At 34.0% G+C, this 58,309-nt stretch overlaps 3 protein-coding genes, 1 long non-coding RNA gene and 1 pseudogene across 7 annotated transcripts in view; 1 reads left to right on the forward strand and 4 right to left on the reverse strand.

The window, feature by feature from the left end:
- LOC132188185 (uncharacterized) overlaps positions 1-4,124 on the reverse strand; it is a 4,725-nt gene extending 601 nt beyond the window's left edge. Inside the window, exons 1-3 of one of the 3 annotated variants that reach the window (XR_009440860.2) lie at positions 3,477-4,124; positions 2,946-3,373; positions 1,711-1,960 (exon numbers count right to left, since the gene is read on the reverse strand). This is a non-coding gene — a long non-coding RNA (uncharacterized LOC132188185). The other 2 variants (XR_015912705.1, XR_009440859.2) reach the window with 2 other exon arrangements.
- Positions 4,125-20,340: 16,216 nt separating this feature from the next.
- LOC132188897 (U6atac minor spliceosomal RNA) lies at positions 20,341-20,480 on the reverse strand (annotated as a pseudogene).
- A 10,897-nt stretch (positions 20,481-31,377) lies between these two features.
- ARA6 (Ras-related small GTP-binding family protein) lies at positions 31,378-35,541 on the forward strand. Its single transcript, XM_059603123.2, has 8 exons — positions 31,378-31,538; positions 31,833-31,909; positions 32,659-32,742; positions 32,910-33,004; positions 33,171-33,276; positions 34,793-34,882; positions 34,972-35,058; positions 35,386-35,541. The coding sequence occupies exons 1-8, from the start codon at positions 31,514-31,516 to the stop codon at positions 35,422-35,424; spliced, it is 603 nt and encodes a 200-aa protein (XP_059459106.1). The 5' UTR covers positions 31,378-31,513; the 3' UTR covers positions 35,425-35,541.
- A 1,190-nt stretch (positions 35,542-36,731) lies between these two features.
- Positions 36,732-51,274, reverse strand: MRH2 (Armadillo/beta-catenin repeat family protein / kinesin motor family protein). Of its 2 annotated transcripts, none has more exons than XM_059602763.2 (21): positions 50,726-51,274; positions 49,460-49,560; positions 49,155-49,277; positions 48,270-48,455; positions 47,117-47,338; positions 46,837-46,999; positions 46,275-46,424; positions 45,028-45,116; positions 44,075-44,287; positions 43,680-43,814; positions 42,490-42,669; positions 42,006-42,185; positions 40,595-40,714; positions 40,310-40,438; positions 40,070-40,208; positions 39,861-39,953; positions 39,357-39,482; positions 38,155-38,280; positions 37,737-37,880; positions 37,526-37,654; positions 36,732-37,183 (listed from the first exon to the last, which is right to left on the reverse strand). In XM_059602763.2, the coding sequence occupies exons 1-21, from the start codon at positions 50,967-50,969 to the stop codon at positions 37,035-37,037; spliced, it is 3,141 nt and encodes a 1,046-aa protein (XP_059458746.2). In that variant the 5' UTR covers positions 50,970-51,274; the 3' UTR covers positions 36,732-37,034. The 2 variants fall into 2 exon arrangements, with proteins under 2 accessions (XP_059458746.2, XP_088373564.1); XM_088517438.1 differs by having other exon boundaries at positions 39,861-39,975; positions 40,056-40,208.
- Positions 51,275-54,249: 2,975 nt separating this feature from the next.
- Positions 54,250-57,828, reverse strand: SVR1 (pseudouridine synthase family protein). The gene is made up of 10 exons (XM_059601175.2): positions 57,300-57,828; positions 57,116-57,195; positions 56,921-57,021; positions 56,743-56,815; positions 56,480-56,573; positions 56,308-56,356; positions 55,822-55,972; positions 55,624-55,680; positions 55,042-55,097; positions 54,250-54,690 (listed from the first exon to the last, which is right to left on the reverse strand). Exons 1-10 carry the CDS (start codon positions 57,793-57,795, stop codon positions 54,630-54,632), a joined length of 1,218 nt encoding a protein of 405 aa, XP_059457158.1. The 5' UTR covers positions 57,796-57,828; the 3' UTR covers positions 54,250-54,629.
- Between the last annotated feature and the right edge of the window lie 481 nt (positions 57,829-58,309).

A 58,309-nucleotide genomic window follows, 5' to 3' on the forward strand; every position in this document is an offset into this window, starting at 1 on the left:
ATTTACATAATAATAAATGCAAAGAAAGACATTGCCAAAAAGAAATAATAATAATAATAATAATAATAATAATAAAACAAAAATAAAAAGGAGAAAAAAAGAGGGGGGGGCAGTTTTATGTCAGAATCTTATCAACAAAAAGGTTTTATATATACGGCCATAAATAAATCACAAACCCTACCCAAAAGAATAAGAGTAGTACCAAAACAAAGATAAAAAAAAAAATTAAAAAAAAAAAAAAAAAAGCAACCAGGATTGATGAGTCACACAGATTTACCTTTAGCATCATAGATTCCTTAAGCTGTCTTTTCACTTTCAGGTGACCTTTACTGGTTACTCTTTCTTAAATTTTATAACAATTAACTGATTTTGGCATTTTTTAAGTGCTTTGGGTACCATGCTAAACTACCCATCAGGAGTTAATTAATTAGTCTAATTTTAATAGGGAAAGCTAAATTTTTAGACCCCAAAAAAAAAAAAAAAAAAAATTAACTATATATGAATATTCTTTTTTTGAAAAAAAAAAAAACTATGAATATATAAATATTTTGTGAAAATCCTATATATGGATATATAAATATATAAACTTTACTCTGGTATCACTTTTTAAAGTTGATGTAACATGGTTTCTCATAACATGTAGTGCATGAAAACAAGTTTTTTTGTTGGAAGACCACTTCACATCAATTGTAGGAATGATACAAGGGTGATATATAACATTACCTGTGTGTATGCATGCATGTATGTCTACACTCCTCTGGACAAAGAGAGACAAAAGAACCAACACTGTGGTAGTGCGAAAATAGCCTTAAGAAAATGAGTGATATTACTCTTCACACCCATTTAATATCGGTTGATGTAACACGTTTTAAGTGACTTTTTATTTTAACTGTTTAAAAAAACAAAAGGGAAATCCATGTCTTAAAACACTTTACGTCGGCCAGTATGATAAATGGGTGTGAAGATTTAGTATATATAATTACTCTAAGAAAATTGGAAGTGCATGTCTTGATAAATCAAACTCTAAAAGATTAGGATATTTTAGACATTTTGTAATAAATTTATAAATTTTTTAGATTCTCAAACATCATTTTTCATTACATTATTAACATGTTGTCATCTCAATACTTATATCACTAAGAAAATTTAATTTATTTGATTGTTTCTACATACAGTACTACATCCTTGAGTTGAATGTGAGATAATAAAATTTAAATAATTTAATTAAAAAAAAATCAAAATTAAAAGTATTCAAAAAACTTCAGTTTAGTTTACTAAATTTAATTTGGAAATCAAATTTAATCCATTATTGTAAATTAACTAACAAACAAGCACTAAATGCATGTCTCTGTGTACAACTGGGGAGGGTCCAGCCTTAGGCCCCCAAATAACTCAACAAGATTGCATAGTACAACCGAACTAGTACTTAAACGGTAAGAACAAATATTCGAACCTATTAATTATATATTGGTTACCTTATTTATCAAACAACCCCCAGCACCCGGCCAGGATTTAACAAGTCGTATATATGTTTTAAGGGACAAGACAGTACCCATATATATATATATACATGTAGCTAGCATTTCAAAAATGTGAATTTTAATGTGAAATTAATGCTCAATTTCTGAGTAGTTAGATTGGTTTTTGAACTAATTAAGGATGTTAATTAATTAAGGTAGTTCTGACGAGAAATAGCTGTGAAAATAAGTAAGAAATCAATCAAGGACCAAAGAAGCATGAATAATCTGCACATGCATACAAATATGTTGGAAGTAAAATTGATTTGCTATGATCTTATTGTACTCGTTGTTATTGTTTTTTTCTCAGCTAAACGTACTTGTGGACCTTCGGAAGAAGGAATGATTCATTGCCCTTTTTTTTCTCTTGTCAAAATGACATTACAGCTAGCTTTTGTCAATAACTGCCCCCACATGACATGCCTCAAAGATTCTTCTTTCAGCTTCAAGGAAATCCAAAGCAACCATTAATTGAATTTCAAATGTGATTATTAATTAATTAATTCCTACTACAAATTAAGATGCATGGCTCTCTCTATTTTTCTGAAATGGCATTTGAAACATCTATCTAGCTAGCTAGCTAGCTCCTTCAGCGATCAACACACAAAAGATTCAAGATCGACATCATTCTATCTTGAAATTGCTTTCCCGGCCAACAAATGCTATAATTCAAATCAAAATAACAATGGACTTTTGTTTTTTTTCTGAGATACAGCTTTGTATATATATGCTGTTTTTTTAATTAACTTTTTTGAATGATCACATGTTATGATATTGCTTCATGCATATCGAAACTACCCTCAGTTGGGATGAACAGATAGCTTGTTGAAGGACTCAAAAATGAGAAGGCCTACACCTCTGTTGATGTATATATATATATATATATATCCAAAGATCATATGCAAAGTGCATGTTTAATTAATATGTGAAGGAAGAAAACGGAAGTTGAATCATCTACATTGATTTATTTGTCTTCTGATTGATTCACAAGATTATCAGTAATAATAAAGATCATGGTTTGATCTGGGGCAAAAGCAAATTAATAAATAGTAATAAAAGTACAACAATGAAACAGGCCAAGGAAAAGCTAGCTCCCTCAACGATTCATTAAATTAAGAGAGAAATAAAATTTCATAATTAAATGAATGATCAAGGCCAACAAAATTATATTATTTCATTATTTTCAGGGTGGGGGTTAATTAATTTGAAGATTTGGCCTAATTCTTCTAATGAATGGAAGTTTAGGATGCTTTGTAAGATCTTCCCTCCAAACACACTACTAGTGAGGAAATTCCCAAAAGAATAAAAGCTTCTTCTCATGATTAACAAAACCCTAAACTTGGATTTACTTTTTTTTTAAAAAAAAAAAAAAAAAAAAAAAAAAACCAATTTAGAGACATGAGATATATGGCAGCTTAATTTCCTCACCTTTCTTCTTCGCATGACTTCAATATATAACCTCTATTTCATATATATCCTTCGATTCCTGCAAATAAACAGTGAAATAAAAAATACTCAAATCGTATAAATAGGAGAGAGAAAAAATGTCCTATATATCAATAACCATCAAATTAATTAAGTAGAAGAAATTAATACAAAAGTCTGAAAAAATTGAAAAGAGTTCACCTTATTCAAATTAATGCAAAATCTAGTAGATCCTATAGCTGCTATCAGGTTTGTAGCCATTTATCCGCCGATGCAGCATCATCAAGATTCTCAACTCCAACATTAATTTGGCAAAAAAAAAACAGAAAAAGATTAACCATGAAATTGCTACCACCTTGCATATATTGGCATGTGAATCTTAATGATGCTGCGCCAGCAAACAACGACTGTATTAATTACATGGAAGTAATCTGTGCATAACAGAAACGAGCCACAGGTGAGAAAGAAATAGGGGGAGAAAAAGATTAATAGCCCAAAAAGAAAAAAGAAAAAAGAAAAAAGAAAAAGAAAAACCTGGAATCCTAAGTCAAAGAGAAGATCGATCAGCGGTACTGAAGTGAAGTGAAAGGAAAAAACATGAAAGAAACAGGAGAAACACAGAGTTTAATATATACAAGTTAGGTTTCCACAAAAAACATAGTGTTGACGTGGCAGGTGAGGTAGCCAATGGGAAGCACGAGGCGGAGGTAGCAGATGGAACCCTAATAGAAAAATATGAATCGAAATGAAACTCGCGACGAAGTGAAGGTAAAGTTTTTTTTTTTTTTTTTGTGAAGTAGTTTTATAATTAGTTAATTAAATAATTAATCTAATTATCCGCACGGGCAGAATAGTTGGCTGAGATACCCACAAAAAACCAAAAAACTCTCTCCAACTACTTTTCCTTATGGGAAATTCTTGGCGTTTGAGCTTGTGGGTCAGATTTTTCCTGAACCAAAAAACCACCATTAAAAAGAAATACCACGAGAAAAGGATATGGGTGAATGAGACAGATCATCATCATCTTGGTGAATGGAAAAGCACATGCACCAGAAGGAATTAAGAAGATCGAAGATGGATCAGGAGAAATTAAACTGTGTGGAAGGAAATGTCAAGATCTAGGTGCGTTGGAGAAGCAGAAACTCAGAGAGTGAGAGAGAGAGAGAGTGAGAGAGAGAGAGATGAAGCTGAGAAGAGTAGGTGAGGGAGGGTTTCCTTGAGGTGCATCATATATATACACACACGGACGTCATTTTGTGGGGGTGAGCTAAGAAATACGAAAAAAAAAACGACGTCATTTTGTAGGATTCTTATGCGTCTCATTTTTGTAGGATTTTCTTGTGTGACTGTGGAGTGCATACAACTTATGTGCCATTTAAAGGCAAGGAGAGGAAGGGCCATGTTACTTGTAAATGAATATTAATTTTACCATTTCCACAAGATTTATCAAATTTTTTTTTTTGACATGTTCGCACAAAAAGGGGGATGGGAATTCGAACTAGTGACATCCCCTTCATTATGCGTGGTCCAAGCCGATTGAGCCACCTCTTGGGGACGATTTATCAAACTTTTGTATTATAATTATCTCAACTTGGAATCAAGGAACTATATATGAAGTTGAGGATTCAATTTAGTCAACCAAGAGAAGTAAATTATATAAAATAAAAGGTTTATATTAAAATTTTCTTTCATAAAGATGTGGCGGCACATGTGAAAAATGTCACGTGTAGCATAAGTAATGTAAGTTCCGTCCAAATTAACGGAAAAACTAATGGAGTGTGTTAACTGTACAATTAGCAGGTAACTGATTTCTCTATCATTTGTCATTGGTAAAATATATCATAATAATTAATATGGTTAAATACTCTTTTTGCCTCTTAGGGTTTCAAAACTCTATTTTTTTTTTCCCCCTTTTCATCACAGAACATACATGTGGTTTTCATAAAAGCCAAGATAGTATTTTCGTTAAAATTCCGTCTAAAACTTAACAGAATGTCACGTCAACACCAATCAAATCCCGTCGCGTGCCATATAATTAATTTTTTTAAAAAAAATTAAAAAGATTAAAAAAAAAATTTTAGGTAGCCATAGCCACCCCCTTTGCCATGGGGTGGCCAGCCCCATCTGGCGGTTTGGGAGTAGCCGAAACTACCCCTAGTGGCCTGACATTGTCGCAGCTAAGAATAGCAGGCTGGAGACTCCATTGCATGAAGCTTGTCGTCAAGGGAATTTGAAGGTGGCGATGCTACTGATTGACACCAATCCATGGGCAGCCTGTAAGCTTAACTCCGACAGGCAGAGCGCGGTGTTCATAGGTTGCAGTCATGGGCATCTCAAGGCGTGGTCCAATTCCTTTTGAGTAGGCCATGGGTGCGAGGACTGGTAGAAGATCATCGAAGCCACCACCATTTTTTTTTTTAATTATATATTTTTAATCTTTTTAATTTTTTTAAAAAATTAATTATATGACACGTGATAATATTTGATTGGTGTTGATGTGGCGTTCCGTTAAGTTTTGAACGGAATTTTAACGGAAGTACTATCTTAATCTTTATGAAAACCACAAGTACCTCTTGTGATAAAAATAAAACCCTAAAAAAAAATTATTATTAAAACCCTAGGGGGCAAAAGAGTATTTAACCTAATTAATATTAATAACAACAATAAATTAGTAATAATTGTATGGCATGCCTTAATGGGAAAAATGGGGTGAATAATCTTAGGCATGTGTATACCAGTTTATACAAACTTGACCGTGTGGCCCAATTGTGAGATTGACCCTAAATCCAAAGTCCATCAGGTGATAATACAGAGAAAGAAGGCGATCGAACGGTATTTACTGAATTTCGAGGTCACAGTACAAGGTCTTGTAGTGATAGTTTATATGTTTACTTATGTAATTATTCTAAATTAAGAGATAAAAGCATATTATAATGCATGTTAATGTATTTTTAGAGGCATTGGAATTGTGCTAATGAGGATCATATATAGTAGAAAAATGAAAGAAGGACAATGAGTTTGTTGCTGAGTCATCTGACGAGGATTCGTCCGATTTTTTGAGGTCTCCATATGTTAACTAGCTAGGAAGTTTCGTAGGAACGTAAAGAATTAATTCTAAGGGGTACTCTAGCAGGACCTCTTTTGTTGAATCATTTAATGGTGACTCTAGAGGAGACACTCGTAACAAGAGTACTATTGAGATATTTGAAGGTAAAATAGTTATTTTAAATTAAATTAATGTATTATTTACTCTCATAATTTGTGTATGTTACATATTTATTATTATTTAACTCTCATGATTCTCATAAGTTATATATTGATTATATAACTCTCATAATTCTCATAGGTTACATATTGGTTATGTAACTCTTATAATTCTCATAGATTATATATTGATTTTGTACTTATTGTATTCTTGGCCCCATTCAACTATATATAAATAGGTCATTTTATTGTACAATTTCAAACAAGTGAAAGAAAGATGTAGCCAATTAAAAGCTTTGACGTGTGGATATAGGCCATAAACCGAACCACCTTAATCGGTTTCTTTCTTCCTTGCTTTTTCTCTTTATATTTTTATATACGTACTAATAGGCCTAGAAATGACAAAAACACCCATGGTGTTCAATGCTTTGAGTGCTCCAGCTTTTGGTATGTTTCATCTTATTGTGATAATCTGAAGAACTCAAAGGGCAAGGCCATGAATGCCGTTTTTGAAGACCGATTGAGAGAGTTAAAGAAGCGGATTGACGAGCTACGCACAGAAAGAGAATGCGGAATTGAAGGAGATCGAATCTCACTGCCAACACCCCCACTCTTTCGCTTATTTCTAGAAGACTGAGGAGGAAGGTCGTGACGAGACGAGTGCAGAGGTTAATGCTCCCGTGCCTATTGATACTAATGTAAAACGATGGTCATTCAATATTTCTTACTCTAAGCGGATCTTTCACATGCATGTCGAATTTGTTGCTTGTCTTACGGCCCACACTCAATGCACAATCTCACGAACTAGAACTCTTCTTCGTCACTTAGGAGGCCCTGGAATTTCCACACTTCAAATTCTAGGGCTTGTGATGTTACCCACTTACCCTAAAGATTATGGATGTCAAAAAAGGGACAAAATTTTTCTCAATTTTCTTAGTGGTCATGTGAAACGTACGTTCAAATTATTTATTTATTTATTATCATCTCAATTAGGCTCCTAGCTCTACTTATAACCCATGTGGACATTTTGTGGATTAATTCATTTCCAACCATATATAACAGGTGGAGAGCCACCTCTACGACCAATCTCTTTATTGCATCAGAATTTTTTAAATTAACAAGATTATGACTATGGACGGAGCTAGAGCTCGGGATAGATAGGGACCAATGACTAGGAACCAATAATAATAAAAATTAAAAATTAAAAAAGGGAAGGGGGGCCAGGGGCAATAGCTTACACCCACCGGCCACCACCCCTATTCCGCCCCTAACTATGAGGACGGCAACTTGACAATCAACATCTTAATTAAAGCATCACATGAGAGAATGTGCAAGAATTGAATACATTGAGTACTCAATAATTATATTGTACAATAAATTAAATTAAATATACAAATTGAAAAGTGTTACTGAGAATCCTACTCTTTAATTTCTTCTGTATTTTTGAATTGAAATTAATGTACTCTGCATTATTTGAATTGAAAGGAGGGAAAAATTTACTACAACAGAGGCAGTACAGATCACTTGAATATTGATCAGAATCATAATCAACGGCAGCACTACAGAGCACTAATTAAGAAGGAGTACCAGATGTCCAAATCCAACACCAGGATGCATGATCTTTGCTGGGGCCCCAGCCTGTGAAGATCAAATGGCTATGATTAACAACTACCTCGTGTGGCCAACTTATAAGATTGATTATATATATATATATATATATATATATATATATATATATGTATATGTAGTGCCACCCCAAGCAATTTTTTAAAGATGTCCTGCAAAACCTAAAACATATATATATATATATATATATATATATATATATATATATATATATATATGTTTTAGGTTTTGCAGGACATCTTTAAAAAATTGCTTGGGGTGGCACTACATATACATATGCATGTCCTAGTCATGGCCAACAACCTAGTACCACTTTAGATTTCTTTACCCGTGGCCTCCATTAATTTAACCCATTATTCTCTTTCTCTTTTTCTGAAAATACAGATGCTTTTTTCTCTTTTTATTAAATAATTGGGGGAAAAGATTTTAAGCTGTCGATGCATGGCATGCCGGCCAACAAGTGTCTGTTTCTGTGTGGAAGACACAAAAATGGCTCCACCGCAACTAATTGCTACAACAAACCTACCTACCTCCCTCCTAATTACAATTCTTTATTTTTCATATTAATTCATTTTTTAGATGAATTTGCAAGATATATATATATATATATATATATATATATATATATATATATTTCCTTTTAATTTGTGTTCGATCTTCTCTAATCCAACCTGTAAATTTTACGTACTATACATGCTTTAATACATTTGTGATTATGACATGCATGAAGCACGCGAATTGAATTCTATTAACTGTGTTCATTTTTTAATTAGAACCAAAACAAGAATTAACGATGGTAATTATTAATGTACACCAAAGATATATACGCATCAAAAAAAAAAATGTATGCCAAAGATAAATGGTATCTTATTTATAAAAGCAATCAATCTGCAATCGTAAGGATAGGACGGAAGATTATTCTCAAAAACCACGTAATTGTGGAGATTGGAAAAGATATTTATTCTAAGAGAAGTATATATATGCATATATGTTGCAAGAAAAGTATAGCATGAAAAGTTTTTGAGTCATTAACATGTAATTAAGTCGATCTTCTTGCCTATACAAAGAGATGGGATTTTAAAGGAAGGGAGAATGCTACTTTCCATTGTGTACGTAGCTCATAGACCCAATGGACCTCAAATTGATTTAAAAACCAAAAAACAAAAAAACAAAAATAATGGCTCCGTTTGTTATGCTTTTTAGATAGTGTTTATTTTTTGTTTAAAAAGTGTTCTAGTGTGATATAAATGTGAAAGTAGGTTTGAGTGTTTCGTGTTTTGAGTTGTTTGTTAATGTTTTTGTTTTGAAAAGAAAAAGAAAAAAATGTTATTGAACAAAGCCATTTTATTCCCTCTTCTTTATTTTCTTTTAATCTTTTCATAGGATCTAGCGCGACAACAAAATCTAATGACAATCAAACTCAATCATCAATTTAGATAACCATGATCAGTTCACGTGATGATCGAATCTTTGTCGGTAATTATCTGATTTATCATCGTTGATTAGTTATTTTGTCGGCTCTAATATATTGAATAGACTGTGATCTTTGATGATTGATTTTATCAATGGTTATCAAGTATGTACGAAGATGTGATCATACTAGCTATCTTACTTAACTTTGGGATAGGAAGGAAGAATCATATACCTTCCGTTGTGTAGCTCATATATTTGGTTAAGTCAACACCTATTTCAAAAGCTTAAGAAGTTTAATATGTAAAATATTTAATTAAAACGGAAGGAGAATGGCACCTGAGACAATGATTGAGCTCAAGACTTTTACTCTGATACCATGTTAAATCACTCACTCCAAAAGTTTAAGTCGATAGGAATTGATGAATAGATAAAAATAAAAATAAAATGATTTATTCGCTCTTCTTTAATTTCTTGTAATCTTTTTTCTAGGATCTAGCGTGACCACAAGATTTAATGACAGTCAAGCTCAGCCATCAACGTAGATAACCATGATTAGTTTCACGTGATGATCGACTCTTTGTCGGCAATTATCTGATTTAACGCCGTTGATTAATTATTTTGTCTGCTCTGATGTAATAAACAATGATGATTAATTTGATGGCCATGATCAATTATGTACGGGGATGCGATCATACTAGGTATCCACCTTACTTAACTTTGTGATAGAACAATATTAATGCATCTTTGTAATCACTTTAGTTTAAGATTCTTTACTGTTTAATTAATCTTAAACCTTCTCGAAATTAGGGCCTTAATCCTCCTTGTTAATTAAGGTGGTTTTGGTTCAAAACAGTGGGCTAATTCCTACCCTATGCTTACTGCTTTACACTTAATCATCTGTGCTTAACAATTCTATTTGCAATCTCACGTGCATGTTGTTGGGATGCCTCGTTGGATCGTACAATTGCCACTCTGGCACCTCTGACACGCAGACACAGAGAGAGAGAGAGTGTTCATGTGTTTGTTGAAGCTCGGAACCTTGGACTTCCCAGAATAAAACGTCCATATTGTCTTGGGAGGTTCATGTGTGCTGCTTTCACATTGCTTTTTATGTTTTTTTATTTATTTGTTTTTAAGGGTTAATAGTTTTTTTGGTATCTCATTTTGACTGTCTTTATTTTTTTTTCTTTAAGTTTAAAAACGGGACAAATCTAGTACCCAACCTATGAAAAAAGACAAAATCAATAACTCCGTTAGTTCCGTCAGTCCCAATTAATGGAATTTTCACGTGTCACTCCCATAATATGTCATGTGTCCTCAAAATTTAAAATAATAAAAAATAATAATAAACAATAAAATAATAATTTAAAAAAAAAAAAAAAAACACACACACACGTTTGGTTGCCGGGAAAACAAGGGAAAGAATTTTCTTACAAGGAAAACTTGAGTGATGATGATGACACTATGTGCAATCGGAAAAGAGCCAAGGGGAGTGGATCGTGCGCTACCACTGGAGTGGAGAATGGAGATGCAGAAGCTGAAAATTTTGTTATTTGTTTCTCTGTTCCATACCCATATCGCCTTTGCTTCTGACCCAAATCCACTCCAAGACTTCTGCATAGCCTTCAAAGGCTCTGCAAGCGGAAACCCATCATGCAAGAACTCATCAGCTGTCACGGTGGAAGATTTCACTTTCTCGGGCATAAAATTTCCCGGAAACTAGCCAAACAGGCTTTTCCACCACGTCGGTGAACTCAAATGTCTTTCCAGGTTTAAACACGCTTGGCATGTCATTTGTGTGAGCAGACTTTGAAAATGGCAGGAGAGAAGGGTATTTTGCAGTAGGGCAGATTTGGGCCGTTTATGATCCTTGGATGCCATGCCTAGATTCAATCTTTCCCTTGTTTTCTCGGCAACCAAACAGGTCGACAGTGTGTGTGTGTGTTTTTTTTTTTTTTTTTAATTATTATTTATTTTTTTAAAAAAAATTTTAGGACACATAGCGTATTATGAGAGTGACATGTGAAAATTCCGTTGATGGAACTAACGAAAGTATTGATTTTGTCTTTTTCCATAAGTTGGATACTAGATTTGGCCTATTTTAAAACTTATGGGGAAAAAAATAAAATTGTCAAACTGAGATACCAAAAAAGTTATTAACTCCATTTTTAATTCTATTTTATTTTTTCTAATTAAAAAATAGGAAGGAGCGATCATAGTGATTATTCTATTTAAGCGTGACTATAGTATAACACTGCCCGCTAAAAATTGCATACCATTTCATTTTTCTTAAGTTCGATTGAGATATAGTCTGACCAAATCGTATCAAAACATCAGCATATGAACTTCAAAACAATTAACAGTAATCAAATACCGCAGAAGTCAAATCCTCATTACAAATCCCTAACTTCATGAAACTGCATCCTCTCAAATATAACTAATTGAATGCTCTCCAGGATCTCAATTCCAATTTCACATGAAGAGGCCATCATAGTGATTATTCTATCTAAGCGTGATTATAGCAGCATTGCCCACTAAAAATTGCATGCGTTTTCTCAAGTTCAATTAAGTTATAGTCTGATCTAACTCTATCAAAATATTAGTGAAATTCAAAACATTTAACACTAATCAAATACTAGAGAACTCAAATCCTTGTCTTAATTACAAATCTCCAACTTCATGAAACTGAATCCTATCAAATATAACTAACTAAATGCTCTCCAGGATCATAATTCCAACTTCATAGGAATGGGCGATCAGAATGACTACTCTATCTTAAACATGGCTATAGTAACATTGCCCGCTGAAAACCTACATACATTTTCTTAAGTTCGATTGAGTTATAGTCTGGTCTAATCGCGTCAAAACATCAATGAAATTCAAAACAATTAACAGTAATCAAATTTGAAAATTTTACTTTATTTTTCTAATTTAAAAAGTAGGAATGGCGACCACAATAACTACTCTACCTAAGTGTGACTATAATAGCACTACCCGCTAAAAATCTCAGCCACTTTTTAAAATTCAACTGAGTTATAGTCTGACCTAAATTAATTATTAGGGAAAACTTCACTTTAGACCTCTGAACTACCACACGATTTGACATACCTCCGAACTTTGAAACCTCTCAATTTGGACTTCTGAACTTTCAATTGTAATCAATTTGAACCATTCCGCCAAATTTAAAACGTTAGAAGTGATATAATGACGTTTATACCATTAACTTTTCTTTTTTATAAAATTTTAAATTTACCCTTAATTTCAAATTTTTTTTTTAAAAAAAAAAATCACAAGGTGAGCCACGGGTGGGCCACCTTGTGACCCTTTTTTTCTTTTTTCTTTTTAATAAAAATAAAATTGAAGGGAAATTTTGTCTTTTTAGGGGTTGTAACGGCAAAAATTGACGGATGGGTTAAATTGATTGCAATTGAAAGTTCAGAGTTCAAATTGAGAAGTTTTAAAGTTCAAAGATATGTTAAATCGCGTGGTAATTCATGAGTTTAAAATAAAATTTTTCTCAATTATTACAAATTCCTAGCTTCATAGGACTTTTGTGGAGACCGCTTATGGTAGGTTTTATGGTTTAATGTTTATAGAAATAGAGTTGGGGATATGGTTTCCAACAAGAAAGGAACAGCAGTTAATGTTAGAAATGTTGGGACATGTGAAGTGCCAACCGCTTCTCAATTTGCACGTGAATTGCTTGATTCCCACAACTTTTCATGAATATTAATTATAAACCTAAAGATGTGTGTATATACACTATTCACACCGCACTCCCGGTCGCGCATCTTTCTTTTCGGTGGTGGAAATTCATATATCTGTGAAATTATTAGGTCTATTTTTTAATAGATAAATATTATTTAATATTTCTTTTAGCCTCCTTAATTGATGTGACATGTTCAATTCAACCTTAAATTTTCTTATTATTATTTTATTTGAATTATAATAAGAAACAAAACTTTTAATTGTCTGTTTACTTTTTGTAAGCTTATTAAAGAAACTTTTAATAATTGGAAGACAGATTGTTAGATAATCATTAATTCTCTTAAAACTTAAAGCGGTTAGGAAAAATGTTTATTTAATTATTTAATTAATATCTTAATAGTCTGTTTCACTTGTTGTGGATCTAGACAACATATATTAAAATAATAAATAAACTACTGAGCCCAGATTCAAATTCAGAATACTTTAATGTCATGTTTAATCATTATTTATCTCAAAAACTTAAACTAATAAAAGTCCGAAGAATTTAATAACAAGCTAAGCGTAACTTCTTACATCATCATCAGAGGATCTAGCTTACATGCTATTAATATGTTGTAATATAAACAACAGTTAAGATTGAATCTCAAAGTTTACTTACTTTGAAAAGTTTTTAATATGAGAGATAAAATGAAGAAAGATTTTGAAATATTCAATCTTGACCGTTGCTTAAACTACATCATACATGCTGTTATTTTAATATCAGCGTGTAAGCCGGATCCATCATAAAAACCAATTACATTCCTCCTTATTTATGTAAAGTGGTTTGTTCATCAAAAGTTGTTAGCTTTAGTGGTATCGTTTTTTTTTTTTTCAATGATTGTCCTTTGGCTTGCATAAACAATTTCCATACACATTCGGGTTTGGTAATTGGTCGGTGGGTTAAGCTTCTAACCGTCATTGCAAAATAATTAATTTTTTAATCCTTTTTGGATGTTGGGTTCTTATAAACTATTGGCGGATATTCGATGCACAGAAGTCGGCTGGAGTGTAGTGGATTCTTTTCTTTTCTTTTTTATTTGTTGGTGATTGTTTTCTCTGCTTAAATGAGTAGAAAATTTTATGATACCATTTTGATTTTGTTTTTAGTGTAACTTTATTATATACCGAAAACATTTATTTATTTATTTATTCACCTTTACATTATTTGACTTTCAGCTAACAACAAACCTAATGCCATTGATAGTTCGCTACCGCATATATATATATATATATATATATATTCTACAACGTGAATATTTTATCTATTATTTTAATTTCACAATAATTATTAAATAATTAATGTGGATGATGAAGAAGGACAGTCATAGAATGTTTTCATCTTTGGTCGTAAATTGGTAAGTATGTTAAAACCCCAAAACAGTAGTGCATTAGTTTAATTGGGCCGTCCTTACATTTGAGCCTATTGATTCCTGGCCCATAGAAAGAATATTTGAGATACTGGGCTGGACCGAGGAGCATCCAAGTGCCTACTGGACAAGAGATCTGTCTGTTAAAATCATTTTTTTTTTTCCTTTTTTTTTTTAAAGAAAAAACATTAATAAACAACTCAAAATACAATATTTATAAAACATTCAAAAGAGAGCCCCTGCCATGCGGATATGGTGTAAGCTCACTTATTTACGGCATCCAATAAGAATTGAACAAGTCAACTTTTTTTTTTTTTTTTTTTTTTAATTAGAACACTCCAACTTGAAGCACTAAATAAAATAAACACGGAAACACCAAATCGGCCATGATAAATTTGTGGGCTGCTTATCTCTTCCCAATACGTGACTGGAGTTTCAATTTTAATTTTGATTGGAGCAGGTGCTTGTTGTGGAAGGGCACTCTTAATTTAGTACTTTATTTTATTGAGCTATGTTATAGTACGATAAAAAGACCATTTTTGATCCATAAATGTTTTAGGTAACAAGAGGTCACAGACCCATTAGTGAATAAGGCCACAACAACTACGGATGAGACATAACTTCTTGCCGCCTAGAATTTTTATGAGCAAAAAATAATATTTTTATTGCACTAAAGCATTTCTCTATTTTATTTCCCTTGTGCTGCCACACCAGTGTCTTTGATTACTCAATCACAATTACATTAACTGTATGAACTGTTTTTTGGTGACTAAAAAGAGAGCGGGCTGGTTTGGCAACCCCCCTTTCCCCTCCCCTTATTTTTACTTCTCACAAAAAAAATTAAAAATAAATAAATAAATAAAATAACATCTTTTCAAAACTACATTTTTTACTTATCTTTCACAAAAGTCAACATTGTATTTTATATTTACACTTCTTGTTACAATTCAAAAAAAAAAAAAAAAAAAAACCCAAACATACCCGCAACCCTTAATGGTCAAGGTAATAACGCTCCAATCAAGCACCTCACAATTCAGGATAAAATTCTTATACCGTTCGGATCATAAGTGGGAAAGATCCCTCCCTATATTCATTTTCTTATTCAATTTTTTTTTTTTTTAAAAAAAATTATTGATATCCGCTTCATAAGGTGTGATTTCCACCTAATTGAGCTATTCATGGGAATACAATATCGGACAACTATATCATACTTTGTAGATTTGATGAAAACCTAAATGGTGGACACGTGTTGATGGTGGACACGTGTCGCTTTATCATGCTTTTTATCGTGAATTTACCGTGGTTGGTGAGATACACTAGCCTAATGTGGAAGGTTTTTGTAGATTTTATTGTTCGACAGTTACACGTGGCTGAATCATAAACTGACAGGTTATGAGATGATGTGTAAAGGTTCAACAATAAGTTGGCCGACTAGATAAGCTACTACTCCCACGTGGCCAAATCATCATCTTCCATATGTAGCATGTATTAGGGAGGGTGATATGATTCATTCTGCCTAATTCGTTACAATCTCCTTGACTTTAGGATCACACTACAAGAAAAACCATCGTTAGCAACCAAACAAATAGAATGATGCCTCATTAGCGTTAATAGTGGCCACTAATGATGACTAAATAGTAGTGACTTTAATGGTCGCCACTAATATCATGATAAAATTTTTAAAAAAAAATTAAAAAACAATTAGCGGCGACAAAATGTTGTTGCTATTCAGTGGCAAATTGCGGTGACTCTAAAATTCGCCGTTGATGAGGGGTCAATAATAGCGACTATATGATCAATAGCTCAATGTAGCGTCACATGCAAATTAAATTAGTGATCCTAAAATTTCTTCTTGATTTTGTGAAAAATTAGGAATCATATTTTTATTTATTTTATTGATGAGATAAAGTTTTTCGATCGGTCTTTATTAAAAAAATAAATCAAAATCAAAATCAAAATCAAAATCAAAATGGGGTGACTGAACCACCCAATGACCACCTCTCATGGCCAATTGGAGGTGGTCCAACTATATCCTTAATTTCTTTTAGAGTAATGCTACACATACTCCCACTTTCATACACTTATTTTTCACACCTATATATAGTTTTTAAAATTATCATTGGATTAAAATCCAATAAAAATCAATCTCATATATTCAATGGTGGTTTTAAAAGTCACCTAAAATTATTGAGAAATAAGTGTGAAAAAGTGAGAGTACGTAAGTGCATATTACTCTTTTTATTTATTTATATCTATATATATATATATTTTTTTTATGTTTATATTTTTTAGGGAAAAATTCACTTTACCTTCTTGAAGTTTCATGGGTTTTTTAATTTGAACCCAAAAGTTTAAAAATTGGCAATATACCCTCCTAATGTTTCAAAAATTTTCAATTTAAACCTTTTGTTATTAATTTTCGTCAAATTGGACGGAAATTTATGAAATTACCTAATTACCCTCATGCTTTTTTAAAAAAAATTCCGTCCAATTTAACGGAAATTAGTAATGGAAGGTTTAAATTGAAAATTTTTGAAACATTAAGAGGGTATATTGCCAATTTTTTAAACTTTGGAGTTCAAATTGAAAAACCCCTGAAACTTCAGGTGAGTAAAATGGATTTCCCCCTTTTTTTTATTATAGGCGACATGTGTCGCAATACTATTAGTGCTAACATGACTATGTTGGTTTTCGTTAGATATTTGGCTTAAGTGTTGTAGTTTTTTTTTTTTTTAATTTTTATATATATTTAATTTCACTCTTTCTCTAATTCTCATATAGAGCAAGTTGAATTCAGTGTATATATACAAGCTCGCCACCACAAAAATAAATTACTAAAATTTATCAACCACTAGCAAAAATTTCATATCTGTCACCTCCAAGTTTTCATCCATGCATGCATGAGTATCCAATAAAATGTCTCACATGTTTTGAATATTCATGGAACTAAGAACATGAATAATGGCATAATAATGAAAACAACAACAATGACATGATGATGATGCTGATGATCATCATGATCATCTATAAGCTTGACATAAGAAACATGGGGGAATAGTAATGAAATGCACGAGCATCCTCAAATTGCATAGTCAAAAAGTGGAACCCCATCTCATGCACAAGTACCATATAGGATGCTTTGCTAGCTGTGATTTGGTCATACATATCCTCTATTCCTCATGAGCCCTATTTAAAGCCTCCCTCCTCTTCTTCAACCGATATTAATTTCCATAAAAAATGTCCACCACTTTCTTTGTGATTTTGATGATCATCATCCTCTTCCTCCTGGATCCTCCATTGTTCCTCATGACCAGAACAACTTCTGTGTCTAGGGTTGCAGCTGCTACGAGGCTGTTGGGATCAAACCCTCCAAATTATGTGTCATTGAAGCCCACAAGATCAAGCCATGGCGGATTTGGCAAACGAGGTGTTGTTAATACTTGCTTGCCGAAAGGAATCCGGCACTCGTCTGCGCCTAGCCGGTACATAAACTATCACCCCCTTGGCTCAACAATGTGTTCTCCGGCCAACCACGTTGCTAGTCGACCATGACTTATAAACATGAATTTTGATCAATCACTGCTTTGTTATTATACGTAATTATAAAGATTGGTAAGTTTTTTATTTTATTATTATTAATTATAGAATGATAGAGTGGAGATGTAAGTGATCTTCCATCATCTCTCTCTCTATATAAATATATATTGTTAATGTTCAAATATAATTGGACACTTGAAATATAGTTTCCCCATCGATATATATCCGAGCATTTTTCTGTTCTCTAATGTTTTATGTGTTTTTTTTTTTTTTCTTAATTGAATACGGGAAAAGGTTACAAGGGGTACTAGACGATCGAAGACTAGTTTTTGTGGTCGAATATCCTGTTAAATTATCACTTGCTCTAAAAAGGCAACCATTAATATGCTTCAACTTGGAATCCATGGGATGCTAATATGCTCAAAGCAAGGGGTGACAATTCATGTTCGCATGTTAAATTTCGATCGAAACATGAATATAAGATTATATAAGTCAATCATAATTTGATTTATTTACTTAAACAAGTCAAATCCTTTAACCTTAATTCGCTAATTCGTATCAGATTCGCAAGTCATGTAATTAAAAATTTATAGCTCTAAATATGTCACATTTCAGATTTATAGTCGTGTTGAGGCATATGTATAACACTATATATATATAGGTCAACTATAACCCGACTTGCTAATTTTGTATCAGGTTCACGAATCGTGTTAAAAGTTATATCCCTACCCAAAACCGATAGAGACTATTTTAAACCCTCAAGTGGGCCCCAGGGAAAAATTACTCGCTTAATTGGTAAAATAACCTAAGACAATACTAAGATGTCCTCAATCTCACTCCATCCACTTATTAGTAGAACCATAGCCCAAAAACTAGTCCATTAGACATCATGACTCTTGAGGCCTAATGCCCTAAGCAACAATAAGTTCCACACCGTATGGGGAAGGTAATCATAGCATAGACGTAAGGGCCCTATGGGTTAGCCTTAGACTCAGGCTTACCAACCCATCACACAATACAAAATTTGTCATTAGACAATTTTTTCACCTTTACATTCTTCTGCTTAAAAGTCATTGTTTTAATTCATTTATGATTTGAAAAATGTTTCGAGTATTATGATTTTTACTATAATTTTTATAAAATGATGCGGCAGTCCACCACGTGGTACCATCACATTATTCACAATCAAATTTAGTTAATAAGGTTTCAAGTATTATGATCTCTTCTAGTTGATCTGAGGATGGTTGAACCACCCCCAAATCTACTTAGAGGGTATGGTCGAACCACCCTACCTAGCATTTAAGGGTGGAGGTCCGAACGGTCAAGTGTCTTTAGGCAAATTGGTCTCTAAGGCAAGCCTAGTTGGCCACCCTCTTTGTGAACTCTCCGTGGTCGCCGTTCCGCCTCCTATGTCTAGATTCAAGATAAAAGCCCAACCCAAATCGGAGCTTTCCTTGGAGGCTTGCGCAGGGTAGCAAAGACGACTTGGGCTTCCGTTGCTCCTCACTGTTCGTGCTCCCCAGGAACCATCCTTGCGCCATTTTCTGCACTGTGTTCTCTTTTATTGTTTGTTGTTTCCAGAAAATTTAGTTGTGAAAAAAAAAAAAAAAATTAAAAAGAGAAAAGCCAAAAATTGGTTGGAGAAAAAAAAGAAAAGTCAAGTTGCCTATGTTTGGCCATTTGTTGGCCCAATTATTTGGCCTTTGTTGGTCTTGTTTGATGACCTGTACCCATTTAAGGCACATAGTCAAATAGGTCCATTGTTAGCCCATTTTCAGCCCAAATTAGCTCTCATTTTAGGCCCATTTTTAACCTATTGTTGTTAAAGGCCCATCTCGATCTAATCATCGTTGCCGACCGCCACCAACTCTAACAAGTTTTCGGCCATCATCTCCACCGTCATGCCCTTATTTTCAAGCTCAAACCTCACTTATCACACCTTATCTTTCATCACTTTTACAATCATATTCTTAAACTTTAAAACTTTCAATTTAAGGTTACCATCTTTCAGAAGGTTGCAATGTCAACCCTTCTATCAAAATTCAGCGGAAGAAAACCAACGGTATTCCCAATTAGCTAATGAGGTTGAAGGGTATGGGCATGACATGGTGGTTTCAGAAAAGCAAATTCTTGACTGGTCCAATCGCATGCTTATTTCTTAAGGTCTTCCCGGAAGATCAAAGAAGGCTGAATCTTTGGCCATAAACTCCAAATGATTTCAAGTTTGCTTTTTATAACCTTAAAAATGAAAAAAGATAACGACAAGTCGTGGTAAAAGTCATCTCTTGAATCAATACTTGTAAATAAAATAAAATAAAAAATTGATTTTCACTCTTACATAATTTCAATTGTATAACAATAGTATAACAATCTACTAAATAACGTTACTCGTAATCAAATTTTAATTGTATAACATACTAACAATCTACTAAATAATATTACTCATTACGGTTTTTTCTTTCTTGTTGATCTTGTTGCACTCTATTTCTTAGAAAAATAAAATAAAATAAAATTGGGTAATTATAAAACCACGGGAAGTGGGTACGTAGCTGTAACCGGATGTGTGGAAAACAGGTTAGCCGAAGGACATATGTTCCCGACACTGTGTGGGGAGATGCCAACCATCTCTCCTTTCTACGAACACAATCTAGCAAGATTATAAACTTATAAATTAAAGTTTAGAATAAACTTAGCAGTCATAACATATATTGTCGGTGTGGGACAAACAATTAATTTCTAAACGCCTTTCTTGTAAGGCACGAGCCCAGTAATTGCATGTTGAGTGGGCTTAATTATCTCTTGGATTGTCCAGAAATCCTCTCCAATGGAGCCACCATGTTCCTTGAACTTTATCGTCACAAAACAAAGTGGGGTTTTAGCGTTGAAGTTTGATGATTTTGAAGCATATTCTACGCAGAAATTAAAGGGTTACATGCATGTCCATTGAAAATTGGCTGGTTCTATTTTGATGGGGATATTTTGCTGATGGTGTTCTTGTTGGAGGAAAAAAGAAAAGAAAAGGAAATGAGTATATATGTATATGCATGCACCCGATCATCTTTTTTTCCGACAAAACAAAAACAGGAAGAAAAGTGCACAAAAAACTAGCGATCATGGTCAAAGTTTATGTCGAGCATTATGTGAGAATATCTGCTTGTGAATCAGGTCCCAGCTTCCACATCTGATTTCTGTACGTATTGGAAAGCATTCCCACAGAGCCATATTCAAACTCAATATGTATTTTAATGTTTTCTTCCCAGCAACATAGATTTTTGAAAAGGAATTTTTAGGTTTTGAAGTTCAAACCCTGGACAGACCAGACCAGACCAGCTGAACATTCCATCTCCAACCACCTCAGAATTCAAACTGAATTTTGGACACATCATTCAAGAGATTCAGCTTGCATTAAAAAAATCACAATGTCCTATAAGTTACAAGTCGGCTATGCCCACGTGCCTTCTAGCTAGCTCTAGGCTGATGAATTGTCTTATAAGTTACATTATAAGTTGAAGATAATAATGGTCCCTAAAGAGGTAGTTCAATCGGCTGGGACCACGCCTAATAAAGCGGAGGTCACTAGCTCGAATCTCTCTCCCCCTTTTGTGCGGACATGTCAAAAAAACAAAAAAAATAAATAAATTGAAGATAATAATGTGAAAGTAGATCTAATCAAAGTAACACTGTCTAGAGAGTGGATCTAATAATTATTTACCAATGTGAAAGTGGATCTAATAATTATTATGCTACTGTAAGGCAATAATTATTGTATGCAAACCAATTATTACAAAACACAGAAAAAAATGCATAATAGATAGGCTCGTTAGAGGGAGCTGTGACTTCCGATGGGGAAATCATATTTTCAATAACAATAATCAACTTATTTCTTTGCTGATATAATTTCCCATTTATAGGGAAGGGACAAGAATCAAAATCGACATGGGACTTTGAGATGTAATCTTTTTATTGAACTTGGAAAATATATTTCTTATAGACTAGAAAATAGGTGGAGATTTATTTCTTATTAGTCTATATATACTTGACCCTCAAGGAAACCACTTTTATAAATTTATGTGACAGTTCATATAAATTAAAAAACTAAATAAATAAAAAGTTAACAAACAAATTTAATTATATAGTAGTTGATATATATATATATATATATATATATATATATATATATATATGAGAGAGTATGTAAATGTCACATGGAGTACTATAACATCAGTTTGTAAAGAATTTATAATAAAAGTTGAAATACTCCTATATATATCACCATTAGACCAAATATATCATTTCACTCAGACAAGTAGGTCATAAAATAATTAATCTCTATACACACCGCATATGCCATATCTCAGTGAGGAAATTACTTGAGAATCTGATGATAAGATTGGTGTGGGACAAGGCATATCAACGGTGGTCATTTCAAGATTCAAATTTCAGGAATATTATAGCATAAAGATTCATGAAATTCATAACTGATTTTCCCTTCAACGAATTATTAACTGATTTTTTTTTTAAAATTTTTTATCTCAGTTTAGGGAAAAGGTGCTAAAACAAGTTGGAAAAATCAAATCAAATTACTTATTGAAAAAATAATAATAATAATAAATAAATAATTGGTCTTTTTTTAAAAAAAATTTTATTTTAAAGTTGGTGATATATATAACCTCGTAATTGTCTAACTGCCATCTCAATTACTTAAAAAAGACACCAACAAAAATAACATAAAAACCAAAGAATTGTAGTACGTACCCCCGTGTACATACTGCGGGCCAGCTAGAGGAGCACATTTGCCGAAATTACCAAACACTCCTTTGTCTTAGAAACAACAGGAGAATGATATAAAGATGATAAAGTGGTATTTTCGAGTGTATAATCCTTAACCAGTTAATAAATCCGCTAATATAAAAAGCCATAAACCCCCTAGCTCTTCCCATATCCACCAAACCATCAAAAATCCTCAGAAGAAGAAGAATAAGAAGGAGGCAGCAGTGATGAATCAAGAAAGCAAAAGCAACTTCTGCAGCAAGCACGTGCGAGACCCATGTAGAGCGTTTGGCAGGAGATGCAGCATGCTGGTGAAGGAGCAAAGAGCAAGATTCTATATACTCCGGAGATGCATCGCCATGCTTGTTTGCTGGCACGAGTGTGGTGACCTTTAATATATATATATGACTCCTCATTTTTGGTCAATCTATATACTCTCTCTCTCTCTCTCTCTCTCTCTCTCTCTATATATATATATATGAGTACTCTGTATATATATAATTAGTATATATATCCATCAAAGGAAGTTTTGATAATTTGTATTAATCAAGAATTTAGCTTCCCCTTCTTCTTCAAGAAGTGGGTTTTGAATTTTGATTGGGTTTTCTTTTTCTTTTCTTTTTTAGTTGGTATATATGTATATATATGCTGGTTGTTGTTAATTTGGTGATCATCATGGAAATTAAGGCCAAAATGATGAAAGTCATATAATTAAGTAAATGCAAATGCTTTTAATTTCCTTCAGGTGTAAATTCTTCGTATATGAAGTAAAAAAAAAAAATGGAATGGGATTGTTGACATTATTGAAGAAGAAGGCACAACCCACGTTAATCACACATCGAGCAGTAACCCTAGTGGACGGGGAAGACACGTAGAGATCGAGATAGGAGTAGTTAGAAAGAGGGCTAACCTTAGCCGACAGCGAGAATCCTTAGAACAGCATCATATATATAAATATATATATATATATCGTACGCCCACACAGCTAGCAAGCTCTCTAGCTCGATCACTTTCATGTCCACGCTGCTTCTTTCTTCTTCTTCAACCTCCTTTTGATTGGATTGCCCCCTCGTGCGTTTCTCAAACTGTTTTTTTCTGACAGTTTTTAACCCCAAGGGCCTCAAGAAATGTTTATTTGCAATCAAACGTTCATTTTGCTTAGTACAATATTTTGTTCACCATATGCAACATGCAGTCAAAATGCTAAAAATATATTTTTCTAAGAATTTTTATTGTTCTTGATAGTGGTTAATTAATTATAATTAATCGTTTCTTCATCGTACTGGTTATTATTATTATTATTATTATTCGATGAGATATTAAAAAGAGGAAAGAGAGATATTTTGGCATGACTATAGTGTAGAATATAATGTTGAAGAATGCAAATAAAGATAAAATAATGGGGAGGAGGATAGGTGGCCACCGGCTCCACCAATGGCTCTGTACTATATAATATTTACGATATTTTTTTTTTAACATGTACGCAAAGAAGATAATTCGATTTAGTGATTTTTGCTTTATGAGTTAAGTGTCTTTAATCAATTGAGCTATCCCTTAGAGACATATATGTCTAATTACAAACTGATATAATAATCTGCATACCAATTTAATTATTTACTGATTAACGTAATAAGTATATTGTAAACTTACATATAAATTCCTAAAGAATTTATATAAAAAGGGTTTGTTTGACAAAATTTTTAAAATTTTTTAAATTTAAGTACATAATTTTGAGTAGTTTGAAAGTGTTTTATATTTTGAATTATTATTTTTTAATAATTTTACTTTTTCTAAAAAAATAAACAACTATCTAAAATGCCTTGGCCTAGCATTATTACAAAGAATCGAGGTATCACACAAAGACGCCCTGAATGAAAGTGCCATTGATGTGACATAGCAGCACTACATGCTTTTTACCTTGTGAAAACCTTGCAATATTGAGGTTTGTTTTACTGCAAAAATAATAATAATTTCAGCTAAAAACATATTTGAATATTTAGATTATACAGAAAATGAGTGACGGTCAGCGTACAATCTCTTAGTAGTAGGTTTCGGTGAACTCCGATGGCTGATTTCGTTAACCGCTGGTAATTTAAAGCAGCTATAGAAAATGAACAATAAGAAAGAAGGGTTTTTTTTAGTCGACTAAAAATATTTTCGACAGTCAACGTACACCCTCTTAGTAGTAGGTTTTGGTGAACTCCGATGGCTAATTCCGTTAATCGCTGGTAATCTAAAGCAGTGATAAAGAATGAACAATAAGAAGGAAGGGTGTTTTTAGTCGATCAAAAATATTTTCGATTATATTATGATTTTCAATTATACTAAATATTAAAAAAAAAAAAAAATGTAACAAAATTGGAGCATAAAGAGAGGTACAAGCAAAGTCATTGTCCTTCTTGACTAATTTGCTCTCTTTTCTACTCTTTTTTTTATTATTATTTTTGTGAGTCCTTTTCGATCTACTTTATTAATTTGTTCTTTATGTGGACGCATCATCGTCGAAGCTTCATCAAGAACCAGCAGAAGTTCTGAACCATTTTCCCTTGACGTGGGACCAGATTCAAAGCTTGACACGTGCAGTGTGAGAGGGCTCAATGACATGTGTCACATCATTCAAATTTGTTATGCTCTTCTTCATTTAGGAAAATATCCAAGGGATTTTTTTTTTTTTTTTTTCAATTTAAGATATTAAATTAATATGTGTTTAAAATGTATATATGAATTAAAAATATATGTGATTCTTGTTGAGGAATAATTTTTGAAATCTAAGAAAAAAAGGCTTAATAAATTCGGTCCAAGATCAACAAAGGTGTTAATGCAAAAGGAGACTCTCATGTCAACATAGTACATGGCAATGTAAGAGGGGGCCCTCCCTAACTATTTTGAATAAAATACAACCTTAGAGAGATTATTGCTATACGACCACAAGGTCGATGGATGATCGCAATCCTACGTAATCATACTTATAAGGTTTTACGGAATCACTGACGCACAATCAAAAAACTACTAATTAAACGACCATGATCTCGTTGAATGTTATAAGCAAAAGCCTGTAACTTGACTAAGGTGCCATTGTCAGGTGCCCGTGATCCAACTATATTATATGACGGAAAATCTTAGACTCACAAAACACTATTGCCTATAATCTAGGGCTTACCTTATATTTAACAATTGGCTGGTATATAGTCGACTATATACCCCAATTTTCAAACTAGATTATATATATATATATATATATAAAAGGAGATCTATAGAATCAAACCAAACCAATCCGCAGAAAAAAAGTTGGTTTGGGTTAGTTTGATTTAGGTAATTTTCAGTTTTGGGTCTAAATTTTCCAACCAAGTTCGGCTGAGATCTAATCTTCTTTAGAACCCAAACAACCTTAACCAAGTTGCATGCATCCCCTTCTAGAAATGACAATCGATTGAGTTGAATTGTTCAAAACCAGATTTTTTTTTTTTTTTTTTGGCTACAACCAAGTTTAATTAAAAGAAATCATTTCCCAATTTGTAAAAATCTACGCTAAATTCCATATTTTAAAAAATGATTATATATGGAGAATCTTATTTGCATATCTCTTCTCTTGTACGTGCACATCTCTTATCCCTATATTAATTGATTTTAAATTAAAGTTAATTAACAGATCGAGTTTTGAATGTTAAATAAATATGTAGATGCATGTACGTACGTCTTTATTGAAATTATAGGATTTGAAATCATGATGACTATTTGGATGCATGTTACAGTATATATCAAAGTTATAAGTAAATAAAGTCAATAATGTTGAATTTGAAATTTGAAACATCAGCATTAAGCTTCGGTCGTTGTCAGATCTGGCTCATCTTCATCGTCTACCCACCTTGAATTTTTCCGTCAAATTAAATCTTGACGTATAAGGAAAACAAATAGAATTATTGTGACTACTTTCTACTTTAAAAACCCTAAACTCACCATGCATTGGACCAAATATTTATAAATTCACACCAAATTGATAAAGGAGACTCCGAAAAATTGGAACCTAAGCCGCTCTCAACCCAAGTCCCAGCTATGCAAGCTTTTTTTATTTTATTTTTAATTTTTTTTATTATTAAAAAAAGAAAGAAAAAAAAAACATTGACAAACACTTCATATTGATATCTCTCTATACATATAATTTGTTAGAGAAATGCTTCTTAATTTCTATTATGGCTTCCATTTTGTTGAGGAATAATTCTACATTGCTTATAGACAAGATCTTCGGCATATTTATAAGGAATTGATAACTCTCTCTCATATAATTGGTTTATGAGATGATTTAAGCCAACAAATTTCTTCATAGTATAAGAACTTACCACAAGACGAATGGAACACATACTATTTACCTCGTGACAAGGACCAAGAAAAATACTGGCCTGAATGTGAGGGAAGGTGTTGATGAATAATCTCACATTGCCTGTGGACAAAACCTTGGGCATATTTATAAGGAATATGCAACTATATATCTCCTGTATAATCAGTTTTATAATATAAGTTAGGCCCACAAACTTCTTCACATCTCACATACCTTGTTTTTTTTTTTAAGTAAGGGTGCATGGATGGCGCATGCCAACTCAACAGAGTTGTACGTACACGAGATAGACACTATAATGCAAATAAGCATTTCTCAATTTGTTATTGATTGTTAGAGTTGTACGTACACGAGATAGACACTATAATGCAAATAAGCATTTCTCAATTTGTTATTGATTGTTGCTAGAGGTATATTGTAACTTTTACTACGTATTTTCATACAAACTGACGTGTCAGTCCATTAACAGTGAAATGATTAAGCAAAAAGAATAACGCTAAAAACCCCATTTTTATTTCACAAATATTTTACAATGCTGACACGGTCATGTGACAATTAATCTCAACTAACCGCTTTAAGCAATTATGGATTGTCACATTAATTAGTTTGGAAAGAAATTGTAATAAAAATTGTAATACCCTTAATGCTTATCTTTGTTGTTTATGATCATATGAATAATGCTACTCATTATATCCATGCCAGACTCGCTGACATGACTTAATGTCTTAAGCGACTTACCATGTTAAAAAAACAAAAAAAAAAGAAGTATAAACTTTAAAACATGTTATCTCAGTGGTTCGTGTGACATGTAACATTACTCTTAGTACGATACGGACTGTTGATATTGACACGGGGCAATAGGAGTGGTGAGACCCAAAACTAGGCAAAAAAAGAAGAAGCTTGAATGGTGCACGAAACAACAATATGAGAACAGAAAGGACCCATTTGCTTCCACATTTCACATAGGATTGTCCCCTGGAAAGTGGGTTAGTCCAATCAACAACTCCAAATATCCCATTAATTCCTCATTCCCCCCACAACTTAACACTTTAGCATCAAAGTTACATTGCCGTCGCCGTGGGTCACTTTCTCTTCCAAATCCTCCCATACCAGTCCTTCTCTTTGTTTCCAGTTCTAAGCCTCTCAAGAAACAACACACCCCATCTTTCTTCCAATATGCTCCCCACTAATGGTCTTATTTTGACTCCAAATCCATGGAATCTTATCCTTAATTGCAGCAATTTTATCAAATAATGGACCAGCACATTAGATCAATGATGCAGAGGAAAACCAAAAGTTATCTTCCTTTATTTTCATCTAATGTTTTACCATGTGATGACATAATGCTTTGACAACCCAATAGAAAAATCAATGAAATTATATATTGACTATTATATATTTTCATATATGAAAACAAATTAACTTTCCCATTTTGCCAAACAATTTCCACAAATTTCGCATGCACCAAATTTGAGCAATACATGGGCAAACCACACACGAAAGGGCCAATAGATTTGGCCTAATTAGACATGATATCAATATATGGACTTATATGATATGATAGGCATCCGATCCTACCGACCACGTGGAATATATTGTGCGTAATAGCTGGTGAATTTGTCACACCAGAATCTATCCACAACGTTGAGTTAGGTATGATGGAAACTCATAGTCATAGCTATGGTGATGCACATTATGATGCAACCAATATTTTCTTCAGGCAAGACCTTGTTTGAAACTTCACATGGAAAAAGCCATACTTTTTTCTCTAGAATATTGAGATGGAGGAAATTCTTTTAATCCGGTTAATTTATTAAATCAATATGTATGTGTCCTTAATTAGAACATGTAATTATACATGTCAATTTAATAAACTGAGTTGAAAGAATTAGTTTAGAGAAAGAAAAATAGTAAATGATCAGTTTGAAAAAGTTAACCCATAAGTTGAAAGGCTTATTGTGTTTGTGAAACACTTAGAAAAATCACCAAAAAAAGTATAATTAGGGGGAGATATATATATATATATATAATCAAAAAAATTATACAAAAGGGCCGTGCTATTCATTATACATTTATAGTACTCCCGTTCAACTCATATCTTATATTAGGTCAATGTGACCGTGCTCATTTTTCAACCACGAAATCAGTGTAATAAGATTCGTTTGTTAGAGAACTACAACAAATTAAGAAAAAGACATTTATAGGGGAGGTGGGGGAAGATCTTTTCTTTTTTTTTTTTTTAAGGGCCAGCTGGGGAAAAAGATAAACTTAAACATGCTGTGTGTGTATATATATAACAAGAAATTGCATGATATTTTTTGCTAAAGTTGGATGGGGGTACCACCAACTACAGCTTGAAGATTGGGTTTGACAAGATTGGGATGCTATCAAGCATACAAGGACTGAAGGGAAGTTGTCTAAATAGCTTAGAAAGTAATGGATACTTCCCAAAATGGACCCCAATTACCTCCAAACTTCAGGTGGGTCTGTTCCCTTGTAAGTTGGTTAGTCTAATCAAGACCATCTAATATATATCACCCAAACATGTGTTCCATTCATTCACCTTATATTTTCCCCATGCCTTTTTCAATGGGACGTGAGTCACCATCTCTTCTACTATATATGCTTATATCTATTGCACTCTTTCAAATCTCGATCTCTTATATACAATATACATGACACCCCCAATGTGTCAGCTCTCATCAAGCAAATATATAAGAGCCAAAATAAACTTGATACGATTATTATAGATCTAATTAACTCTATTGGGTGGTTCTAAATTTTTATTAATACGTATTATAAAGGAGATCTAAAGATAAGGCTTAATGCATGATTTTCATAGCTTTTTATCGATCTGTTTGTTTTTTACAAGTACTCATGAGGGTCTTGCATATGCTTTAGGGTTTGTACATCAGTACATGCATATGCATGCATCATTTGGATCGTATGAAGAGCAATACATGCACAATTATTCTTGTTGTGAAGCCAAAAGTTATATATGATGGTAAGTTGGACTAAACCAGTAACCACTAAGTCATATCATGGTCTAACTCTAAGATATCTCCACCGTAATGGCCTTTGGCCACCATCAATCCATCCAACATATCAATATCATATCACTACTTTATCTGAAACTCAATCTTGATAGTGCTTCTCATAATTCTTAGGCTTACATTGTACCACTGCTGATTCATAATCATCAAGGGCGGTGGTTCAATGACCTAAGAAAATTCTTAAGTGGTCAGGGTATGTATTATATATGGCATAGGTTAGAATCTTTGCAATGGAGAATTCTTGTTGATTAGTATTAGCCGCCTTGGATTCTCATTAATGCCTTAGTGGAGTTGGGTCAGGTTATGGCTCAGTCGGACTTGAAGAAGGGCCTGTGGTTCCCACCGTCTAGGCCCCTTCTGTGCAGCTCCCAACGTACAAGTAAGTGCTACTAGGTCACGTCCTGCTAGGATAGCCATAATTAGTCTCGTTCAGCCTAAAAGACGCCTCCGATCATAGGAGCTGGTGGCCATCAACTCAATCGAAGATGTATGCAAAATAAATGTCATAATGCAAATAAGAATATCTCCTAATATCTCATAATCCTTAACAAAGCATAAAAGTAAGGCTTTGTGTTGATAATATGGGTTGAGATAGGATGAATAGTTTCGAATTCGGCCTTATCAATTGTTTGGGCTCTTGACATGTTGGGCCAGCATTCTTTCAATTTCCAATCATAAGGTACAGATTTCTCATGGACATCTCTCTTAGCAGCTTCCATTATAGGCTATCTTCATTCTTCTCATGTCATTATTTAATTTCCTGTTAATTAAAATTCTATTTTCCGTGAATTTTTTATAATTGTTTGTTCGAATTGCACGCAAGGCTATTCCTAGCACTAACCAACCTTGTAAGCTTGCTCGAATTGCACGCATTTCGAATAGATAATTGTAAGGGACTCCCATTCGACTAATTTCAGTTGAAAAAGTTGGCCAGCTTAAATTGATATCTCGATAACATCTAGACAACTACCCGATACAAAAGATACCTAACAATACAATTTTGAAGTTTATTCCTTATTAAAGTGATAACTTTGTATTCGATTGTCGGGTTAAGGTGGTTTCTTTTTAAAACTTAATATGAACTTTCATGATCAACATGATTTTTTTTAAATAAATAAAAAAAGAGACATAAAACACGATTCATTATACAAGATGTAATCCTAACGCTCTATAATTTTTAATGTAATTCTAACGTTCTATAATTTTTCTTTCTTTGCTTCCGATCTCTTTTTGCTTCTCTACCTTTGACAAAAGTCTTTGCCCTTAACTAACTCTTATTTTTATTTTATTTTTTTTGGGTATGCGTGGCACCATATGTATAAAATGGGGGTGGGGTCCATGGGGTTTCAATTGGACCAGCCTTTACCGAACCCATAAGCAATTCAATTGGACCAGCCTTTAACGAACCCGTAAGCAATCTCTGCACATTCATTCGATCTCCTCTCCAACCCTTTTCTAACCATAAACCCTGATCACATAGAGAAATACACCTATACTACTCACCATCAGTCTCTGCTTGCCATGGGTTGCTCCTCATCTCTTCCAGGTGATATTCTCGTGCACACTTAATTTTGCCCTCTTGCATTTCTAGGGTTTTAGCTGGGTCGGATGGATTGAACCGAGTGTCTCTTTGATTTTGCAAATTTGTACCCAAATTCATATATACTCATCTGGGTTTTTAACATTGGGTTGATTTATTGAATTTCTGAGCTATAAATCAAGGAGCTGGGGAATGAGTTTTCAATTGGGCGATTGTCGTTAAGTGGGGTTGGTTGTTAGCGACCATCCTTATGGGGGATTTTGGTTGAATTTGATTGATTGGGTGGTTTAATTTTTGCAGATAGGACTTCTGGGCGTTTGGCTGGCCCGAACATCGAGAATGGCGGAGCGCCCGACCCGAAAAATCTTCGCGTGAAGGTACTTTGAGGCAAAACATTTTTGAAGTCTGCTGGTTTAGGCAACTTTAGGGTTCATATGATGTCTATTTATGGCTTTTATAAGTGTAACGAAAGGAGAGGGCCATCTTGGGAGATTGTACTTTTGGTTCTTTGCAATTTTATGTTATTTATTAAAGGTCCTTTGAAGTAGAATTGATGTGTTATTTTGTGGAAGTAACCTGATATATTATATGTCTTGTTAATGAAAGTGGACTAGTTTGCTTAGCAATCCGTTCTAGCTATTCAAGTGATGATGGCTTTGCCCAGGTTTAAAGTTCCCTAGAAGCATCGTTGTTATCACTTATCAATGTCCCTTAGGATCCATGGCAGCAGACCTAATTATATGCATAAAGATTTATGTCACTGGACCCAATTTGTTTAAATATAATCCATGGTGTTAACCCTAGTTAGTTGGGATGGAAGCTTAGTTTAGTTGAGTTGAGCTGAGAACAAAAATGATCTTATAAAAATACTTGTGCATAACTCTTTTTATGATTCGGCTGTATGCAATTGGCAGCATATTACTGCTTCATTCATCTAGTTGATTCACAATGTAGTAGACACTAAGTTGCTGAAAGGCTTTTTTAATCTTTATATAGTTTTCCTTGCTGGGGCAAAGGGGGAAAGTGTCAAGATGAATACATTACTTTGTAAAATTTCCAAGATATTATTATTGAACCCTTTCATGGATGAATGGGACTAATGTTTCAATTCTGCGGCTATGTGCAGCTGGTTTTGTTAGGTGATTCTGGTGTTGGTAAAAGCTGTATTGTTCTTCGCTTTGTTCGTGGTCAGTTTGACCCAACATCCAAGGTAAGGAATATCTTATTGAACTATACTACTCAAAATGCAGCTCATCTTTTTTAATTTTTTCGAGTTAGTTTTGGTCAACCATGTTCTATGTGAATGCATGTGGGTGTCTACCCTTCTCCCCTAGAAGCTAATTTATGATATGCTTATATTTGTTGGTTTGATTTCAGGTAACTGTTGGAGCTTCATTCTTATCACAGACAATAGCTCTGCAAGACTCCACAACGGTTAAGTTTGAAATATGGGATACTGCTGGCCAAGAGAGGTATTGTTCTTCAAATCATGCTTAAATGTATTGAAAAAGCATTCTAAGTAATGTAGCAAAAGCTCATCTTATAACACCCTTGTTTCTATTGGAATTCTGCCCCATCTCTGCCCATGTATACAACTTTTTTGCTAGAGAACATTTATTATTATTGTGTCTTATACAGGTATGCTGCATTGGCACCACTTTACTACCGAGGTGCTGCAGTTGCAGTTGTTGTGTATGATATAACAAGCCCAGACTCATTCACCAAAGCACAATATTGGGTTAAGGTTGATTTTTCAGAGATTGAGTAGTATTAATTATTATTTCGCGTTTGCTCTATTATTTACTTATATCTTATGAAAACTTTTCTATTTCCTTGAAAACTTCAGTGTGCAAAGGGTTTGCTGGAAAGGGTAAAATTTACAATAACCTTTTTCATGAGGGTATAAATGACCTTCATGTTGAAGTTACATTAAGGGTTAAGCACCTAGTTTTGAATTGAAGTATGGGTCATAATTTATTTTTCATTGAAGGTCAAAACCTCTTAAAATTTTGAAATATTAATAGATTTTTTGATGGCTCAATATCAACAAGAAATGCCAATTGCATGTTTTGGACTAATTAGTGTGTGAATGGAATCCGTCTAATGTTACCGGCACATAGCAATGAACTTTTGATATTACTAATTTATTAGTGGGGAAAACTTGATGATGCTTCACATACTGCTTGAATATGATCTTGATATCTCTGAATGTATTACTTAAGTTTGTTAATTGCTTCATAATATGGTTGCTTGGTCTTGATTGTCAATAGTTTACATTGGGAACGATATTTTATTCTAGTATATTATGGTTTTTCCTTTCAAAGTGTCTACTTTAGTATTTCTCTTAGAACCTTTCATTACTTGGAAACTATTCTTTTTTGTTTTTTTTTGCTCTAATTTTTAAATCATCTAATAGGGTCGAGGATTTGATATTGCTCAGAATTGTTATCAGGACAATTATAACAATGCAAGCAACTATACTGTTAATCTGTTATGTTTTTGTTTTTGTTTTTTTGTTTTTAAATAAATATATTATAAAGATGCCACCAAACTAGGTTGTAAAGCCTCAGCAACATGTTACCAAAACCTACCTTCAAAACCTGTCTCATTCTGAAATTGTTCTTAATAGAATATGAGTTGGATCCTAATTAGGAACTTGATTGAGTATTAGTTGTCATTACTGAATTAACACATATTATCTATTTCTCTTCCTTCTCAACAATTTAATTTTCTCCTAAAGGCTTGCAGGTTTTTCAATTTCAATAATATTAAAAATTATATTTGATGGGGCTCGATTGGAAATAACTGTATAAAAGTTGTACCAAATGACTTGGCTTTTTCTTTCACAAAGTTCATTATTTTAAGTGGCACTAACTACTTGAAGTGAGCTAAATATTGGTTTATGTGTGTGTACACTTTTGTTTTTGGATGAATAAAAATCTTTGTTTTGATCTATTAAAAACATTGCTCTTATTGGATCCACTACGAGTTGCGAGAGCTGGGTTGAAAAAAAGAAATAAAATTATAAATAACTTCGAGATAGATAACTGGGTTGTTGTATTGTCAATGGACTCCAAGTGCTAAACAGCTTATAGATAGCATCTTTAACCCGAAAGGTGTGCAGTTATGTAGACTGCATGGCATCTTTACCCAGAAAACAGTTATGTAAACTGCATACCCCGATTAAGTTGGTTATTAATTCCCATTGTCACAGTGCAAGTTTACTTTTCCAAAGAATTGATGAATATGAAATTTTACAGGAGCTACAAAAACATGGAAGTCCTGATATAGTCATGGCCTTAGTTGGTAACAAAGCTGATCTTCAGGAGAAGCGAGAAGTACCAGTTCAGGTGAGTGGAATATTTCTCAATTTGATGCATTCCATATGCCCACAAACTAACATTCATTTGTCTGTGATATAACACATCCATTTTCGCAGGATGGCATTGACTATGCGGAGAAGAATGGAATGTTTTTTATCGAGACATCTGCAAAGACAGCAGATAATATAAATCAGCTATTTGAGGTATTTTTGACATAGACATTTTAGAAATATCAGTTTCTTTTAGCAGCTGTTAACAAGATACACTACATACAACTCGGAACAATTGAGATTGAGGGGAAGCTTTAAAAGCGTTCTCTTGTTATTGGTGGTGTGAACAAGATGCTCTATATACAAAATTTTGTATTTGTTACCTTGAAAGGCCATGGAGCACTGGCTTTATATGACACATTATGTTGACATACATACTATTTTGGGAAATTGTCAAGGCTATTATTAGTGGGGCCTGGACATAGGCTTTTGAAATTCCTGTGCATTTGGAAGACTGACCATTGTTCCTTCTTTTGGCAGGAAATTGCCAAGCGACTACCCCGCCCTCCCTCTTCATGAAATGGCAGAACCTTAAAACTGAATTAACTCTGCTCTAGTTGTGGGAGCCCTTATTTGTTTGAAATATTGAGCTTGTGTATATTGTGATATATATATAAAATTAAAACTTCGTTATTATTTGCCCCGGTTCTTAGTCAACAATCCTTTCAGTTGAGCTTTAAGACTCGAAAACTCAGAGCCAGATGGCTAGAATACAAAGATTGAATTGGACAATGCCATAAGAAGGGATCCCACAACATCGTAATTGAAAGTTATAGCTTTTGTGTTTAATTTAAAAGAGAAAAGGAAAGAAAGAAAAGCCCGTCATATTGCAAGCCCTAGTCACAGAGATTTTGAACATAGGTTTTTCTTCAGCATATAACCCAAAGATTATTATGGCTTTGAAGTTAAAGGGATTAATGACCTCCGACAATGAAATATTCAAGGTTGAAGGGGATGTGGACATGTGGCCATGCAGTTTTGAAGGCATCAAGTTCTTGCTAGGTGCCAAGAGGACCAAATACACAAAACATCATTAAATTAAGCAAAATTAGAGGACCAAATACACAAAACATTCAACATCTTGATGCTGTTCGCTCTCATGTTATTATTAATTCTGTTTTAGGATTGACGAATTAGCTGGTGTGATTATTGTTTTACTTAAACATCATTTTTTTTTTTTTTTTCTAATGGAAAAGGTGGAAATGGGCGACCAGTGTAGTTTCTCCCATTGGGTGTTACCATCGGGGTTCCCACCCGCTGTGGAATGTCCAGTTTGAGCCATAGCTACTGCCTGGGAAGGCGAGCCCGTCACTACAACCCCACAAAGGTGTGAGCCAGTAGAGCCCCTTCAAAGTAGCATCTGGTTCACGCATCTACTACCGCAAGCGGATTCGAACACGCGACCACTAGGATGAAAGGAATTCTTCTACCAACTCAACTACCACCCTTGTGGTTACTTAAACATCATTAAATACCATTAATATAATTTTTTTTCTCATGCCCTAGGTCAGATTCACTTGATGCATTAAATTACTAATTAATTGTTTTATGATCAAGTATTGCAACTCGGGGAAAACTCTACACTATGGCCATTACCATAAACAAAATGTTTTTTGTAAATATTTTCATAAAATATTTTACACCAAAACAAACGGAGCTTAAAATTAATAAATTAGGTTAGAGAAAGACTTTGTCTGCATTGGGGCTGTGCTGAGAGCTAACTAACCTAGAGATTTTCTTCAACCTAGCGAGATGGGCTGTGGAATCTACACCAGTCGTCTGGAATTATACTTGAAAATCTGTGCTTTGATTATATAAGAAACTGATAAAACTAATAGCATTGCTGTCTATATATCATGAGCAATGGTCATATCAGATCATACCAGTGCCCTAGAGAAAAAACCACGGAAGAGAAATTTCACTACAATTTCCAAAAAATTAGCCATCAAAAGTGGCAAGCACAAAGTAATCCGAGAATAGGATTCTGGATTACACCCAGTTACAGTTTGAGTTTAACTCAGTTGTGGATTGTGTGTGTGTATATATATATATATATATATATATATATATATAGCAAATCTAACTAACATAAAAAGATGGCAAGGTTGTGAAGTCTGTACATTTGACTACTATGGCGCATTCATCTTAGCTTTAAGTGATGGATTCAATCTAAGCATCTTCTTTGCTAAGTTGCGGATATCTTCTCTACTGGACTCCTCTGATATTTGTATAAGCACTTTCACCCCACCACCAGATATGAAGTCTTTGGCGTTGTCCTCTGCAAATTTCAGTAGGTCATGCTGTGTTAACCATAAAGGATCTCAAAGAGACAGATAAGAAATTCACATTCATGTAATTGGGCATCTGAAATAAAGGAGACTCAACCAGCACATTTCAAGGAGTGTGTGAACAGGGATTTAAGAAAAGGCTGTGTATTTTTATTTTATAACTTTCTGATTCTAAGATCAAGTTTATCATACAAGTTTGTTATATACATCGTTACGTCTTTATTTCTCTGTACCTTTTAGATGGTATCTGTAAAGGGGTTCTAAGTTTCCTCTAAATTACAGTCCTTAAGTATTTCAAATCAACTAATGTCAAAGTGCAGTCAGACACTTACCGTTTTGTGCTAAATGGCAAAGAGCAAGCTCGATATGGCGTCGGGTTGAAGACGAAGTAGTATTAGAGTTGGCAATTAACCACGTAAGCACACCATCATCAATTAGAAGCGAACAACCCATTCTATGCCCTGCAAAAGTAAAGTCCTTCACATTCATGATAAGTAAAGATGACTGGTGTGTCATCCTGTATGCTATAAAACATCTACAAACCTTGAATAACTCCTCGGGATTCACATTTTGCAAAGTTAGCCAGTCCTCTAGCAACCTGTGCAATGACATCACTGCTCTCAGATCTAACCATTCCCAGGAGCGCCTTGATGCCTCCATCGTCTTTCAGCACCATGAGTAGCTTTTCTGTTAGAATACAAGAACAGCTGCATCAGATTACAAGTATATCTTCCTTCCAGGTATGATCTTTGGTGCTCTCTAAACCCTCAGTAAGAAGTTATTTCATTTATTTGATGGAAGATAAGTGGACCAGCCATATGTATTGACGCTTATAAGTAATGGAATTGAAGATGGAAGAAGATAAATTCAGTTTTTAGGACTTTGTTACTATACAAATCCATACAGCAAATTACTAAACTAGATTTTTTGACTGAATGCTGCAAAATCACCATCAGCTTACCATTTCCACATAAATTAGCAAGTGCACCAGCAACCATTCGTAGAGTTTGTGGATCGTCTGTTTTAGATGCTGTCTTTGCTAGAAGCTGAACGCCTCCTTTGTCCATTATTAAGCCTTGATTCATCTCTAGAACATTCAAATAAAGAAGGATGATAAATCTATAAAGGATATGTTGAGTTTTTCTGATGTCATCAGCAAAATCATTTTAGTGTTATCTAAAAGAATATTGAATCAATGCAAATAAGTGATGAAGCTCAGATGACCATGGTGTTCTATGGTACAATATTTGGGGAACAATGAAGATGCAATCATTTCCAGGTATATATCTTAAACCGGTAACAGTATACTATTGGTGATGAAGGAGATGGTCATGGAGCATCATCTTAAAAACGAAGTGGCTACTTGGCACAAAGTTGATTGCAATCCAGTAAATTAAAAAAATAATAATAAATAAATAAATAAAAGAAGAAGAAAAGGGAAGATTACATTATTGTGATGGCAATAAGTAATTTAATTTTTATTAGCAGATTTCTGTATTTCTTTCAAGAGAATTTTTCTTCTTGTCTTTTCTGAAGACAAGACACAAAATTGAGATCCTGCACAAATTTTTTGGGTTCTTGGAGGCCTTTTGACAACCTCAGCAATTTAATAAATTGTAACTTCTACAGAGTATCTGCATGGCAGAACATGAAGAGGCATAGCTGTCTATGGATTTAGACATGAGAGTTTATACTAGTTTAGTGGCCAGGTTGTTACCTATAACAACCATTGGAAGCATTAAGGACACCATGCACCTTTTAGGATTGTAATATGCATAGACAAGTTGCTAAACCCAACGAATGGATTCTTTCTAGTGAAAGAAAAATACACGGAATATTCTGCTCTGTACAAATAATCTTGCAACAAACATATTATTGGTTGATAACTGCAGCACGTGTATTGCAAGAAATTCTATATGCTCAGAGGAGTTTCTTAAAAGGATGTCTGCAAAAATCAATTTAGTAACATTATGCACTCGTGGAGAAGAAAAAAAAAAAAAACACAAAACAAAAAACAAAAATTGAAAATTAAAATTACAAATATGCTCTAATGCCCAAACACTTAGATTGTTTTGTATTATTTACAACCAGGCTATTTTATCAACATATTAAAGCAAAGTTTATAATGCATAATAATAAACATAGAGAAGGCTGCAAAATTACCATTCATTGCCAAATTGGCAATTGCCCCGGAAGCCACTCTAAGAATAGTTGTATTTTCTGATGATCGCAACAGCATAAGCAAAGCATCTAAACCTCCTTCCTCCACAATCCTTTTCTGATTAATATCTGAAAGCATATGCAAACATTAGTCATTACGCATGATAACAATCCTCGTGTTTATCAACTCTCCACTGAGAGAAAAGAAACCTAGCAATGACAAATTCATGGATAGCTTTTCAATTTGAATGCAGAAACGTATTCCATAGAAGAGCTGATCTACCATATGTGATGCTAAAATAGATGTGATACAGAAGGAACTTATAATTTTCTGCCATTAGCCATTAAATATTGTGACATAAAAAATGCCACGACAAAAGTAACAATTCATATCCTAATGCGGGGAAAGATAAAAGGACAAAAAGGCCTGAAATCAAGATTCTTTGAAGAAAAATTGATCAGCATCATATCATCTTTATGAAAAATTATAGGCAAAATGAAGTGCACCTTCAGCAGCAAGATTGGCTACCACCTTCACAGCATGAATTTGGATGCCGGAGTCTTCAGATGTCAATAATTGTAAAATCTTTTGAAGCCCAACTGAATTTGTGAAGTCAGACAACTTGTAAGTGATAATATCAGAGAAATCAAAAAGGGGAGAAAAGTAAAAAGAATTAATCAAGCTTTATTTGGCTCTATTACTGATAAAATCTTGCCTTCTTCACATATCTTTGCAATTGTTGCCCTCTGACCAGAGAGAGTCTCCCTTAATGGATTTGGCCTATATGAACCTGTTCGGCTCCCAACTTCTGAAGATTGTTTACTTATGTCTTCCTTCATATAAGATTTCTTGTCCTGTAAAACATTCAGATTTGAGAACCTAAACACTAATAAAAAAAACTTTTTTTTTTTTTTTTTTTTTTTTAATTTTCTTTTTTATGCATGAAACAACTTACCTCAAAATCACTCTCACTGTCAGGTACAGCCCTATTTAGTTTAACCAGCTCATTTTCAATACCCTTCCTCTGCTTCTCTTCTACTAATAGTCTTTTCCTCACAGAGTGAAGTTCTTTATTTAGCTTTGCCTTTTTACAAATAAATAAAAGTGATTAGTAATGTTTTAAGTTTCAACTAAAACATGTGTTACATGACTAGAATACAGATAAACTTATTAAGTCAATCTGCGTTACCAGGTAAGAGAACTCAAACCAAACCCATCTGATTTGGTATGTCAACCCTACCTTCTCTTCTAGTAGATCTTCATTTTCAGATTTCAATGATTGTAGTTCATTTAAAGTATTTTCATGTAGCTGATACATTTCTTGTAACCTCAACCCACGTTCATCAATCTCTTTCTGCCCCTGGATTTTGAAACAAATAACTATAATAAGAATGATGATCATTGTAGTCAGATGAACAATGCCACAAAAAGTGTGAATTATCAATGCTAGTAACAGCTGAAAGATAGTCGCATTGTGGAAGAGTTTTCCTCTCCAAGATAACTGTAGTAACACTTGGATGCAAAAGGGACACTGACATAGGGTTTTAGTGTTTGGCACTTGTAGGATGGCTCGATAGGGTTTATCCCAAAGTAAAATCAAGACATGAATGGTGGTGCCCAATATGTTATCTTCTGCATGGACACATTAGTTTTACTGAAATAGCCTCATTAATCAATTACATCACTGAAGGATGGAAAATAAGAAGTAAAAATAACTAAAGATACATTAATGAATAAGATAAGACGTTAAAAATAGCATCTATCAATAAGAAGTAAAAGGGAGCGACCATTACAATGCTGAAATATGAAGGTTGCTCCAAACACCTTTAACAAAGAGAAGATTTAATCCACTCTTTCATGAGTGGACATGGTATCTATATTGCCGACCATGTGCTGTTAGGTGCACAAGTTCTTAATTGATCAAATCTCCTGTCATGCCCTGACCATTAAAATTAATGGTCACAGAGTTTAAAGCAAGTAATACATCCAGGTTGATTGGTTGATTGTCCTATCACCCGTTAGCCTTGAGAGTTATGATAACAGAGTTTAACAAAGTGATTACAGACAAGTGAACCATGCAGCTGGAAGGTGTCAAAAAAAGGAGCAACTGAATACTAAATGTTGTTAAGTAAGTTTCACTTCACATATTGAAAAAGAAGGTTCTACAAAACCTCATGTATTTGTTAGGACATTCCATGCAAAGCGATGAAATATAGTCTCACAACAAGCACTTTAATGAAGTACAGGAAAATAACTGAGATCAGAAAATATTCTTAAAAAGACAATGTTTATAAAAAATAAAAATCATTAAAACCTAAGACAATCATCAATACCCTCCACTTTTTGTTTTTTGGAGGGGGGGTGGGGGGGGGGGGGGGGGGAGGGGAAGACATTTAAATGCATGAAAAACAAGTTGTGCTTTTGAAATCCTTCATTATACATTATTCATGGTGTTTGCAAAATCATTATTACTTAAGACAATCAAAAACCTGTTCCAGGAGGGGGTGGGAGCAAGAAGAAAAATGTTTTCATAGTTCTTATTATAACAAGAACAATTATGGAACTAAAGTTGAACATAAAGTCAAACATATATGGAGTAAATATATAAGACTCCATATAGCCTAATTTTTTATTTAGAGACAAAGGGTAACCTGTATTGAGTTTTGATGATCACTTAGGAGCCTCTTTGCCAAGTCTAATTGTTCTTCTGCACCTTCAAAACGGGCATGCTTATCCTGTAATTGCTCAACTAGTTCTGCTACTTTCTTTTCATACATCTGAGTGGTGTCTGCAAGGACCTTCTGATATCGAGAATTTTCTGTTTGATGTTCCTACTAGCAACAAAAAATAGCATTAGAATTTGTATTCATGTCACTAAAAATTGTGGTAAAATTATAATGTCTTATAATACAATGCAATATGGCATGAAGACGAGTGTCAAAGAAAATCAAAAAACAACACCTTTAATTAAAATTGAGTAAAACAAGTAACACAAAAGCATAAACCACATGTGAAGTTCTCCAAAAATGAAAAATCGCAGTGAGAACAAAACAGAAATAGTTAAGCCTGGAAAGCAAAAAAACAGGCAACAACATATAAACCATTTCTTTTGTATTCTATCCAGAAAGTACTAACCTGAATTGACATTTGATGCTCACTCAGGAGCTTCTTCATCAAATCTAATTGTTCCTGAGCACTTTCAGAGCAAGCACGCTTGTCTTCTATCTGTTTAATCAACTCTGCTATCTTCTTCTCATACATCTGAGTGGTATCAGCCAGTACTTGCTGGTATGTAGAATTTTCAAGTTGGTGTTGCTACTAACAATCAAACAGCAGTGTAAATGCTCATGCCCATATGTTCAGAAATTTTGGTAAAGAAAACAATTAAAGTATATGAAAAATGTTTATGGTAAACAAAATAGCTAAATTATATTTTACATAGCATCCCCAAAATAATAACGAAAGTATGAAGCTTTATCCAGAAAATGGAATTCTGAACATCACCAAGCCTATAAATCTTGTTGAACTTCCACACTGCAGCTAAAAACTAAGCCAGTCCCATCAGTGGAACATTTATTCTGCATGTTTAGAATTTTAACCAGACTACAGGTGTAAAGTGCTGCTGTAAGTCATGAGAAAAAGAAGTCCAAAAAAAGAAGAGAAAACAACTACACCACCATATAGGAGATGACACATTTAGTGTATGCAATGTTTTCCATATTTTATTAGGTTTTGGTTTTCTCTACTCGTTGAGTGCCACCATGACAGGGAAAATACGCGTTTAATTAAGATGATCCAAAGTGGGCACATGAGTAATCGCCGCTCATCCGGAGGCCTCCATTTTATTCATTGTTATGGTGAAACCCTTATGTGGTTAATACTCTATCTAATGTTTCATATCTTTTAGATATGTAAAGGTCAGAGTCGAGCAAACAAAAAGAATGAGGGATAGAGCAGAATTTTCATCAAAGATGTGAAAACCGAGGCCATTTATCCACTTGATTCAGTAATGTTTTTGGTTAAAACTGTTAATGAGGTGATCTGTTAATTCCCCACCGCTAACCTGTAGTCTTAATAACAAACTTAAGTAGGGTTGTTCTCTGTGGAACTCAAAACCATGAGAAGAGAAACTCTCATTTTTAATATAATCCAATAGGAGGTGAACTAGAATATATAACAAAGTTCAATTTTAGTTGATTAATAGACATATTACACTATATGAAATTAGTTAAACTGAAGATGAATTTCAGCAGATAAATAGTCGAGGAAAAAAAGAAACTAGGCAAACAAACTTAAATTCGAAATTGGAAAAAAGAAGGCAGTACCTTGCTATTTTGTAAACTTGTTTCCAGGTGTGCAACTTTATCATGCATCATATTGGTTAGATCTTTGCGATAGTTTAATTCATTTACGATGCTTTTCATATCCGATTCCAAACGAGTGTTTTCCTTTTCCAAAAACTGCAAGAATGTAGTATTAGTGAGAAAATAATAATTAGAAGAAATTACTACATAAACATTTCAGTGAAGCACTAATAACTATATGTAATTATAAACAAGTCAGATTATTAGAATGAGAAAGTAAGCATATCTCTAGACATTGAAGACTCATATATGATTAACTGAATTCACAAAAAATATTGACATTTGATTCACTGAATGCGCAAAAAAGATACCTAACCAACAAATTGCAGCAATATACTTGCAGGAAAGACAACTACCTCAGACCTTGAGACTAGAACTTTTTTTGCTTCAGAAAAAGAATCTTGACACTCCCTGAGCCGTTTTTCCAATTCGTATTTGTCATCATCTCTCAACTTTTGTTGCCTTTCAACTTCTGCAGTAAGATAATCTACTTGATTCTCAAGCTTCCGACATAAACTTTCATAATCAAATTCTTCTTTGAGCTTTACCATGTTTACTATTTTCATTGCCTACAAAAGAAACAAATTGTTAGCCTGCGAGATATGCAAGTACCATTATAATTGATGAGTTATATTTTTTAAGACTCCAAGACTTGGCGAATTGGGCATTCTCTAGGACAAAATAGCAGTCAACTTCGAGTGGTTTTGTTCTCTAATCTGTTTCCATACATGGTCTGCGGCCCTGGGACGGTTTTTCAACTGTCTCCCAAGTGTCCCTTCTACTGATATTAAACTTAAGCGGGGACTAGATTCCTCCCCCAATTTAATCACAAAATACTTGCTATACAATTAAAACAAGACCAGGAAGGGCACAGCAGAATGCATACTTCACTTTAATTATATGTCAATGTTAATATTACTATTTCCAATATTATTATTTGATGCAAGCCATGTAGACTTGAAACAGAAGATAAATGTTGTATATGATTAAATGAAGAAAACTCAACACATACTTTAAGTAATTTTTTTTTTTTTTTGGTACCCATTACAATGCAGAATCAGTCCAACGAAAGATGTCCCATAAAAATATTCCCAGAGCATTGACTGCTTTTGTAATAAGATCATAACATCCAGAGTCATAGTTATTCTGTTTCAGATAATTAAAAGATTGAAACATCACAGCAACAATAAAATGGAGAGAGAGAGAGAGAGAGAGAGAGGTCAGTAGATGATCGACCACATGAAATAGCCTATAGATTTACAAGAAAAATCCAGAATTTGTAAATTATAAAGTTCTTTATCCAACATACCCGCTGTCCAAACATTATCGTGCTAGCAGTTTCTGCATGGTGCCGTGCAGATGGCCCGATTGTTATTATAAGTGAAGTCCTCGCAGAGCCTATTTCATAAAAGCCATGTTGAATTTAAATAAACGAAAAATATTCTTATTGAAAGCAAATAAAACAACAAGAACACTACAACAATGTGAAAACAATCCCTCACAAACTGCACAAGGTTTACCTTGGCTCAAGTATAATTTCCTTGATTGTAACTTTTGAAGTTTCACAGACCAAATTGAAACTTCATGTATTTTTCAGGGACCAAAATGGGTGTTTTCCCTACTTTTTGCATATGATCAACAACTCTACAGGTCTGTTTGAATTTACCATTTCAAAAAGTACAATTTGAAAAGGTGATTTTTAAAAACACAGTTAAGCGTTTAGCAAAATCCAATTTGGCTTTTAAAATTGCAGTTTAATCTTTAAAATTGTGCATTTTCAAAAGGCACACAATTGCTTACGATTTGAAAATGCAAATTTTCTTTATTTTCAAATTGCAATTTTTTAAAAACACAATCCCAAACGATCCATTTTCTATGATTGGGTTTAAAATGGCACTTTTTGTCTATAAAATCACAATGTCAAACACTCTAATTATGATTCACTAATTTTCACATAGGCCAGAAATCTATAATATTTTGTTGAATGGCATCCTATAAAATGACTAAAGGATACAGAAGAGGCATATTGGTTGGTCATGTGAATACACACGAATCAAAGAAGAGTGGGGAACCTCTTGCTGGTTTTTGGAATTTGACATTAGGAAGTGTTTTCACACCATCGACTCGTCTTAATCTTTAAGAAAGAGATCGACAATCCCAAGTTCTTTTACTCCATTCAAAAAGTCTTTCCCACCGGGCTACTCGTAGGAGGTGAGGAGGGCCCTTACTCCCCTTCACTCTTGAACTAGACTCAACTGAGTGCGCCTCCTATAGTATGGTATCTTTTCTGTATATAAGCTATATCAACATAGCCAACTAGAAAACTCATCTGCTTGTCAATTAATTCTTGGTGTAATACTCACTCATAAATGATTGGTGTCAGAATTTTTGGTGTGATATTCCAATGACAGTACCATTGATATAACAAAAAAAAAAAAAGGCTTAGGATAATTAGAAATTCTTCGTATAATTAGATGCAAAAAGATACAAGAAAGGTGTGATATTCCAAAGATATCAGTTTACTAGAGAAAAATAGCAGAGAGTAAAAAGGATCACCTCCAAATGAATCACGAAGCAATCTTGTCAGCTTAGAATCTCTAGTAGGTATGTGTGGGCTGTTTTCAGCCAATGCATTTATACATTTTCCAAGGGAACTGAGAGAAAGATTAATAAACTTAGCCTCTTCAAGTAAAGGGCCTTCACTTCCTGCAACATGAAAATGAAATATAAATTCTTAGAGGATAATAAGTATCATGAAAAGTGAAACTTTTCATATTTTACTATTTACAAAAAAAAAAAAAAAAAACCCTAAATAATTTTAAAACCCAACAATTATAAAATATTCTAAGTCCACGCATGGTAATGTTGTTCTAATATCCCAGTAGAAATTAATAATAGTAATAATAGCAATATTTAATAATAAAACTAATATACTGAAAACAAACAAGATAAAATAGGTGGAAACATCTCAAAAACAAATTAAGGTTGAGATTATTGAGCCTAAAAGTTGATTAAAAAGAAAATTCAGGGGTAATATGAAACCAAAATGGTAGCATTTTAGATGAATACTATGCAACCAAAAGGGTATCATTTTAGCTGTATAGTAACAAAGACAAACCAGATTTGTCTATCCTTTCAGATCCGGCAAGATCCACAATCAGCAACTTGCTTTTTCGGACTATAGGTACGTTGTTGCCATCAAATAAATCACTTCTATTGCCCTTCTCTCGAGAAATAATCTCATCATTGACTTTTTCATGGACAGATCTTCGAATATAAACCTATAAAAAGGAAAGGTTTGAAATGCTCATTATTTAGGGGAAAAAAACATAACAAAAACATTCTGTACAGTTTTAGCCCATTGATTGAGAAGGTCTGAAACCCTGGAAAATACTCACAGTGAGAATTGCATGACTACGAGAAGATTCGGTATTCATCTTTGTATTAGCTGCATGACGGTTTGTCTCACCAACTTGTAGTAGCTGTAGAAAATGATCGAGATCTTGTACTTTAACTATTGTAGCACCAGGCAATGACACTTCACCGGTCTTTGGGTCCTCATTAATAGGAATATTAGTCTTTTCTGGAGCAAGCAAATCTTGTATAGATTCCATATACAACTGGAACAACAACAAGAAATAACAAAGGAGTGATCAGCTGTCATAGCAGTAAACATCCAAAATTATTTTGTAACATATGCAGTCTGGTGACAAGTGAGCATCATAGTCAGCAAGAGAATCATGAAATGCATCTACGAAAATAGTACATTCACAATCTTTCCAGCTTTCAAGCCTGAAAACCTATTATCCATTGTGATTTTCTTAAATTGAATCCAAAGAACCGTTCTTACAATGTCTGGCTTGCATTAAATCCATCTTCTCTATACCACATTGGAAATTCAACAGTAGAGGTGAGTTTATTAGCCCCCCATATATTCAATTCATCACATACTTTTAACCACATTGGAAATTCAACAGTAGAGGTGAGTTTATTAGCCCCCCATATATTCAATTCATCACATACTTTTAACCACATTGGAAAATCAACAGTAGAGGTGAGTTTATTAGCCCCACGTATATTCAATTCATCACATACTTTTAATAAGTAATAAAATTCATTCAAGACAAGAAAGGGCATGACCCTAGTACATGGGAAGAAGCGTACCAGAGCGACTCAAGAGGGGAAAACAAAATGACCACCTAGGATCTAAGATTACAAAGATCCAAAAACTCTGAGAAAGACAAGTGATACAAAACCCCCTCAGGCCCTCATCCAGTTAAAAGTTCGTCACATTAATGTTTCCAGGTTTGTCCATAACCTTCCAGAATCTTCAAAAGTTCAAAACATTCTTGTTGTATTTTAAAACATTATTGAGCAGAATCTATACATTGAAGCATGCCTATTAAAAATGATCGAAGCAAGTTTAAGAACTTCAAAGACACGGAAACAGGCCATTATAGAAGATGCTCACCCTCGACAACTTTAAATAAAAAAAAATACTGTGCACACAGAAACACAAGACAAGCAAGTCTTAATGCAACACTTCAATACCTGCAAATAGGAGACTTCTACACTGTCAGAAGCAGGAGATGTATTGGCAATAATGCCTTCCAGTGCTCTAACCATAATACCTCGCTCAGATGGGTCATCTTTACCCAGCCTTCCAACTGTATAAGTTTTACCAGTACCTGTTTGACCGTAAGCCATCACTGTCCCATTATATCCATTCAATACACTCTGCAAAAGTATATCAACATTAAATTGTAATAATTAAAGTGTCATTCCATCCATTTTTTTTTTCAAAATTAATTGCTTCTTTGACAATGGAGATAGGGATGTGAATTTAGGCTTCAAATTGAACAATTAAAATGATTACTCCTCCATCCCAAATTGTCTCATTTTGAAGAGACACAAATGTCAAAAAGAATTATTAGCTACCAAAATTAATGTGTTGCACATCATATATTTGTAAAGTTCTTACTTTGAAAAAATAACACTAATTGGCTATGGTGTCCAAAATTTCCCTTTTTAATTTAGATTGCTTTCTTTTAGACATTTAAGCTTATTTAGATTAAGGGTAATTGGAAACTTGAAAATCTTAAAGCTTTGAGTTTTTTTTTTTCTTTTTTCAAATTGACACTGAATTTTTGATGGATGACAACGGAATGTGTCACATCCAATTTCGGATGGGGAGATTTATAAGCCACATAAATTCATGCATCCATAGAGTCTCACGCACTAAGAGCATTTCAAATTTGTCAGTGTCATACTCATAAAGCAATTTAGAGCTGGTAATCCCCAAGCAATAAATTTACAATATTCTAAATTGCTAATCTATGTTGTCAAGTTGTCTTCAGCACAAGGACTTCCCTGTAAAGCTGAATGGTTAATAAATAGTTCTTAAAACTGTGACTTAAACGGTAGTTTTCACTTTACCTCAACTACAGGTTTTGCAACCACTTCGTAAACACGCTTTTGAGAGGCAGTTTCTGTAAAAAGTTCATCAAATCTATAAGACTCAGAACTCCAGTTGTTCTTTCTCAACTTTAACCGCTTCAGCTACATGGAGGCAACCGGCATAAAGAAAAAGAACTATTCAATTAATCCAAAGGTTCTGATGGCTAGAGTTTGTTCAAAACATAAAACATGTGTGTGTGTGTGTGTGTGAGAGAGAGAGAGAGAGAGAGAGAGAGAGAGAGATTTAACATCAGTGTAATCTTTGAGTGGTACATATAAATCACCTCTGGTTGTAACTCAACACAATCAGAAAAATCAGCATCTGAAAGGAGATCTTCGGCATTTCTTGGTCGAAGTCTGACAGCAACTCTCACCCTTCCAGGATCTGTGCTAAGGATTAAATCCAAGAACTTCATAAATATATCTTTCAATCCAGCTTTGGCAATTTGTAATCACATTATGTAGGACACTGGTTTTTACTTCATTCAATGAAGCAATATTATGCACAGAGAGGCAGCTATAGATGTTTTTGCCTTATAATCAATCTATTCCTGTACACCCCTGGTTGTGAATGGTCATACTAAACAAAGTTCCTTATAACCTCATTTTGGACATTAAGTAGCTCATGAACAATGTTGCTTCTTTATGTATATGAATGTTAATTGATGGGTTTTAATCAAATTCATTGTAAGTTATGTTTAAAGAAGAAATCATTTTGTGAAGAAATCCAATATTCAGCTCACTTGGTTGAAAAAAAACCACTTTCAAAAGGGATTCAGGATGGTCAGCATAGTTATAATACTTGCTATTAACACTTCTTTTTTTTTTTTTTCTTTTTTTTTTTTCTCAGGACTAGTTTTATATCGTTTCACAATGTCCCAGGGTAACAATGAAGGAACTCATTTAATATTGTTATTTATGAATAAATTCATAAATTTCATGTCCAATGACAAACTGTGTTGTTCATCATAGGTTTTATTTATATCTGTTGAGCCAAATACTCCTCAATGATCACGTCATGTGAGAATTTATACTAATATTTTGCGTGTGCTTCGATCCAATATGAGACTGACAAGTTTGATTCAAAACCTTTTTCAATAGGAATCTCTCTTTAAGTTTCTACATGTATCTCTGATGCCATAAAATTGCCCAAAGAGACTTCAAATTCTCTCATCCAATTCAGCATTCTATCCCTTCAATGCTTCAAACAATACCCAAGTTTCCCCACATCTTCAAGCAGCCACATAAGTACAGGAAAAGAAAACATTGTAAAAGGAATATTTGAAACTCACATCCCCACAAAGCCAAAAGGAAAAACCTCTTAACGCAGTCGTACAATCTAAACAACCCAATATAAATAACAAATAAACCGAAGCATTTGAAATTCAAAGACTACTTTACGCTAATCCTTCACATTTGAAAAACCCCATTATTGACGTATAGCAGAACATACAAAGATAAGTGCACAGTTCATATGCGTGTATACACAGAGAGAGAGAGAGAGAGAGAGAGAGAGAGAGAGAAACAGAGAGAGACAGAGAGAGACAGACCTTCATCGGTGTCAAAAGAGTGAGTACGGGAAGTGGGGGTGACAGAGCGTCTGGAAGAGGCGGTGGGCTTCGGCCGACCCGGATTATGATGGGTTTGAGCATGAGACGGACCACTTCTAGCAGACGAGGAAGAAGAAGAAAAAGAAGAAGAAGAAGAAGAAGAAGAAGAAGAAGACCCATGTGGTGGATGAGGAACATGATGATGCGCTTGTCTCTCAGGCCTATTGGAGGACCTGGAAGCCATGCCTATTCGACCCCAAAAGACAGAGTAGTCACAACATTCCTTCTGGTTCCAGATAGAGACCAATGAAATAGAAAAACCCAGCACAGATGTCCAAAGAGAGAGGTGTCAAAAGTGGGTTTGGCAGCAACTACCGTCACTCTTCTATAAAAAATTCCAAAAGAAACAGTCAAAACAAGGTTGAGGCCGGCACGACGCGAGCTTGCTTTGGGAAAGACAGCGGAACTGGCCGTGGCTCCCTTCCCGCGTTGTTGCGTAGTTTTCCGTTGCGCCGGTGAGTGATTAGACGGCAAATTATTTTTCAAAAAGAAGCTCTATACGGACTACACCAGCACATCTGTAGATGACATGACATAAAAATTCCAAATAGGCCCCCTTCCCCGGGCCCCATTAATGTGAATAGAGAAAGAGCTGGTGATGGCTTCTTCTTTACGGTTTTTTATTTTTAGGCCAGGCTGGATTTTTTCACCGAGCAGTAAAATTTTTTTTTTTTTTTTTTTTTTTAAGTATAAAATTATATAGGTTAATTTTAAGGTACTTCGTGCGTTAAGAAATTAATAGATCTGTCATACAAAGCGAAAAACTAATTATGATGCACACGAACTTGCAAAAGCTGCAGTAAAGCAAGACGTGAATTGTGTATGGTTGGAAGAAATTTCTAATTATATCTTTAGAGATCTTTAGAGCACCATGCTCTATTTTCTTAGAGCTTTAGCTCTAGATTTTCAAAAATAAATGAAGTATTAAACATTATATATATATATAAAGTGAAATAAAGAGTGTTTATTTCATGTTTTCGTGTTATTTAGAATTTTAAATGATGTATTATCATGTAAATTGTTAGATAAAATAAAATTTAAACCATGGATTGGAATATATTTTATGAGGATCCTGATGTTTTCAATTATATTGTATAAAACAAAATGGGATAAGATTTGCCGGACAAGAGTGTGTATTGAGGTTATTTTTTTAAGATTGATTTATTACTTTTTGGTAGTAGACAATTTAAAGAGAGGATTCTAAAGCGTGTCATCAATGAGGAATAGATTGGTCGGATCTTCTATTTCATTGATTGATTTCAAATGTGAATGGCTTGAATGACTTTTAAGGGCGTTTGCTTTTAGAATAATGCTTGGGTTTGAAATTAATGTAATCCATTATGAATCGTTTATAGGAGGATGAAATAGTGAATGTCAAAAATTCATGATTAATTTCTCCGGATAACCGTCTCCAAGAGATAGCTCAACAGTTAGAGACTACGCCTTATGAAGCAGATGTTACTAGTTCGAATCCTTCTCCCCCTCTTGTGTGGACATGTAAAAAAAAAAAAAATTATACAAACAACTTATAAAAATGAAAATTATAAAAAGCAAAGAAAAAGAGATTCCATAATTTTGGTATCTAGGATGTGTAAAACCACCACCTACTTACAAGCGGGTTTAGCAATTTCAAAACGTGAGGTCTAAAAAAATAATTGATTATGTTTGTTAATGTGTTTTGGTAGTGTTTCTTACTTTTTCTCTCTTTTTTTTTTTTATTTTTTTTTTTTTATTTTTAAGAAAGTGTTCTTATATGATATAAATGTGAAAATTGTTTTTGTGTTTTTATGAGTGTTTTGTGTTTGTATTAATTGTTAATGTTTTTGTTTTGAGAAGAAAAAAATAAAGAATAAAGTTTTTAAGAGAAATACTATACATACTCTCGATCCACATTCCTTCAAGTGGCAGTAAAAATCATCATTGACACTCAAAGGAAAGTGAACTTGAAAGTGTGAAAGTGAGAGCGTGTGTAACATTTCTAAATTTTTAATAAACATGAGTGTCTTTAAACGCATTTAATGAAAAAGTACAATTTTTAAATACGTAGTTAAACATTTGGTAAAATCGCAATTGACCTTTAAAATTGCGGTTCGGCCTTTAAGATCACGCGTCTTTAAAATGCACCCCATTGTTGTTTGAAAATGTACTTTTATTTATTTTTATTTTTTCACATTTTCAAACTTACTATCAAATGATAATTTTTTCCTCAATTCTGTTTAAAAACATGTGTTTGACCTGCATAATCGCGGGGTCAAGTGAACTCAAAAGCCTTACCCAATTTATTCTTTGCGAAATACTACGCACATTCTCACTCATACACTTCCTAACGTGACAATAAAATTCATCATTGAAGTCAAAATCTAATAGTGATTCATTCAATAATAATTTGAACTTTCTTTGTAAGACTCTTTGTTCATAAGAATTTTCATGAGGGAAGAACCCTTGGTGGTCATCGAAATATGGAAACTCTAATTAACTTAAGCAAACACTTTGATATTTTATTTTTAGTGGATTCTTATAACAAGAGCAAGAGGTCGGTTGGTGCATCCATGAATGATTTGTAGGACCTCTAATCTACAACTTGATTAGGGGCGGGGCACATGCAGTGTATTTTTTTGACAATGCAATTGCAATCAGTCACAAGTGGTCGAATTTCATTGGTCATCAAATATATAATTCGATTTTTTTTTAAAATAAAAAATAAATAAAAAATTGATGACAACAATTGGAGTTACAAAAGAGTAGTTGTTGCCTGGTACTCACTCACATGAGACCAGTGAAGAAGGTGTACGATTAAATAAATAAATATAGGGTTTTTGTTTGTCGTTTTTCGTTTTTAGTTGCCGTCCAATACAGGTTGTGAAACATCACCATGTCCCTGTTTTTAAACTCACAAAACCTACTAACCACTCAGATGCAATCCATCTTTCTTTATCAACACTAGTCATTTTACCTACTTTTAATTTTTTTAATTTTTTTTTGGCACTACTAGAAAACCCATTGAGAACATCTTTGAGAAAGATTGATGATGTTTTAAACCTTTCCAATAATAGCAGCTGTAGTAGGCATATCATAAGGGTTCGATTATGGGACTTTGATGAAGGTTTCATAGATAGATGAAATCTTCCTTTTTCCATTGACCATTGTATAGTGTTGAGGGTGAAAGCAAATGAGTTGGACAGTGTCAGATTGTCCGTTGAAGAATCTGGTGGTCTGGTGCTTCCCTGTTTGTTTGTTTGTGTTCATTTTCCCGGCAATGTTATACGTTTTGTGCCGGATGCAAGCTGGAGTGGGAAAAAGTACACGGGGTATTTTGTCTATGAAACAATTGTACAAGGTTAAAGAAAGAGAGAGAGAGGATGATAATGCACAACAGAAGTATACACCACCCGTCGCATGTACGAGAGAGAACCATTTCTAAATCATTAGCAGAAAATGTAAACTCAATTATCTTGATAATTACATAGAGTAATCTCGAATAAATCTTGATTAAAAGAGCAGAATATGGACGTGATAACATGTTCCTTTCTTCTTAATGATTCAAATTATTAAAACCCCTGATCTCTAATCAGAAGCCAACAATACTTTTAGCACCATAACCATTTCCTCTACAAGTTCTCCTTTATCATCTGCACTATGTACATCTACATGAATGGTCTCTCCACTTCTCGCTTTCTCAGTGATAGTTGAGCTCTGAATTACAATAAAGATCACTTGCATTGATACTAATAATGGCACATACAAGCTGCAGTCCAACTCATGTATCAAAATTCTATCACTCCCCCAAAGGGCTACCACCCATAATAAGGAAAATGAAAACTCCAGCAATCGAGCAGCAGATTTCTTAACTCTTTGAACCCAGTAACTTTAGATCGCTTTGTTTTAGTTCAATGTGCTTCCCTAACCTGAAAATACCAAGACAATAAGCCAAAAAACAAAGAAAAACCAAAATTTTTTAGCTCACTAACCACGAGGAACTTAAATTTTTATAGGTATGAGAATAGCATTTGCACTATCTCATGTAAACCATAGGCAGCTGATTTGTCCAATATCAAGTATCAACTAAAAATAAGAAGTGCTATCACACAGGTATATGCAAAATTGACTTATATATGCATGACACACGAGCTCAGACACAATAAAGATCATTCATACTTGATAGTGTATATTTTTTTAACAAAATTGAATAGCTCAGAAGGAAGGAAAGGCATTGCCGAGAAATGATTTTATTAAAAGTTATCATTCAGAGCAATTACCCAATATCTGTTGGAAGTCTGAAACCACCAATTCTTACACGCTTTAAAGAATGAATCTGTAACAACAAGAAACATAAGCAGCAAAGGTAAACACCAGAAATATAAATCAACAAGCATAAAGGAGCCACTTACACACCATGATGGAAGACCAGATGTTGCTACAAGCATAATTAACCATGTTAACATTTCATCAGAAGATCACACTTTTCCGCATGAACTGTAAACATAAATCTTCTAAATGTAACAACAATGCATATCCCTAATACACATGTATGATGAAAGTACAAATTTGGACTACCAAAAGCATTTAAAATGCCTTATCATCTTGGTTCTTGAAGAACAACAAAACTACTTCTTTCCCCATGACATATGATGCTATACCAGACCATAAAGATGTATGTTATTTCAGAAAATTAAAAAAAAAAAAAAAAAGAACACTATAATATTAGTCTAAACAATGATCTGCTATTTAGAGGATTCCTATGGTCCACTTAACGTTCCGACATGGATTTCAGTACAACTAAGAGCAATGTTATTTTTGGAAATGGAAAAAATGCTCTAATCAATTAACCAAAGTTGAACCTCAAGTCCAGCACTTTTCACAAGCTCTCGAACTTCATGTTTCCTCCCATCATGAACCTGCAGGGTCCAGATGAGCAAATGAAAGTTAGCTACAAGCAGAAATGCAGCTGAACCTGGCTGACACAGGAAAACACAAAGTAAGCAGCAACTGTATTGGATATCAGAAAGTTCTAGAAGACTGGAATAGACAACAAGTACCACTATACGAAGACGAGGTCTTGGTATATCTGGTTGTCGTGGTAGCAACTCCACAGAATCTGGAGTGCAATGGATGCCATCAACCACTGTTCCCTCGCCAATGGCAATCAAGTGCCGCTTATTAACAACACCATCTATTGCCACAATATATCTGCAATCACAAAATAAAATGTTGTATGGTGTCAGAATACAGAGGAATGAAGGTCACATTATTTAATGCCCAATACTAAAGTAGTGAGACAGAAGAGACCATGAATAGATGGCATTAGCATTAAAGTTTATAAAATGTTAAGCAGCTAAACATGGATAGTTGTAACACTATAATTTAGATCCAAAGCCTGACATAAAAAATTCAAAGCCATCTCCTATGAAATTGTACCGAGTGGTCTCACATAACATTAAGTAATAATTTTAGATGACACACGTTTTCACAATTATACAATTGTCCCCAATAACCAAAAAAGAACAGAATGTGTGAACACTCACTCCTTTGTTAAGTTAGATGAAGGATGTGAAAGTCTTTGAGCAAAATCTCCTGGAAACAAGCAACATTAAATATGGTTTCAGATAAGTCCATTCTAATTTGAATCCATGTTTAAAGAACTCAAAGAAAATATCTTCAAGGCACACGAGCTTGCATGAATAGCAATCCACATACCATCATTAGTCACAATGATCAATCCAGTAGTGGCAACATCAAGGCGGCCTACAGTGAATAATCGTGGTTTGGGCAGTCCTGGATTTCTTTTACCCTGGAAATGCAAAATATTGTTTCACTAATTTGCTAATTCATATAAATGTAATGAAATCAAGCCCCCAATTAACTCCCCCACATTACTAGTGCTGAAAAAAAAAAATTACAAAAAAAAAAAAAAATCGACAACCAGAAAATATTATAGAGAAAGTTCTACCAGCACATACCCAATTAGTCCAAAAATCATCAAATAGGCTCAACACGGATTTAGACTCTTTGTCCCCAGATGAGCAAATGTATCTGTATTGAGGTCACCGCATTAATTTTACAGGCACATCACAAAAAGAGCTCAAGCTATAAAATGACCTCGGAGAAAGAAAGAGAGCATCAGCAACAGTAACACACCCTTTAGGTTTGTTCAGGGCAAGATACACCTTTGGAGGCTGCCTCTTAGGAAGGCGGTTCCCGTTGACATAAATAATATCCCTTGCAGGATCAACTCGTGTCTAGAAACATAAACAAGCAACACATTTCTGTCACTTTGCAGTACTTTCAACATGTAGAAACAAGAATATGTGCATGAGTGGAGTGTGGGCTGACCTGAGGAGCATTGCACACAGAACCATTCACAGTAACCTTGCCTTCAAATATAAGCACTTCGCTATTCCGCCTCGACGCCACTGATTATCACGAATAAATAAATAAATAACACGCTAACATAATCGGTTGGACAGCTCTTCACGTGTAGTAAAAATTGGATATTCTTGGTAAACGATTGGATTACCTCCCGCAGCGGCGAGAACCTTGCCGAGGCGCTGGGCGGGCTCTTTGAAATTCTGATTGAAGAACCTTCGAGCGGCCTTGGAATACTTGGGCTCCATGGAAGCGTTGTCAGGGCTCTTAGCCTTCTTGTTCTTGTTTTTGTTGTTGTTCTTCTTCGTTTCGGTCTCGGCATTGGCCATGGCGTGGAGAAGACGCGCGGGAGGGTGCGTCTGGAGCTTGAGATTTCCATCCTCGCCTCGGACGATCCAGGGAATGAAGAGCTGGCCGCCGGGGAGGGCGTCGGGGTCGGGAAACGGTTCGGGCTCCGGGGGCTTGGGCGTGGGCGTGGGCTTGGGCTTGGGCTTCGGGGGTGCGAAGGAGATGTTGAATTGCAAGGAGGATGAGGAAGAGGAAAGTGAACAGGTTATTGTGCGGAGCGGTCTGACGGTGAGAGAGGCTTTGGAGAGGAATGAGGATGAGAGGTGGTGGAGGGACGACAGTGAAGCCGCTGTTGCCATTTTCTGAAGATTGGGGGAGGAGGGGGTCTTTGGGTTTTTTAATGGTTTTTTTTTTTTTTTTTTTTCTTTTTTGGTTAAATACCTTAATTCTTTTGGTACTTTATTTTTTGCTATCTAGGGTTTCAATTTTCATACAGAAATGATATTTCCGTTAAAATTTCGTCCAATAATAAAATACCATGTTAGCACCAATCAAATCAAATGTATGACATGTAATTAATTTTTTTTTTAAAAATAAAATTAATAAGATTAAACAAAAATATTTTTTCAAATTCAAATATATTTTTTCAAAAATTTGAAAAAATATTTTTTTGACGGGTCGTTCTTTCAGTAAACTACAAGTCGTTTATTCTATGACACAAGATATGAACTTTTCCCATCAAATGCTTCCCCCTACCCCTCTCTCTTTTTTTTTTGTCATGCCAGATAGTTTTGTATTTGATGAAAGCATTCCAACTCTTTGGTTCAGTGTTTAATTTGAGAATAACATTTACGTGTTCATTTTTCTTTGGTA

Source organism: Corylus avellana, chromosome 6 (genome assembly GCF_965113065.1).
Source record: "Corylus avellana chromosome 6, dhCorAvel1.hap1.2, whole genome shotgun sequence".
NCBI lineage: Eukaryota > Viridiplantae > Streptophyta > Magnoliopsida > Fagales > Betulaceae > Corylus > Corylus avellana.

Bases quoted from the DNA above. Each gene is read 5' to 3' on its own strand.
- ARA6 (XM_059603123.2), top strand. From the start codon at position 31,514: ATGGGTTGCTCCTCATCTCTTCCAG. The intron at 31,539-31,832 runs GTGATATTCTCG...TAATTTTTGCAG, and splicing joins TTGCTCCTCATCTCTTCCAG to ATAGGACTTCTGGGCGTTTG. The intron at 34,883-34,971 runs GTGAGTGGAATA...CCATTTTCGCAG, and splicing joins AGCGAGAAGTACCAGTTCAG to GATGGCATTGACTATGCGGA.
- MRH2 (XM_088517438.1), bottom strand. From the start codon at position 50,969: ATGGCTTCCAGGTCCTCCAATAGGCCTGAGAGACAAGCGCATCATCAT. The intron at 42,670-43,679 runs GTACTGCCTTCT...GATTGTTAGTAG, and splicing joins CAAGTTTACAAAATAGCAAG to CAACACCAACTTGAAAATTC. The intron at 37,655-37,736 runs GTTTGTAGATGT...TTACTTTTGCAG, and splicing joins ATCCCGAGGAGTTATTCAAG to GGCATAGAATGGGTTGTTCG.
- SVR1 (XM_059601175.2), bottom strand. From the start codon at position 57,795: ATGGCAACAGCGGCTTCACTGTCGTCCCTCCACCACCTCTCATCCTCA. The intron at 55,098-55,623 runs GTTCAACTTTGG...TTGTTGTTACAG, and splicing joins TGAAAAGTGCTGGACTTGAG to ATTCATTCTTTAAAGCGTGT. The intron at 54,691-55,041 runs GTAATTGCTCTG...TGGTATTTTCAG, and splicing joins AGACTTCCAACAGATATTGG to GTTAGGGAAGCACATTGAAC.